General features: G+C 46.4%; 1 long non-coding RNA gene across 1 annotated transcript; it reads left to right on the top strand.

Annotated features, from left to right (window-relative positions):
- The first annotated feature begins 11,968 nt into the window (after positions 1–11,968).
- Positions 11,969–36,171, top strand: LOC118573164. Its single transcript, XR_004943593.1, has 3 exons — positions 11,969–12,151; positions 27,740–27,927; positions 31,029–36,171. It is a non-coding gene; the product is annotated as an uncharacterized LOC118573164 (long non-coding RNA).
- The last annotated feature ends 34,194 nt before the right edge of the window (positions 36,172–70,365 follow it).

The raw sequence follows: 70,365 nt of genomic DNA, 5'->3' as shown, positions 1-70,365 counted from the left end.
CTCTCCATATCAAACCATAGCAGATGATGCCTCTCCTCATTAACTTCTTGAGATAAACTTCAGCAACACTGCTAACCATCAAAATGTCTGAGTACTCATGGTTTCACAGAGGAAAAAAAAATGACCAGATCGATGAACCAGATTTTTCTGATCAAATTCTTAAACATTGTACAGGCCTTCCGGGAAACTGATGTGTTTCAGATGAAACAGAACAGAGAGAAAACGAAAGCCCAACTTAATGGTGTTTTTATGACTCCTAGTTGTCCTGAGGACCACGCCTGTTCAGTGTGGTGGTGTGGTGGTTCACCAAAGTGCATTAGTTAGAGTGCCGCTTGCCTTTTTTGGAACTTTTTTTGTTTGTTTTTTGAGACAGGGTTTCTCTGTGTAGCTTTGCACCTTTCCTGGAACTCACTCTGTAGAACAGGCTGGCCGCGAACTCACAGAGATCCACCTGCCTCTGCCTCCTGAGTGCTGGGATTAAAGGCGTGTGCCTTTTTTGGTACTTTTAAAACTTCTGTTTGGAGTTGTCAGCCACAGGAGTTTCTGCAAGTATGAGCATTTCCCTTGGTTCCTTGCCTCCTTATCCTATGCATCCAGTTAGCTTGATGCAGACCTGGTGACAGTGGGCAGTGCAGGGGAGAAGCTGAGACCAGTCACCCATGGAGTCTCATCTCTGGCCGGACTTACATTTCTTTAATGTGAGTTCAGTAATTGAATAAATGAGCGAGACAGACCGCGGAGACGGCTTCCAGGAAGGTATCGCTCTTCCCAGAGCTCGTAAGGCTCATTACATGAGTTTTCTGTACACAAACTGCACAGATTATGTATGCTTCCTTGGTTGGGTTCTTACAAACATGATTCAAATAATGAGTGTTGGTCGGGGAAGGAAAGGAAGAAAGAAAAGCTGTCTAAACATCATACTGTCAAATTTCTTTGGAAAGCATATTGAGTCGGAAAAACTCTCTTTGATTATGTCTCTTTAAAAGCAAGTGGGTACCGTCAGGGTTTAAGCTTTTCCTGTAAGAGCTGGCTAACTTTCATCTTCTGTGAAGGTACCAGGAATAGGAAAGTGACTGTTGGGTGTCTGCCTTTAGGAGGGTGTGTGCGACATTGTCATAAACACCAAGCCCTGGCCTGCAGGGTGAGGCCAGGCTTCCTTCCCTCCTCCACAGCCTGGTTCATGCCACTCCCATCCCTTCTGAGAAAGGATGATCCATCGTTATCCCCATCCCTACCTTCCTTTGACATCAGAGTCCTCTGTGGTTTCCTTTCTTAGTTCTGACACTAGCAGAGAAGAATGGAGGACTCCCAACCACAAAGCCCGAAGCCAGTAAGCATTGTGAAGCCCCTTTGGGTGTTTGCAGGGCTGTCTTTGCAAGTGTTTCCTGTACTTTGTACAGGAAAGGGAAATGGAAAGGCAAATGACAAGTGTCAAAGTCATTAGGTCAACAGATCATAACCCAGATGTTTACACTGACATGATTATGGAAGCAAACCGCAGCATCCGCATGCTGTTCCGAGGCACAATGGAATGCACTCCATGTCGTGGTGAAAATAAATACTTTAGGTCATTGTTACCAGATTAGTCACATAAAGCAGGGGGATAAAAAGATATGGTGGCCTCAGTGTGCTTTCACTGGGGCATCTCCAGCAGCATCTGGGGTGTCAGGAAGGGTGGCTGGAGAAGAGCTCTGGGTCTCTATGGAAACAGGCTAGCTGCAAGTTCATGACTGGAACAGTCCAGAGGTCAGAGCTTACAGAATGTTAATGTAGCCACCTAATCCCCTGCAGGGTGCACACTGCCCACATAATTTTACAAAGATGATGGCACAAGCCGCTTCTTTCATTGGCAAAGTCTAAATAAAGGCAATATTTAAAGAAATGCAGCTGGATTACAGGTGACTATGGGGCATGACTGGCTGGTTGAATGGTTAACTTGTAAAGACAGACCATTGATCACAGGATGAGCCACTGGGCAGGCCTCTTTCTCGGACTCCCACCAATGCCTCTAGCCAGCCATTTAAGTGCCAACATCAGAGCATGGAGTTTGGATTATTTAAAGTGTTTGACATCATATTCTTCTCAGCCAAGGCCAGACCTCTGTGCCATGTTCTTACATGCCTTCCTCACCATAGAATTTCCCTAGGTTGTGATTACATGTTTACTTTGAAAATTGATTTCTGTTTCCTCTAGTGTCTAGGGTGCCCAAAACATGCCGGACTTAGTGGAGCATTGGCTTTTGGTCTAGAGTAGGGCCCACAGGTGCCCCTACACCCTGCAGCTGCTGGGAGGTTAGGAACAAGGACACTGAAAGTTACCACACCATCTTGCTAATGAGTACCTGTGTATAGTCACCAGAGGATCTCAGAGATGGCTGGTGGGATTCTGAGGCTGCAGGGTTGGGCTCTGGCTTGGAACTGAGGGCCAAGCACTGCCCTGCTTGCTAAATGAAGCGCTTGATCAATGAGGGTCTGAAAACTTACAAATGTCAGTCTGCAAGCAAGCATGGAGAATGGGAAGCTACTATTTCAAGTCCACATATGAAGAAACATAGGCTTAGAGGAAAGTAGGTATCTGTTCAGAAATGAAGTTGCCGTCAAAGCCAAGGTTGTGGGCTGCAGACTCCTGTGTGCTTGACTACCACACTGTCTGATTTTAATAGCATTCTTGTGGATGTGAAAACATATTTGACCAGAAGCCACCTGTGGGAGGAGCAGTCCATTTTGCTTCATGGTTTAAGGAGGTGTCCTCTGGGACTGGAGAGGTGGCACAATAGTGGGACCACTTGCTGCTGCTCTTCCAGGGAGCCCGAGTTTCGTACCTAGCCCAACTGCTCATTGTAACTCCAGCTCCAGGGAACAGGATACCCTTTTCTGGCCTCCAAGAGCACCTCCATGCTTGTAGTGTATACTCACATGGACACACACATTTACACAGACATAAAAATAAATGGAAAAAGAAGGCAGAGTCCACTGGTTCTCAACATTCCTAATGCTGTGAACCTTTCCTGATGTCATGGTGATCCACGAACATAAAAATTATTTCTGTTGCTCCTTCATAACTATAATTTTGCTACTATTACGAATCATAATGTCAATATCTGCTGTGCAGGATATGTGACCTCTGGGAAGGGGTTGTTCAACCTCCAAAGGGGTCGTGCCCCACATGTTGAAAACCACTCGTGCCGTCCATGGCAGTGGAGAAGGTATGGCGGGGTTTTGCGGCAGCAGGACTCACATCTTGAGGGATTACTAACCATCAAAGCCAGGGCCGTGGGCTTCAGAGTCCCTTGGGTTTGACCAGCACCACACAGAGGGCGTTGACCCCTCACCCCCTACACCCCTCTCTTCCCAGAGGGCATCACCTCCCCCACTCCATATCTTCTGCTCTGCCATCACCAAGCGAGTGCCAGGAATGAGAGATCCTTGTATACACTGACCCTGCTGGCTCCCTTGGCTTTAGACTTCCTGGGCCCCAGAACTTTAAGAAGTAAACCTTTGAACTTTAGAACTACCCAGTCTTGGGTGTTTTGTTCCAGCAGCACCAACAGACCAAGATAGTGACCTTATTGGGAAACAGGGTCTTTGCAGATGCAGTCACGTTTAGATGAAGTCATCAGGGAGTAGGTGTGACCCAAGTCCACAGGTGACCCTGTGGAAAGAAAGTCGACACGGAGGAGACTACTATGTGAAGGCAGACACAGGCCCCCCAAGACCAACAAATAATGAGGAATGCTAAAGGCTGAATGTGGTAGCTTAACAAATGAAATTTTTTGGTGATTTTATAGACATCTACATGTACATTGTTCCTGAATATTTTACACTTTTTTTCTATTTGGATGATAATTTTTCAAGTTAGCACACACTCACGTGGATTATCTGGGAAAGTACTTGGCTGTGGTGTTTGAGGGCTCATATCTGTACCTCACACCTTGTCAGTGCCCTGTGACCTAGAAAAATAGTCTGATATCACCTGTCACCGTTGGCAGAACCCTTTGTCTGCCCTTGGCTCAAAGTAAGCTGTTTAACCAGTTATGAGGAGACGGCTCTTTGGCTGTGGTCATTGGTAAAATGCTGTTGTTGGCTGGAAGTCCTTGCTAAGTTACTCAGTGAAGATTGATTTGAAAGAATTGAGAAGACCCAACATTTTTACTCACTTTCCTGAAAACAGAGCAGTATCTGATGTTAAATCAAGGTCAAACTAAATGATAGTTTATTCAAACAATACAATGTCAGAGGCTAGACAGAAAGCATGGTGGAACCCAGACCTCCCAGTGCCCCCAGGGTAGGGGACTAGAGGACGGAGTGGCTCAGCTGTCGGCCCAGACTTCTCCTCTCCCAAGGAAGCATCTGCAGACTCCCAACCCCACAGATGTCACACATAACCAATCGCAGGAGTCAGCTAGCAGTAAATGTAGCAGGAGATGGGCCCAAGATACATTCTCGTTAAATGGCATATTTTTATTTTCCGTTATTGCATTTGGAACACATTTTCAACATGGTTCGCCTGTCATCATAATGTATTGGCAGTTAAAAATAACCCGAGGAATACAGGAAAAACAAAAAAGGCAAATTATGACACTAGTGACAATGGCGACGTTGACAACATTCCATCAAATTCATGAGGGAACGTGTTCGGGTCAATGTCAAGCAGCCGCCGCCAACACGCTCTCTATTGCTAAACTCAGAACTAGCAATTTTGTTTCAGGAAAATAATGCCATCTGTCACATCCAATAGATACTGGCCTGAATTGCATCTGTTTTAAGGTCAGAAGGAAATTTTGTTTCTTCCTTAACTGCAGAGTGCTCATGAAGGGAGTAGTTAAACAGCTTTGTGTAGGCTTCAAACTAAGAACATTATAGTGAAGGAGCCAGGCGAGGGCATTTAGAGAGTTATTTTCTTTAAAGGAAAAAAAAAAAGTCAAATTGAAGTAGCAGGACCCTTATGGCATTCTGACCTTCTCCTTCAAATGCTGGAAAAATAACATTTGCTTGGGGGGTTCTGTGATTCCAAAGGAAGCATGTGTCCATGGAGGCGGAGAGATTACTTGTAACTCTTACCTACTGCATTTAATGCTTTTTCTTTTGGTGGGGTTTTCTTTTTTTCTCCTTTTTTTTAATGATTTTTTAAAAATTTATGTGCATTGGTGTTTTGCCTGCCTCCATGTCTGTGTGAGGGTGCCAGATGCCCTGAAACTGGAACTACAGACAGTTGTGAGCTGCCATGTGGGTGCTGGGAATTGAACCCGGGTCCTCTGGAAGAGCAGCCAGTGCTCTTAACCCCTGAGCCCTAGAGGGGTTTTCTGTAAGTGTTTAATAAAGCCAACATTGTGTGAAACTGTAAACCTCTAGTCCCTAAGTCACTGCACATGACTGTCTCAGGGTGTTACAAGATGGTCATCTCAGACTCATCGAAAAGTAACACACTCTGAGGAGATGATTGATGAAAGTGATTGCTATTAGGGAGTAGGTCATGGAAGGGGACAGGAAGCAGCTTTCCCCTTGTATTAACTTGTTCTGAACCAGGCAGGATCTGGTGGAGGGTGGTAGGTGTAGAGGTGTTATGTGGGGGGACTTTATCCACAGGTAAGCTGCTCTTCCTTCCCAAGAAATGCTGGGGCTGGGTGAGTGGCTCCAGAGACCCCACTGGGTCTCCACCCTCTAACCTGGGAGCTCTAGACCCGGCCCACAGCGGTAGAGATGGTCCTGCAGGAGCAGAGCCAAATGGGCTGTGCTTGAGACCTCATCAGTACCCGGGCAGAGTTGAGTGGCTTCAAAAGTTTGACCTTTGTAGGTGTGTCTCAATAAGACACTACCCATGTGCACACAAACAAGGGTTATAAGGCAGAAGTAGGTGGGAGTGATGAGGACATTGTATGAAGAAGATTCCAGATGGAGCTCTTCCTTCTGAAGTCCCAGATGGAAAGTCTGGTGAGGGAATGAAACACATGGGATCTTAGGTGTGAGTGATGGATTGAACACGGTCAGGGGTTATCTGCTCCACAAGTACGAAGCCTCCCTTGGGCTGCATGCTCTGCTAAAACTTAACATTAGTGCTTCTCTCACTTACGTTTCTATTGCTGTGAAGAGACACCATGACCAAGGCAACCTGTAAAGAAAGCATTTAGTTGGGGTCTTGCATATACTTTCCAAGGGTGAGTCCACAATCATCATGGCGGTGAGCATTGGTAGTAGGCCTGCAGGCATCGTGCTGGAGCAGTCACTGAGAGCTTACATCTGATCCCCAAGCAAGAAAGAGGCTGGGGAGGAGAGAACTAATGGGAATAGCGTGGGATTTAAAAAACAAAACAAAACAAAACAAAACAAAACAAAACTCCGAGCCCAGCCTCCTCCAACAAGGCCACATCTCCTAATCCTTCCCGAACAACTCTACCAACTAGAGACCAAGTATTCGAACATATGCAGGCCACTCTCATCCAAACCACCACAGTTCTGTAAACTGGGTCAGAAGCCCTAGACTGGGGAGGTCATGGGTTCAAGGTGGCAACATACTACCTTGATGTCCTTAAATGGACTTGTCAAAGATACCTTTTAGATATGTATGTCTGTACTCAGAGGTAAGTGCAGCTCTCTGCCTGGCAGAGGGGCTCCTTTTTCCCAGAAAGTGTTGGCAATTGCAGAGACTCATATCAGGTTAAGGTGCTGAGGGTAAGTGACTGTTGAATGCTCAGTCCTAAACAGGACAACTGTATCTTCCTCAAGGCTTAGGCAATATCAGGGAGAGAGTCAGAAAGAGGAAGAGGAAGAGGATGGGGGAGCGCCGTGAACTGCTGCCATCTGGGTACGACACGGCCATTCCAACCACAAACACATACAGCAGTGGATACCCGGGCCCTCCAACTTCTCTCCGTGGATAGAGGAGGTACCGAGAGGCCTCACCCTTTCCTGGGGAGCTATTGACTGCTAATGGTAGCTTATAGTGTGTGTGGGGGGGCACTTTCTTCAGTGGCATGGCCACAGGGGACTAGCTGGGAAGAAGAAAGAGTTCAAAGGGAGGGGAAGAGGGACGGAAGAGGGCAGTGAGAGGTGCATGCCATCACAGCACGTGTGAACTGTCGGTAATAAATGAAGCTTCAACGCTCACACAGGAGCCCCTGAAAGTCTGTTCCTCCCCCGGTTTGCTGAAACCTCTTAGGCTATGGCCATGCAGCAGCGCATAAAAATGACACACAGCCATGAGGCCTCACAACGGCGTCCTGATTGTCTATGCTGCATCATGTCTAAGTCAAGTTGAAGGTAGCTGTCTTAGGAGTTTCTTATCTACTAATGAAAAAAACACATCGTTTCAGTAAAGTTTCTGAAACACAGCCTCCCCCATCAGAGGCACGTTTCAACACTTCCACTCGCTCACCGCTGCACCTTCTGACACTGGTCACTTTCCATCTGTGTGTTCCAAAGCCTGGTCCTGTCCTTGAGTCTTCCTTCCTCCCAGACACGAGAGGGAGGAGTGTATAACTAGAAGCATACAGATGGCGGCTGCGGTGTCTTAGTGAGGGGCTACCGTGGGTAGATTGCTAAGGAAGGCAGTTTGGGAGCCTGGAGTAAGCAGCTTCTCACCTGCTCAAACGTACTGGCTTCAAAGCTCAGCTAGGCTGTTAGTCACTGACTGCTTAACCCTTGTTACAAGCCTGCTGGGTCCACCAGAATGTGAGCCCTGGATGGAGGGTGTCTCTTCCAGGTTCTTGGATGCCAAGGGGAGGTAGGCACCTGAAGTCCTTACCATGGTGTTTGGTGATTGCTGTGGACTCAGAGGGACTCCTAAAGATGTGGTTAAAGAAGGGTTGGAACTGGCACCCGGACCCCACCCCTAGGCTACAGAGTAAACCATGAAGGAAGGAGCTCCCATTCCTACAGGCCAGCTGCTTTATTGCTTTGCTTTGTCTTTTCCATTGACACATTACCCAGGAGGTCAAAAATTAGAATCCTGGTGTGTAGCTACTTCCTGCTGAATCACTGGAGGGAAAAGGGGAGGTGCATGGAATCCACAAGACAGTTACAGATTCATGAAGAGCCTCGCCAGCATTGTAGAAGCAGTAAGCCACTGCTGGGTGAGAGAAGATTCTTTGGTGGAGCTGCCTGCCACCTGAGCAAGGAACTCCAATGATACAGTTTTGTGAGCCGTCACTCATTTTGGGTGGGTGGAGACTTTTCAGTGATGCTTTGCCAAAGTCACTTACACTCCTGTGAGTAGCCCCAGTAATTCAGGGGTTCACCAAGTAGACATGGTGGAACCAGTGTTTTGGTTGGTCTGTTGTCTTTGTCCTAATGAAGATGAGTAGACATGTTCACGTCTCCTCAAGTCTCAAAAGACAGAGGGTCAGACAGCCCAGCTGCTGTGATGTCTGGGGGATGACTCTCTAATTTCTTTCTCAGATTTCTTAAGAGCCTCAGAAGAAGAGGCCAATGCTCTGCTTCGAGGAGGGGTCTCTACACTGTAATGAGCATCTTGGTGTCTAGGAGGCTGTAAGAATTATCTTTGCAACCCTCTGATGATCTGGGTGGAAAGTGTTGGGTCACAACCGGGGATTTGTTTGTTTCCTAATGGTCTGACCAGCTGGTTCCCAGTGGCTGAAAGAGCAAACTGGGCACGTGTGATTGGCCCTCCACTACTGTAGGTCCTGCATTTGCAAAGCCAACCAACCCCAGACCAAGATAGCAACATAGTCTGAAGAGCTATGCACACAGTGTTCACATTGCATTAGGCATTAGGAGCAACCTAGGGAAAATTTCAAAATAGGAAGATGTGTGTACCACACCAGACTACTTTCTGTGAGGTACATGAGTAGAGGTGTTGGGAGACCAGCATGGAGTCTTGAAACTGTTTGTATACTTAAAACTGTCTGTAGCACACAGTGATTGGCCTTGCATTGAGATTGGTAGGAATCTACATCCTGGCTTTTCTTTTATCGGCCATGTAGTTCTGGATGACTTATTTAAGCATGCCAAACCTCAGTTTCCTTATCTGTAGAATGGGAATAGGATACAACTTCCAAGGGCTGTGGTGTTTGCCAGACGCAGTCAGTCACAACAGCGTCCCACTCCTGCAAACAGTTGCTGGGCTTGTTGGTGTGTGTCCCATGAAATAAAGACTGAGAAATCTCAACAGAGTGTCACACTTCATCACAGCCTGGCTCAGTCAGGGAGCCGCTGTGGGGGAGCGCAACACTGAGCTTGTATGGGAGACAAAGCTCATGTATGAAACCCTGCACGTCTGAAATCTTAAAGTTGAGGTCCCAGAATCTTCCAAAAAGAGCAGCAGGATGTCCTACAGCAGTGATTCTCAACATTCTTTTTTTTCTTAAGCTTACATTTTCTTTTTTTAAATTTTTTCTGTTTTTTTAAAAATTATATTTGTGTTATAATTTTACACATCAGCCATGGGTTCCCCTGTCCTCCCCCCTCCCACCCTTACCTTCCCCCCAGCCCCTCCCCTCCATTCCTATCTCCTCCAGAGCCAAGACTCCCCTGGGGATTCATTTAAACCTGGTAGACTCAGTACAGGCAGGTCCAGTCCTCTCCTTCCAGGCTGAGCAAAGTGTCCCTGTATAAGCCCCAAGGTTCCAAACAGCCAGCTCATGCACTAAGGACAGATCCAGGTCCCACAGCCTGGATGCCTCCCAAACAGTCCAAGCCACTCAACTGTCTCACTTATCCAGAGGGCCTGATCCAGCTGGGGGCTCCACTGCCCCCGGTTCACAATTCATGTGCTTCCATTCTTCTGGCCTTTCGTCTCTGTGCTTTTTCCAATCCTGGGCTCAACAATTCACGCTCCCACAGTCCCTCCTCCTTCTCGACAACTGGACAGATTCTCAACATACTTAATGCTGTGACTCTTTAATACAGTTCCTCATGTTGTGGTGACCCCAACCATAAAAAAGAAAAAATCAAAGGATAATCAGACTGCAGTCCACAGCTCCAGAGAAACCAGGAAACACTCTAAGAAGGATGTATGGATCACTTTTGTAAGGGGAAATAGAGGAGATCTCCATGAGTAAACTGGGGTTGGGACCAGTAGAGGGAGATGATGGGAGATGAGAACATGAAGAAATGGGGTGGTCGAGCTAGGGGAGGGACGGAGTGGGAGAGCAATGAAAGAGATGTCTTGATAGAGGGAGACATATGGGGATAGGGAGAAGCCTGGTGCTAGGGAAATTCCCAGGAATCCACAAGGATGACCCCAGCTTAGACTACTAGCAACAGTGGTGAGGATGCCTGAACTGACCTACCCTGGTAATCAGATTGGTGAATACCCTAACTGTTATTATAGCGCCTTCATCCAGTAACTGATGGGAACAGATGCAGAGATCCACAATCAAGCACCGGGCCCAGCTCCAGGAGTCCAGTTGAAGAAAGGGGAGAGAGATTATATGAGCAAGGTGAGTCAAGATCATGGTGGAGATATCTACAGAGACAACTGAACCAAGCTCAGAAGAATTCACAAATTCAAGACGGACGGCTGTGGAACCTGCGTGGGACCTGACTAGACCCTCTGCATACGGGAGAGAGATGTGTAGCTGGGTCTGTTTGAGGGGCCCCTGGCAGTGTGATCAGGATCTATCCCTGGTGCATGAGCTGGATTTCTGGATCCCATTATCTATGGTCAGACACCTTGCTCACCCTTGAGGCAGCGGGAAGGGGCTTGGTCCTGCCTCAACTGAACGCACCAGACTTTGCTGTCTCCCCATGGAAGAACTTACCCTTTTGGAGGAGGGGATAAGAGGTGGGGGAAGGATTAGGAGGGCATGGGGGGGGAGCAGGAGGAGGGATGAGAGAAGGATCTGTGGTTGGTCTGTAAAATGAATAAAATTTTTTTAAAATAAAAAATTACTTTTCATTGCTGCTTCATAACTTTAATATGGCTACTGTTATGAGTTATAATGTAAACCTCTGATATTCCTGATGGTCTTAGGAGACTCCTGTGAATGATTCATGCGACTCTCAAGGGGTTGTGACCCACAGGTTTACAATCACTGTTCTAAAGTGACACAAAGCTGACATTCCCTCAGGAACAGTTATGTGATGGCACCTCCCCATCTCTGCAATGGGAACACACGTGCCAGCTCACTATGGGTGAATAGAAGCAGGTCTGCTAAGGGATGCTCAGAGGCAGAATGGAGGAGGCTTACGTAAGTTGTCTTGGAGCCACAGTCCTTGGCTGCAAGCCTTAAAAACAGGGTGACATCAGCCTGAGATGCACCAGACAGCTGTTACAAAGGTGTCCTGGTGGAGGGGCTTTGTGTGTGAGGCTGTGCTGGTCAATGAACACGCCTGTGCTTCTGGCAGAGTCTGTGTGGCTATTACTCTCAGTCAGTCATGCATAAGAGCCGCCTTCAGGATCTGCCTTGGTGTGTTTATTTTTCATTAGTGCTGACACGAATGACTCCGTTTTGGTTGCTCATAAATCCAGTTACTTAAGAATACATTACTAAAAATTATTAACAGAAAGACTTTAGCAAGCCAATACAGTCAGAGAAAACTTCTTCATGCACCAAATACATCAGACAGTGAGTGAGTGATTGCTTAAAGCTGAAGGGATCCCGAGTGCATTAGGTTTCAATGACCTTGGCACATTCACAAAAGTTGCCATCAACTTTGAATAATTTATTCAAGGCCTAATTGCACAAAGTGCTGGATTCTTTATGGGAATGGCCCAAATTAGGGAACACAGAAACAGGAGCTGCTCCTGGAAGGCTTGGATTCTCTCCTGGACAGAGTCCCCATGTTTTGTAAAAGGCACCAGAGCAGTAGTAGAGACGGGAACACTGGGCATGTACTTAGCAGCCACCCCTGGAGCTGAGCTGTGCACTGTCCCAGATCCTCTCCCTTTAAAATTCCAGCCTCTGCTCTTTTTATTCACTTGGTTTATTAAAAGGAGCAAAACAAAAACAGAGAGTTCACGCAAAAGTTCCCTGCTCCTTTTGGGTGGCAGGCACCTCCCCTGCGTTTCTTTCCAAGCAATACTTGCTCCTTCTTCTTGACCTCCTTAGGGAATCATCTTCAGTGAGTGGAATTCATTCTGCCTTGGACCACGTTTTAAGTTCTTGTGATAATCGTCATGTTACCCGAGTCATCTCTATTAAACCCTGAAGCCTCACATCGCAGATTGAATGTCTCTTCCCTCCAGAACTCAGGTTGGAAGTTTTTTGTTTGTGTGGGACAATGTCTCTCAGTAGCCTAGTCTGGGCCTCAAATTCACAATCCCCCGCCCCGCCCCAGCCTGTCAATTGTTGAGATTATAGACATGTACCACCATGCCTGGTTCAGTTCATGTTGGCATTTAACTGGGCAATGAGACCATGTGTGTGTGGGGGTGATTTCTATATCAGGGTCCTGCTACATGGTTGGCTAGAATGGCTTCATTAATTACTGATAAGAAATGTCTCACCTGGAACATATGTATTCCTCTGAAGTCTATAGCTTAATTATTCTATAGACTACAGGGAACTGTTGTTCTAAATGTAATTGATTAATCACAAAGGCCCCTATCCAGAAGCCCTTTATGGGACACTAAAAAAATAATGATAGTGAGGCCTTGTATAAAGTTATCACAAGTTGTGGTCAACTTGTCACAACCTAGTATCACCTGGGGAGAGAGTCTCAATGAGGGATTGTCTTTATTGTTGGCATGGGGCATGTCTGTGGGGACTGTCTTGGTTGTTATGATGTAAGGAGACCCAGTCTACTGTGGGTGGCACCATTCCCTAAGCAGAGAATCCTGAACTGGATAAGAGGAGAGAAAGCTATGCTGTGGATATCGCTCTGTGTAAATAAAGTTCTGATTGGCCAGTGGCCAGGCAGGAAGTATAGGCGGGACAAGAGAGAAGAGAATTCTGGGAACTAGAAGGCTGGGGGGAGACACGGCCAGCTGCCACCATGACAAGGAACATGTAAAGACACTGGTAAGCCACAAGCCATGTGGCAAAGTATAGACTAACAGAAATAGGTTAACTTAAGATAGAAGAAGCAGATAACAAGAAGCCTGCCACGGCCATACAGTTTCTAAACAATGTAAGTTTCTGTGTACTTTCTTGGTTGGGTCTGAGCGACTGTGGGACTGGCGGGTAAGAGAGATTTGTCCTGACTGGGCCAGGCAGGAAACTCTAACTACAAAGCTATGCAGCAGCAAGCAAACAGTAAGCATTTATTTTTCTTTGCTCCTAACTGTGGTTATGATATGATTAGCTACTTGAATTCTTGCCTTGCCTTCCATTCAGTAATCTGGAATTGTAACTCAAATAAACCCTTTATCCCCTAAATTGCTTTTTGCCAGGATATTTGATCATAGCAATAGACATGAAATTAGAATGGGATGCATTCAAATGGAAGACAACCACAGATGTTTAGAATGTTGGTGGTAGTTGGTGCCCACAGTACCTATGAGATGTCTTGGAGAACAGAGCTCTGAGTGTTCCACAGGTCCAGCCACTATTGCTCCTGGAAGGAAATAGCACAGCCCATCTGGCTGAGAGTTAACTTTCCATCCAGAGAAGAATTTCCTCTGTTGCTGTTTACATATCTTCCCTTCATCATAACAATATGGTCAAAGGAGAAAATACTGCCCACCTGTTTTCTGTTCTTGCTCTGCCTCAATATAGTTAAAGCTGCCATTAAAAATGGCAATTACACAGTATGTGAGCCAGACTGGAAACTGGCCACAGATACATCTTCAGCCTGTAGCAGGGTCTGAGAACAGGACTACCTTTGCTTGCTTTGGGCTTTGATTAGAGACAAAGTCAGGATGTTGGTTGAGTCACGGCTGAGTAGAGGTGTTTTGGAGAGATGCTCACACATGGGATCCCAGAGTCCATATCTGATGCTTTATATCACTTTAAGGGCTATGCTTCTAGAGAGGGAGGGGTGGCCAGCAAATGCCTGTCTCACTTACACAAGAGTGGATATTTATCTCAGACATCACTGGGAGCCGTCAGAGAAGGATTCTCCTGCCCTAGTTGTGGGGGGCAGAAGAAATGTGTGCCTGGCTTATTCTTTCATTCATTTGCCAAGTATCTGGGTCACATAGGTAGACACATCCAAGTCCCTGCTTTCTAGGCTCTAAGTCAGTGATTCTCAATCTTCCTAATGCTGTGACCCTTTAATACAGCTCCTCATGTTGTGGTGACCCCCAACCATAACATTTTTTTGCTGCTACTTCAAAACCACTGAGGGGTCAACCCACAAGTTGAGAATCACTGGCCTAAGTGTTCTAGTGGGTGAAGTACAGAGGGGATAGATAGTTAAGTACACACACACACACACACACACACACCATGTGCTCTGAGGAATGGTGCAAATGTAGCTGAGGAGAGAGGGCTATGTAAGCCCAGCTCCAGGGAGCCCTTCTGAGAGGCAACACCAAGGACAGCTACAGGGAATGAAAGAATACGCCACAGGTCTCTGCAAGGGTGGAGTGGGTCAGGAAGAGCGTGCATCATGTCCAAAGGCCCTGAGGTGGTAGCAGGATTCCAGCAATATCTAACACTACTTCCTTCTTCCTGCTTTACCCCAGACCACCACTCTCTGCCAGCTTGAGAGATACCTTGAAAACTAGCTTTGTGGAGTTGTGATAGACATACAACTCCTGTTCTTACTATCTTCAGAGGCAGAGGACAGAGGATGCTCCTTCAGCAAAGGGCCTCCATGTGGAGTTCAGATGTTCAGGCTGAGCGCTGGAGCCATCCATGAAGTGGGTAGTGGGGAACGCTGAGGTTCAGGCTGCTGTTAAAACCTTTGTAGGAGGCAGGAATGGGCTCCAAGAGCAGGCAGTTGACCCTGGGTCAGCTGGAGGGGGAGAGCTTCAGCTCTTTCTCTCTGTCTCTTTGTCTGTGTGTCTGTCTATCTGCCTATCTCTTCTCTCTTCTCTCTTTCTCTCTCTGTCTATAAGTTGGAAATCAACATCAGTCATTCCCCACCCCCCCTTTTTTTTGGAGGCAGGGTCTCTCACTGACCCTGTAGCTCATCAATGTAATGAAACTAGTTTGCCACTAAGCCTCAAGGTATCCCCTTGTTTCTGCCTCCTCAGTTCCAGGATCACAGGGCACATGGTTGTCTTAATTAATTTACTGTTGCTGTGATAAACACTTGGGGAGGAGAGGGTTTATTTGTCTTACACATACCAATCACTCTCTGTCAATGAAGGAAGTCAGAGCAGGAACTCAAGGCAGGAACCTGGAGGCAGGAACTAAAGCAGAGGCAGAACTAAATGGAGGGAACAATGCTCACTGGCTTACTCCTCTTTGGTTTACTCAGTCTGTTTTTTGGGGGCGGTACCATCCACAGTGAACTGGGCCCTCCCACATGAATCACCAACCAAGAAAATGTTCTACCTGCTCGCTCACAGGCTAATCTGTAGGAGACACTTTCTTTTTCTCTTTCCTTTAGATTTATTTTTATTTAATTTGCTTTTAGTATAATATTTTAATTAATTCATTGGGAATTCGGTACATGTACACAATGTATTTTGATCATATTCACCCTTTTCTCCTTCTAATTCCTCACACATACACTCCTACCTCTCCACCTTCTCCCAACTTGGACTTTTTAAAAAATGTTTCCAGCCAGGCGGTGGTGGCTCATGGCTTTAATCCCAGCACTCAGGAGGCAGAAGCAGGTGGATCTCTGTGAGTTTAAGGCAGCCTACTCTAGAGAGTGAGTTCCAGGACAGTCAGGGCTGCACAGAGAAACCTGTTTTAAATTGAAATAGAAGAATATTAATTTCCTTCTCCTTTTCCTCCCTCCAGCCCCTCCCTGCTACCTTCCCTTGAGCCCTTACCATGCCCCTCACTCTTAAGTTGATAGCCTCATTTTCTTTTCTTTTTTGTTTTGTGTGTGTGTGTGTGTGTGTGTGTGTGTGTGTGTGTGTGTGTGTACAAAATAATATAAAAATAGGTCCTGCTAAGTCTTTTTTGTTGGTGGTGTGTATATGGTTTCAGGCCTGACCACTCTGCCCTGGACAGCCAATCAGGAGGCTCATCCCTGGGAGAAGCTGGTTCTCCTTCCTCCAGCAGTCATTTATTTCCTATCATTCTTGTCTAGAGGTGGGGGTCTGTGGAATTTCCTCCCTGACACTTACATGTCCATTGATCATGCTTTTTTCCTGGTCTTGTTTGTTAATGCGGTCATTTCTAGGAGAGACTGTTTCACGGCAGACCTCCTGGTATTCTGGTTCTTTTTTTTTTTTTTTTTTAAGATTTTTTTTCTCCTTTTTTATTTATATTTGTGTTTTAATTTTACACATCAGCCATGGGTTCCCCTGTCCTCCCCCCTCCCACCCCCATCCCCACCTTCCCCCAGCCCCTCCCCTCCATTCCCATTTCCTCCAGGGCCAAGACTCCCCTGGGGATTCATTTAAACCTGGTGGATTCAGTACAGGCAGGTCCTGTCCCCTCCTTCCAGGCTGAGCAAAGTGTCCCTGTGTAAGCCCAAGGTTCTAAACAGCCAGCTCATGCACTAAGGACAGGTCCCAGTCCCACAGCCTGGGTGCCTCCCAAGCAGATCAGGCTATTCAATTGTCTCACTTATCCAGAGGGCCTGATCCAGCTGGGGGCTACACAGCCTTTGGTTCATAATTCATGTGTTTCCATTAGTTTGGCTATTTGTCCCTGTGCTTTTCCAATCTTGGTCTCAACAATTCACACTCTTACAGTCCCTCCTCTTTCTCAACAATTGGACTCCTGGAGCTCACAATTCATGTGCTTCCATTCTATTGGCTATTTGTCCCTCTGCTTTTTGTAATCTTGGATTCAACAATTCATGCTCTTGCAGTCCCTCCTCTTTCTCGACAGTTGGACACCTGGAGCTCCACCTGGGGCCTGGCCGAGGATCTCTGTGTCCACTTCCATCAGTTACTGGATGAGAGTTCCAGCACAAACGTTAGGGTGTTTGGCCATCTGATCACCAGACTAGGTCAGATCAGGCTTTCTCTCGACCATTGCCAGCAGTCTACAGTGAAGGTATCTTTGTGGATTTCTGGGGACCTCTCGAGCACTTTGCTTCTTCCTGTTCTCATGTGGTCTTGGTATTCTGGTTCTTACACCCTTCCATGTCCTCTTCCTTGGTGTTCCCAGAGCCATAGATGCAGGAGCTAAGATATAGGTGTATCCTTTGGGGCTGGGCTCCCACTGTCCATAGTCTCTGTACTGCAGAGATGTGGTTTTCTGTGATGGTCTCCATTTGCTGTAAGGGAAGGCTTCTGTGATGAGGCCTGGTAGCTATACTTAGCAGTGGGTATAAGGAAGAATTTTGTTAATTGAGATTCCCTTCTTCAAAATAACTCTAGTTTGTATCAAGTTGATGTAAATCTATCTAGCATGGCTATGATGCCTGGATTTTTCTGTGGATGTTTAGGATCCAAAATCAGGTCTGAAAGCTTTCACAACGAGTACTTACCAACTGAGCCATACCCCAAACCCCCACTTTCCTTCTTTACTCTTGAATTTGTTCACAAGAAACGGTCTTTAAGGGCTTGTTATGAAAAGGTACAGGGAGTTCTTGGAACTCCAGAAATTACATCTAGAAGTTTCCATACCTGTGTGTTTTCCTGGAGGGAGATTCCATATTCATGGTTTTGAGAGGGTCTGCGTCCCTGAGGGCTCTGGGCCTGTTTGTATCCATTGGGCTGTTTGCCACTGCCAGAGAAACAATTAGTGTCTGGCACTGGTTCAGCCCCAGCTGCTTCCCCGGGGACTTCTGCATTCTTGTCTTAACACAGGAAAGTTAAACTACCCACACACCTCTTCGTCCAACAGTCCCAGCTTCATGGCCCTGAGCTAATGTGTAATAGGTCTCTTAAAAAATCTGGGTAGAATAGGCTTGCAAAGCTGTGTTCTGGAGTTTCTTCAACATGCCCTGTGCAGACAGGGTGGAATTAGTAGCCATCTCAGTAAACCGAAGAGCCCGAGGCCTTGACAATAAGCTACAGGGACTACCAGGTCCCAGGCTGAGATCTGTTTGTAAAGCATCCTTTCTGGCAATTTGGGGGGAATACTCTTCCTCCAATAATGAAAGAAAGGGAAGACACCAATTTAGAGGTTAGGAACCCCCTGATGAGGTGAGGAGCATCTACCCTTTCTGGAGGGACCATGAAGAGAAAGAAACAATGAACTGAACACTGAGAATGGCAAAGAAACCATCCTGGAGATTTCATGTACCATAAAAAGCAATGCCCGTGCTCCTGAGCCAGGGACTCATCTAGCTCCCATTGCATTCTCTGTTCCTCTTGGGTCTTCCACAAGCAGCACTGTGTAGCTTTGGGAGCATCTGGTGCACCTTGGTTGGTCTTCAACTTTCCCTCCACAACGGGCCTTCTGTTATCGGAGTAAGGACAGAAGGAGGTGTAGGGGACAGGGAGAGATCTGTAGATCAATTACTGAACTGCTGTTTCCACTGTAGAAGTTACCAGAGCTGATGCTGGCAGCTCCTCCGCAGCGTGCCTTTAGGGTCTTCCATTATGTCATCCCCTGGCCACCAGGTGGACTCAGATACTCTTTCTTGGATGCTGATCTCTGCCTCTTAAGCAGCCTTCCTCTTCAAGGTGCTGGTTGGAGGCACCCACCTCCTCCTGTAGTCTCTCTTTGCCAACATGTCATAGGTCAGCTTGGGGGCAGGACTGAATGTGGGGTCAGAGCAGAGCAGACTCTAGGGCTGCAGCATCAGCACCGCCTCCCTCGTTAGCCCTTTGCAAGAAAATGTGTCCTAAAAGCTGCACCTTTGAGCTCTTATTGCTTGAATCCCGATCTCCCTAGCATGTGCTTAGGGAGTGACCCCACTGATCTGCACTATTAATGGGGCTTGCCGTCCCTACACGTGGCTCACTCATCTCTCTCCACCTGGGTGCCCTCCCTCCTACAATACATCTTAGCAGGCTAGGCGAGGCTCTCTATCCACTCTCCCATCTCCCTGTGGGCATAGAGGGTGATGCCTTCTTTCAGCCAAATAAGTGTCTGTGCCGCGTCTCTGGATACCGTCCAATGGTCTGAGGGTGCTGGAGCTCCCATCTCGGCTTCCTTCCCATCAGCCCATTACTATTCCCCATACTCCCCTCTACCTGGTTTAGTGTTGGACAGTGCCTATCCCTTTGTGTCCCTTCCCACTGATTTGAAATATGTAAAGTGTTAGGGAGAACGATAAGTGTCAGCTCTCTACCATCACTGAATTTTACGACAAGGTCCCCTAAGGTCCATTGTGCTCCATTCCTTTCTTCCATGGCTCCTCAGCCATCTTCATCCAACTGTGACTCTATCACACATTGATCTTATTGGAAGGTAATGGCTTTCCTTACTACTAAGTTCAAGTTCATGGGGCTTCCTAACCACTACATTCAAGGGAGAACATTAGTCCTAACCCTACTTGACCATTTTAGTCCGTGTTTGGCCCAGCTAGGGACTCTCCATTTTTCCTGATGTGCCCTCTAGCCTCCTTCTACAGAGGCTCCCAGCTTACAACTTGTCCTGATAAACCTGTCCCATACTGGAAAGGTCACAGGTCAAAAATACATCGACATTCCTGAACTACTGAGCAATCTAGATATACATGGTACTCCAGGTTGTCTGGAGCCATGCTGGCCACAACTGTCAGCATCTCCAGAGAGGGGCAGGCTGCATGGCGCTCACCTGGGAAGGGATCCAAACTCAGAGCCCAGGGTCTGGTTCCTGCTGAAGGAATGTGACTTTTGCATCCCTTTCAAAGTTGGAATAAAACATGTGGAATCATTGTAATCCAGGGGCCATCAGTATCAGATGGATTCCACCCTGTGGTTACTCTCTTTAGGCATCGGGGGCTTCTCTTCATCCTTCTGACTTTCAAAGGTGGGATGTCCTGGGACATAGTCTCTTTTTTATCCTTACCCACTGCAAAGGGTCCTACAGCTGTCTCCTGGCTTTAGATCACCCACATCCTGAGCCTGGGGAATATCTGTCAGTCCAGGTCTTCTCCCTGGATCCCAGCATCACGAATCTGTTTTTCCCGGCGCCCTTTCTGAGATGTCCTTGGACATCTTTGGAGTCACTATACACAACTCAGTTTGTGTGGTTCCACCAAGCGTTTTCTTCCTTCAGTTACAGAGAACCCTCTGCTCAAGCCAATTGCTGGGGTTTGAGGGGAGTGTTGCTAATCCCTCTCCATTTCTTACACCCCACATGAAACCGATTAGTAAACAACATTGGCTCTGGAATCAGGTCATGTCCTTGCCGCCCACATTGCCATGGGAGTCCCCCACGACAGGCCTCCTCCAGCTCTCCTGGCTTTTAGCAGCAGCTTCTTTGTGAGGCCTGGCCTCGTTCCACCGCCTCTTCCCTCGGTATCGCCACAGCCTTCCTGTCAGCACAATCTGTGAGGCAGCCAAGTGATCCCGTTTCCTCAGACCTTGCCAGTCTTCTGAATGAGTCCTCATTGTCACATGGACTCGAGACCTCTGGCTTCATGACGGGTGAGGTGGTAATGTTGCCTTGTTTTACCATTGGCCCCATCCTCACTATGGCAGAGCCGAAGCCTCTTCTGCACTGTGTCCCGAACAGGCCAACGCACTCTTACATCACCTCCGTACATGCTCTGTTCCTTCTGCCGGCAACACTGACGCCTCAGGCATTTGCTTGTCTCTCACCCTGACTTTCTGGGGGTCTCTATTCACATGGCCTTCTTTGTTTCCTTCTATAGCCCTAACACTGAATTGTCAGCTCTTCTCACTGCATGCCCACTGTTCTCTCTTCTTTATCTTCTTGTTAACTACAGTTCTCAGTATTCTGGTTGTCGGCCTCTGCATTTTCTCACTGGAGTGGAAGCTTCAAGGGGCAGGTTTGTTTTTAATTTTTTTTTCTTCGGCCCTCACCCCCCAAAATAGTGGGAGTCCTGGCCTGTAACTGGTGTTAAATAAACCCTTGAAATGATGGAATGGAATAATCTTTTTAAAAAATATATTTACTTCATTTTATGTGCATTAAAGTTTGCCTGCATGGTTGTCTGTGTATTGTGAGCATGCAGTACCCAAGGGGTCCAGTAGAGGGTATCAGATTTCCCCAAAACTAAAATTTCAGGTGATTGTTAGTTACCATGTGAGTGCTGAGAACTGAACCCCGTCCTCTGCAAGCAGGGAGTACTCTTAACTGCTGAGCCTCTGGAGTTGTCCCCCACCCCACTTTCTCAAGTCCATCTGCTCTGGAAATGCCGGCATCCTCTGTCTCACCTAATGTATTTTCTCAGGGATATGCTCACATCACCTAGCGTGTGATGTAGAGTGACACCATGTGGTAGATGAAATACGGTTGTCACGTTTCATTCCCTGCCACATGTACCCTTTACAAAATAACTTTGAATCCAAGGCAGGGTCCCCGGCCACTGACGCTGGTCATGGAAGTGGGATTGGCTTGGAAATGGGATTGGCTTCTCTCAACTGAAGGCCAGTCAATGCTACAGAAGCAAAGCTGTCATATACTTACAGGGCTGGGTTTGCCTTCTTTCCCCTCTGATGTCACAAGGACAGAAAGTACCTAAAGTATCTTTCTTGCTTGAACAAACTTGTGTCTGGACCCTAGTCCATCCATGCAAAGGACTTGCAGCATGTGGGCCATCTTGCACACTTTTGAGTTTGTGAGATAGTTGTTACACAGTGATAGCTGGCTGCTACACATCTGGATAACTCCAAGGTCCATTTCCAAGCATACATCCTAATCCCAAGATCAAGAGCAACTTTTTCTCTCTTACTGGGCTTGACCATACACATGTCACAGGAGTTTAGGACTCATCATCTCCACAACCAGCTTCTTGTCTATCTCTCCTTCCTTCTTCAGCTCTGAGTTGACTCTGAGATTGTACTCAGGCATTCTGTTGGCTCATTGGATGGAAGGTAGCTTAGTCAACCAATGGCTCAGGTTTACAAACTATACCAATTTTTTCCTGTCCATCTCTTTGACCATATTAATTCCAAGGCTGCCTGCTTCATGAATGTAAGATGGTTGTCATTGCAGTTTGGACACCAAATTCCTTAAACACACACACACCATAGGGGGGGTGGTGTTATGGGATAATCTTTTTGTACACTGTAAAAATGTGTCTTTGCTTAAGGTGCCTTCTGATTAGTTTAATAAAGAGCTGAATGGCCAATATCTACGCAGGAGAGAATAGGTGGGACTTCCGGGGAGAGAGAGGCACTCAGGGTTAGGATCTAGGCACATAGGAGATGTCAGCAAGATATGAAAGGAGGCAGACATACAGAATGGAGGAGAGGTAAAGAGCCGCATGGCTGAACACAGATTAATAGAAGCAGGTTAATGTAAGTTATAAGAGCTAGTTGGGAACAAACCTAAACTAAAGGCCAAACTTTCATAATTAATAAGAAGTCTCTGTGTCATTATTTGGGGCTGGTGGTCCCCCAAAGAAAATTCGGCAAGAAAGCCCAACTACAGGGTGGTCTTTTGCAAACACTAAGGGAAAAATCCTAGAATGTTATCTAGTTGAATCTTCCTTGGTGACCATGATGGCTAGGGATGGACACTTGCTGTGTGGCTCAGAACTGAGCTGATAGAGCCTCAGGTGGGTGGAGTCAGGGTGGCCCAGGGTCAGCTCGCGATAGGGGCGGGTCAAGAAATGGCATGGAATCCGTGGCTCTGAAGCAGTCATCATTGTGTGAAGAGTGTGTCTGTGTGGTTTTTTGGGGGGCGGGGAACTAAGGATCCTCATAACCTGACACACATCCCTCCCGTGTTTCCAGCATTTGTGGTATGCCATTCATCACTTTGGTAACCCCTCCTCACTCTGATGGGCACCCGATCTTCTCTCTGATTATCCTCAGAGCTTTTTCTCTCTCTCCATTCTTGTGTCCACAGTCTTTCATCCTCAATTCTATCTCATTCACAATAGCTAACTTCCTGTGGGAGGTTACTGTGTGATGGTGGAAATGTAAGAGAACACTGATAAGTCAAAAGGAACAAAACCAAGCAAAACCAACATCACTCACACCCAGAAATGCAGAAGTAACCATAAATGTTCTGTCTACTCACTGGGACTGTGTTCTCTGACTGTTTTAGTCAGACAGTGTGGCTGGGCTCAGAGTAGCCTCTGGTCCCCAGTGTGTGTGTGTGTGTGTGTGTGTGTGTGTGTGTGTGTGTGTGTGTGTTCTTCACTCTAGAGTCCTTTCTGAGTTTGAGACAGACACATTAATTCATGCGATTGTGCCATATCTGGGGACATGAAAGCCATGTACAGTTATGTTCTTTTTTGAAATGGGGCTCAGGAGCTCATGATAGAATCCAGAGATGTAGGGATGAGCCTGATCTAGGCACAGAGTAGGGTGATAAGGATGGAAGCTAGGCCTTGCAGGGGGAACAAAGTGGCCTGTGAGAGAAGAATCACCTTGATTGAAAAGGTGGGGTGAGTGGGTGTGAGGCAGGGTGGTATTTCAGGGTTTGTCTGGAGATAGCCTTGAACCTTCCCTGATACAGTTTCCTTCTGACCCAAGAAATAACTGTGTGTCTTTCAAAGGCTGAACAGAAAGAATTACTCTTCTGGGACCCCCAGTTTTCAACATCTTCTCTTGGATAAAAAAAGTGAACAGAAACATGGAAGCAGATAATGCAAACACTGGATGAGAGAGACAGAGAGAGAGAGAGAGAGAGAGAGAGAGAGAGAGAGGGAGAGAGAGAGAGAGAGAGAAAGCAGGGATAGCCAGCAGCCTTCAAAGCTCCTTGTATGCCAGCAGATTGGAATGGAAGCAGAAGGAACCATGGGCACCAGAGGGCAGGCAGAAGAAAGTCAGGAAATCATGAACCTAGGGCCAAATCAAGACATGGCCCATTTGGGGGCAGCTCTCCCCTCAACATGGCTGCCCATATGTGATCAGTGCCCCGAAGACTTGGATAAGCCACCAAGATCATTTCTAACAGAGACAGCATGTAGATGGACTTAATTAAAGTTCAGCTGGGCAGTGGTGGTGCACACCTTTAATCCCAGCACTCAGGAGGCAGAGGCATCCAGATATCCGAGATCAAGGCCAGCCTGGTCTACAGAGGGAGTTCCAGGACCAGCCAGGGAAACCCTGTCTCAAGAAAACAAACAAAAGATGGTGGGGGGAAATTCACACTTGGACTGCACAGATGGCTCCGTGGCTAAGGTTGCAGTTGCCAGCCCCCATGTGGTAGCTCGCAATGACGTGTAACTCCAACTCTCCATCCAATGCCCTTTTCTGGCCTCCAGGGCCATCTCACACGCACAAACGCCATTCCCCCAACACAAGGACACATAAACAAAAAAAATTTTAAAGACCTTTTAAAAAAAGTTTATACTCAACATAGTTTTGTAGAAAATGAGTCCTTTCTGTTTAAAATGTGTTGAGAATATTTCACACTCAATAAGCAAGCATTGCTTCTTTTGAAAGGATACTGATCTGTAGTCAAAGTTCCTATTCATTGGATCCTTTCTGGTTTCAAAATGTCACAACCCTTTATTTGGGTCCTTGCTGAAGATTTATAGTACTCCAGGAAACTAACACTTTATTGATCCATCAAATATGTCAAAGGGAAATTTAGGGTGGGTGGTGGGAAGGGCTTCAGAGCAGAAAAATCTTATGGCAACACAGAAATATTTCCCAATGAAGTTGTTAAAAATCCATTAAGTGAGCCACTTTTAATGTGTTATTTATCAACATCTCACCATGTAAAGAAGTTAGACAGCACATTATCAACAAAATCCCCCACTGGCAAGATGGACTAGATGCCCACTATGACTTTCTACATCTGACAATGATTTAAATTACAGTATTCTACCTTTGAACACAATAGCGAACAATGATTTATTTATTATTATTGCTATTATTATTATTATTATTATTATTATTATTAAATGTTACCACAAGCCCAAACAATTTCTTTCCTAGAAGGAACAAGGATAGGCTTTAGTTGTCCATGAGAGATGGCTCAGAGGTCAAGAGCACCTGCCGCTCTCGCAAAGGACTCAGGTTTGGTTCCCAGCACCGACATGGCAGCCCACAACCTTGGGGACACTAGGCATTCAGCATGTGGTACACATACATACATGCAGGCAAAACACTCATACAGATAAAATAAAATAAAGAAAGCTAATTTTTAAAAGTTTAGTTATCTTGTATAACTCTGAACTCATAAAATTTAAAACTCTATGTGACTTCAAACGAATGTAATTTTTGAAAAATCAGATTCACCTTATGAATATGTCCTGGAATACCACAAAATTGATTGTTTATTAACATGATGTGTTCGCATTAACAAGGTTATTAGTACCTATTATTTAAAGTGACCCAAAGGGAGGCAGAGCTGGGTGAGGAGAGACTTTCCCAGGAAGGCCTGCCTGGGGAAGCCGTGGGAAGGGCGGAGCAGAAGTAGTCTCAGGAAGGGCAGTATCTACAGTGTTTCATGTGTGCAAGAAGTGTATGCCAAGTGCTCTGAATGTTGCCACGTTGGTGTGGTGCCCCTGAAGACAATGGGAAGAGAGTTTTTAAAGCCGGAACATAGGTGGTTGAGATGACTCAGTGGATAGGGATGATTCTGCCAGACCTGATGACTTGCTCTCGACCCTGGATCCCACAGGCTGTTAGAGAGAATGGACTCCTGGGAGTTGTACTATGCCATGGCATACATATTCCTGAACACACACACACACACACACACACACACACACACACACACACACACCAAATTAATTAAAAACAGGAGCTGAAGCTTTGAACAATTATTGATAACTGGAAGAATTTACTCCCAAGAGGCATCCTATCTGCCCTAAGGACACTCTGTATGGATGTAAGGCATGAGTAAGTCTGTGCTCCTTTAGACTTCAAAGTCTCGGGGGAAGAAATGGCATGTGGAGCCAGCAAGATATCAACCACCAGACTCTTAATTCGCAGAACAACCATAAGGAGCAGAGACAATTGTGCACCAGTGTTTGATGTGACCGCCATAAAGTTCTGTGAGTTTGGAAGAGATTGAAGTCAAATGTTTACAGTACTGAAGGGCTCACGGCAACGGAAAATCACCAAAATTAGGAACATCTGGGAAAGTCCCCAGCAGGCCAAGCTCTGAAAACAGCAGGGAAGCGATAACGGGTATTGGGAGGTAAAGGGGCAGACAAAGGGCCAAAGCAGGGGCAAAGAAGGGGCCTTGGGCCTCTATCTCCCTCCCTCCCCACCTCCCTCCCTCCCTACACACTCGCTCTGTAATGAGGTTGCCTTCCTGGCCAAGTTTAAGGGCGATGATGTGATTCTGTCTGACTGACTGAATTTACACCCTGCCAAATGGAAAGATCGCTACCCCTCATTTCACAGAGAGGAAACGGTCTCCGATGTAGAAGTCAACCTTTGAGTTTTAAAACAATGAAGTCCAATATGCACAAGCATAATTACTTCAGATAGATCCATTGCAGCCCACATCATCGGCATGAGAAAGTAGAGGAACCCTGGCGTCAGCTACCGTCAATCCCGGTCTCCGCTTTACTGACGATGGCTCCAGGCCAGTGAGGTGAACCTCTCCCAGCCCCAGTCTATGCAACTTAAAATGTGCTCTTAAGGGGACTAGAGAGACAGCTCTGTGATCAAGAGCTCTGGATGTTCTTCCAGAGGACCCAGGTTCAAATCCCAGCCTCCACATGGCAGCTCACAAACTCCAGTTCTAGGGAATCTGACACCAACTTCCAGCCTCCATGGGTACCAGGCACACCAGCAGCACACAGGCATACATACATACAGGCAACACACCTATACATATTAAGTAAATAAGTGAAATGAAAATATATACAAATGGGCTCTTGCAATGGTTAATTGAGATAATGCAGCCAAAGTACAGAGTTCAGATTACCTGGTGTTTGTCTTTTTCTTGCAACGGCAGCTTTATTTAGAAAATCCAGGGAAATCAAAGGGAGCTTGAGGGTCCACCCTGAAAACATGTGTCCTGGTGGAAAATATAACTAAATGTTGCAGCTTTGAAACTCTCAGGAGTACCTGGATACAGAGACAGAGGCACAAGAGGCCACTGCAGGGCAGTGGGGGGGAAGAACATAAATAAATCCCAAAGTGAATGAGCAGGTCTCCCTTCCCCAAGCCTCCTCTACCCTGATGCTTATAATAGGACAATACGCAAGGGTAGAGCAATCTCTGCCTGCTGTCCACTCGAACACAGATGCATATGACGTTTGGGCCGTTCTTAAGTACGTTATTTATGTCATGCGCAGTGCACTCCCTTAGTGTCACCACTTGGAGATCCTCCTGTTACTTGGGTGTTGGAAGAACTTTGAAGTTAAGAATATGGTAGGCTTCAAAGGAGGGCTGTTGGCAGACTGCAAGGATACAGCCGGGAACCAGGATGGACAAGAGAGTCCAACAGTGTTCAGGACTGCTTGTGTCTGCCCGTGGTTTAGAGGCTCAATAACAAACTGCAAAGACTTCCTAGTCGTAGACATATGTCTACTGCCCCAGAGGGTACCTGGAGCAGTTAATTACAGTGGCTGACGCTTGCAAGAATAAGTGGGGGGAGTCAGAAATGCTGGAACTAGTTGTTGGTCAAACTGGTTGATGGCTTGGTGGATGCCATTGTCAACGGTCCCGGTGGCTGACACATCACATGTACCACATACAATGGCATTATGTAGCTTATCTAATGTGCCTCACAGAGCCCTCCAAGCATCCAGTAAGACGCTGTGTATGGATGTATCTCTCCAAGTGCTTCACACAAAGCTAGTGACTAATCAGAGCTCTTTTCTTCCTTTCACAGAAAGCAAAACAAGAGTTTTGGTGGTGCTTGGCAAGCAGCATTCACAATGCCAGAATTGCTCATGGGGCTCCCCGGTTACTGAATGAGGACTCCATTTCGTTCTGTCATAGTGAAAGATGGCTCTGGGTATGGACCAACATGGAACTGTGACCAGACCCTGCTAGAGGAGGAATTTACACCACTGGGAGGTACTGGAAGACCCCACTGGTTCACTAGCATTTGTGTGTCTCTTCTGGGGTCCCCATAGTTCTGAGCCTGGGTGTTGTGGAATATTAGTTTAAGATGTGTTATATTTGTTTATGCTGTGAAACATTTATTTAACGATGCAAAGATGTGTTGCATCCTTTTGTGCTGCATTTGTTTATCTCTGTGAAGCTGTATTACTTTGCCTGTCCAAAACACCCGATTAGTCTAATAAAGAGCTGAATGCCCAACAGGTAGGCAGGAGGGAGAAATAGGCGGGGCAGCCAGGCAGAGAGGATAAATAGAAGAAGAGGAGGGAGGAGCAAGACAAGGAGGAGAGGAGGACACCAGGGACTAGCCACCAAACCACACAATCAGCCATGGAGTAAGGAGAGAAAGAAATATAGAATAGAGAAAGATAAAAGCCCAGAGGCAAAAGATAGCCGGGATAATTTAAGTTAAGAAAAGCTGGCTATAAATAAGCCAAGCTAAGGCCTGCGTTCATGTCTCTGTGTATATATTTGGGAGCTGGGTGACAGGCCCCCAAAGAGTAAAGAATAAAAAAATAAATAAAACCAACTATACCTGGGGTCTCAGAACAGCAGCCCCCAGCCTAGAATCAGGACAAAAGACAGAGATCTATATGGGTCTGAGGCTGCAAGCTTAGGACGCTGTACTGAAAAGACTTGAAAGCTCAGTGGTTTGAGTGATGTGGGATGCTAGATGGTCAACTAGTGATGTCTGTCACTGGCTTGGGAAGAAGTCAGGAGCCCACTACAACTTTTTAGACTCCTTGTCCATATTGCAAGACCTGGCTCAAATGCTGTCCTAAAGCAATCCTTCAAGGCTCAGATTCCAGCATCATAGGAGCTCAATAATGATGAGATTGTCTCTGCCATTGTGTATTTCAGGCAACTTAATTTATTATCCAACCTTATCTTGCAATCAACCCCTTTCTTTTCCTTGCTTATACTCCCCGTGGATTCAGACCCTTCTCCTAAACCATCTTCATTTATCTGAGATGTCCCTTTCGTCCCTCATGGTTGAGTTCCACATTCTGGCTTTCTTCTGGTGACTCAAATACTTGCTCAGCATGTACTGCGGACTGGATGTGAGATCAGTTGAGACACAGTTGAGGGTGGGCTCAGCTGCATGGAGCACATGGTTCCTCATGGCTTATACTCACTTCTGCTGATGGACCTTCTTTGGAATTGTTGCATTGTGCTCCTTAGGCTTGGCAGGGTCTGACCTGGAGATAGGATGTAGTCCAAACTAAGTCTAAGAGACCAACAAGAGTCAGCAATGACCATCTGAGCAGCATCTGTCTGCAGTAGTCACTGTCATCAGTGAGGGAACACTGAAGAGCTAAATTCAGAATGAAAGACCAGCAGGTGGAGAGCAGGGCTACTCTTAAGCTGATGATATGCCAGCTCTCTGTTACTGTGTGGACCAAGTTTGAGAGGCCTGGTAACTCTTACATCAGTAGATGCTGCTGCCTCCCTGTATGGGGTCTTAGCTGTCCAAAGGTGAGTCACAGAGTGAGCTATTAACCTGTCCTGGTGGCTCCCTACCTGAATTCTTTCCTGGGTCTTGAGCATTCTGATGGGAATTTGTTCAGTTATTCAGGTAGGAAATCCAAACAATGATGGTTTCTTTCCTTTCCCTTTCATTTTTATTAGCTCTTTGAGGATTTTGTATGATGAATTTTGGCCATATCCATTCCTCTTCCCCCAAATCCTCTGAGACCCACTTCTTTCCACACATACCCAACTTTGGGTCTTAAAAAATTTCATTAAATCCAATTTGTGATGCCTATATACTCTTGGGTACATGACCTTCTATTGGGTTGACCCACTAGGGGCCACACCCTTAAAGAAAACTGTCTCTCCCTATTCCAGGAATTATCCATTGCCAAGAGTTCCTCAGTTAGGGGCAGGACTTCATGCCTACCTCCTCTCTCCATGCTGAGATTCAGTCTGGCTTGACCTCGCACAGATCTTGTGCATGTCATCATATGTGAGTTTATATGTACAGCTGCCCTGCTGCCCTGCTGCCCTGGTGTGTCCAGAACACACAGTTTTCTTGTGGTCATCTGCAGTCTTTGGCTCCTACATTCTCCCCCATCTCTTCCGCTCATCCCTGAGTCTGGGGAGGAGGTGAAGTGTGATACAGACATGCTATTTGGGGATGAGCTTTCTCTAGTTTTTTATTCTCTCCACCCGACCAGTTATAGGTCTCTGTGTTAATGGTGATCTACTGCAAAAGGCAACTTCTCAAATGAGGGAGAAAGCAAGAGTATATTTACCAAATCCCTTTAATAAGATAAGGGCAGAGATACAGATGTCAATGCCGGGTTACCCAGTCCTTCTATCAAGCTGAGCATGGCATTCTTTGTAACATCTGCAGTTTCCTGTTCACTGAGGAATGTTAAGCTCCAAAGTGGTGGAGGTTTCCAGTCTTATGTCCCTGGGTCAGGCAAGGCCCTCCAGGTGCCCCTGGGTCGGGCAAGGCCCTCCAGGTGCCCCTGAGTCGGGTAAGACCCTCCAGGTGCCCCTGGGTCAGGCAAGGCCCTCCAAGTGCCCCTGGGTCAGGCAAGGCCCCACTCTGGACAAGCTCTGGGTTAAGTATTTTCTCTCTTGCCCTTCAGTTCCTACCTTCGCTTCTGAGAATGACTTCAATTCCCACAGTAAACGAAAAACTGTGTGAAAATCCTCTTGTTTCTTGTGTTGGTAAAGGGGGGCAGAGACAGTCTGTGTGTGGTACGAGGGGCTTGACTTTCTGTGGAGACTCATCAAGTAGGCCGACAAGTTTCCCAGCTGCCCCAGCCAGATCCATCAGTTTCAGGCATCAAGAACAGCTGGAAGGCCGGGTGCTGCTGAGCATGGCAGATGCCCACCCCACAGCTCTGCCTCCCTCAAAGCACCTGCCATCTCTTGACTTAAACTTGCCCTTTCTCTGTGGGTTCTGTTGAGTAGGGGACAAACCTAGAAGGGCTACCCCACGTGTTTTCAAAACCACTACCACACTGCATCGCAAATTCTGCAGCAAGCTCAAGATGTAGCCTGGCCCCTTGGGGGAATAATTACATCTTTAATTTCCTTTGCAGCCATCAGAAGAGTTAGGAACAAGGCCCTTGACCACTGGCTAAAAAGATAACGGGAGCTACACACCTGTTTCAGAAATCAGTGTTTGGGGAACTGTGTCTCGCTCTGGCCTCTCCCTGCAACTGCTTTCTCTCCTCTGCTTCCTGTCCTCCGTGCGGCGATCTACTCAGCCACAGCAACAGCATGCCCTCCTCACCGCAGTGGTTGAGCCTTCTGAAAACAGTGTACAAAACACATTCTGCTTCCTTCCAGCTGTTCGTTCAGACATTTGTCCAACAACATTGAAGAACGCAACTAACGTGTCCGCTGTGCACGGCATTCACCACACACACCCGTGTTTCCTGGTTTTCTGAACAAGAGCTGGATGGAGTGTACAGAGCTGGAAGGAGTGAGGCACAAGAAGAGAAGCTACTAGCATGGCAGTGATGGAGGCTTCTGAGGGGGCTACAAAAGTTTCTCTGAAGTCCTTCTCAACTCCCACTCTCCTTTCTCTTTCTCATAACTTAGTAGTAGCAGTCTCTAGTCATTAATGCATACCTTCATGTACTACAACCCTGCAGGTTCTTCTCAATGATAGAAAATGTCTGGTGGAGCTTAGGAAGTTTCTGAACCAAAATGAAGTCAGAATCAAATGTGAAATGAATGGGGGCGGGTTCAGCTGCGTTTCCCCCGGGTTGCACCACTTGGCTTCACCAAAAGCTTGCTCCTGAACCCACAACCCACTCAACTTTGCACTGACCAGGCTCCCATGCCACTCATGAGGCTTCTGTGTGCTATGAACTACAGCGTCATTACTGTGCGAAGTTTTCTGCTTTTGTAGAAATGTTTCTTTATGGAAAACGAAGATTTTCCTGGGCATATAAGCATCAGATGTAGCTTTGGAGTGTGTTGTGGTAGAATGTTTGATTCTAAGCACTGCTGTTTGAGTTGTTGCCTTGAGGTTCATGAGGAATTGGTCAGTGAGTTTTGACATGGGATTCGGACAGAATTTCTAAGCACTTCTGACATGGCTCTGACATATTTCTGCCATGTTGTACCATGCAGTTATGTTCTTAGCATTAATGATTATAAAGTCAAAGTTATGGCCAGCTCTGAAATCATTGGTGATTCTCTGTGTCCCTCAGTATGAAAGAGCCAGCCAGCATTTGCTTCTTTATGTAACAGCAAATAAACACATCCATCTCAATGGTATGCAAATTTGTGTGTATACCAAATAATTAATTATTTAAATTTAAAATTTCTTTATGATGTATTACCAGCAGACATTTGATTTGTATACTCATCTATCAGGGTACCACAAAAATTTCTCAGGTGAGAGGGCTTTGTTGGGAGAGTGTTTGTCCAGCACACACTAAGTCCTGGGCTTGATCAACAGTCCCAAATTAGCCCAGACGTGGTAGCATAAACTGTAATTGCAGAAGGAAGCTTAGAAGTTCAGTCATTTCCTGCTACATTATGAGTTCAAGGTCAGCTTGGGCTAGATGAGATCCTGTCTCACATAAGATGAAAAATAAAATGAATAAAAATCCGCCTTTCACAAATGAATAGAGGCCAGGAATGAGCAGGCCTCTGAAGCCGTGACTGAGGGGACCATTTCAGGAGAGCCTGTTACCATGACACACACACTCAGCTCCTCATGGAACTAACTATGTACAAGCAAGATGGTAATTAGCATATCAGATAGTGACATCATCTTCTGATGTGGGAACAGCTTGGAAACTCAGTGTGCCAGGAAGCCTCTGGGTCTGATTCTGCAATTCCTCCATAGCAGCTTCCCAGATTTCAGAGCTCACGAATCCAATGGCAGGCATTGGGAAGAGGCTTATCCACAGAAATAAGAGACTCCTTATGAGGCCGATTGCCACATGTCTTGTAGTCTAGGATGTCTACTGATAATCTCCAGTAAGATTCCCATTTCATCAGCGGTAGAACATGTGAGGATGTGGGAAAGAGGAGGGATTCAGTGGGTGTTTGCTGAGTGTCAGGATGGCTTTCTAGATTACAAAGCTGTCACGTGGGAAAGCCTCGGAGACTCACCCTGAACTTGTCTCCACGCCTGTCTGCGCAGCCTCTAATTCGGGGTGTCCCGGCAATGCTGTTTTCCCAAAGTTGTAGATTTAGCTCAGTTGTGGGTACCACAATGAGCCATTGTTCCCAGCCACTCTTCTCCTACCCTCTGACCCTTCCTCCTGGGGTGAGTGCGCATTTTCCCAAACTCCTAATGGACAGGACCTCAGCAACAATGGCCCTGCGTGTAGCTTACACTTGTGGGGTGAAATAGGGGCTCCTTTGTTGCTGGAGGTAGGGAGAAGGGCATAAATTAACCCAATCTTTACATTCTCGTGAAAAACATGCAGACATTTTAAAGAGAACAAAATTCAATTTTGTATTCCATTTTGAAAAGAATTCTTTGCACGCAAACCACCGTGACAATATTAAAGGAAATTCAACTAACAGCCATGCCCACAGTCCTTCCATCCTGACAAATGTAATCATTTTTATTTGCCACGTTTCTCTCTAATCCTTAACCCCCACACCCCCGAAGTTTCCCCTCCGTTGTCAGCAAAGTGCCACCGGCTTTTAGAAGAGTCACATTCTGATGGAGATGTCTCTTTTAGATAGTTATGTACCATTATTAAAGATTCAAAATACCATTAATTTTCTTCAAGCTCCATTATGTTTATCATCTATCACAGCGACAGCGCATTAATCACGTCCTCAGTGCCTCAGGAGCAAGGATGAACTCTGCTTCTCCTAGGACTCCGACCAGGGCACCCACAAAGGCAGTCGTTTTGCCAGCTGCTGACCCGGGAGCAACGGGGTCTTGAATGGTCTCCTCTGAGGTGGAGACTCTCCTTTAGATGGTGAAATGAAAGGCTAGAGGGGCTTGGGGGAACAAAAAAGAAATGATCCCATTCTTCCACAGTCTCCGTAAGAAGGGCAGTTGTGGACACAGCTGTCTTTACGTAGTAGCCAGGAGAACACAGAATGGGAGAGCCTTGACTGTCCCACGGTGTCCCATGGTGTCCCACGCCTGGGCTGATGGCTGTGCCGGGGCTCAGGTTGTAGACAGGGTGGAGGCCCAGGTGCTGGCATCATCCTTCCAGGGCATGCCATATGGGAACGTGAGCTTGGGATTAGCTAAGTGCCATGCTGGCATTGACTCCACAGTTTATAACGAAGTATCAAGGGAACTGTGTGACCTTTGTGATGTGGATGCTCGTTTCCTCTTGTCTGAAACAAAAATCACACCAATCATTTATGAAATAGGTACTTTTGAGCCCAAATCTAGACGCTGTTGTCTAAGTTTTTCCCTGTGACTGTAATAAAAGCCCCAGGCAAAAGCAAATTAGGGGAGAAAAGAAATTAGGGTACAGTCCATTATGATGGGAGGTGGAGGCAGAAGGAGCCGGAATCAGCTGGTCACATCACCTCTGCAGTCAGGAGAGGAATGCATGCAAGTGAGTGCTCATCTGCATTCTCTGTATAGTCCAGGATCCCAGCCAGGGAATGGTACCCTCTGCAGTGGGCAGGTCTTCACAAATCAATTAGTCCTTCACAGCTATACATAGAAACCCTTCTCCTAGGTGACTGTGGATTCTATCAAGCTGACAACCAACACTGGCCATCACATCCAGAATATAATGTAAAATGGAAGTGGGAGAGCACAAAGGTGGCAGTCTGGTCCTCACCCTGTAAAATGAAATTATGTTCAGTGAGGTTGACGGAGCAGAGCTTCGTGTTCAAAGGGTAGTGAGTGGGATCTTGAATTTGTTATAGCTAGCTTCGGGGGGCTGGAGGAACCAGCATCCCCAACAGAGAGAACAGAGAGTACAGGGTCTTCACACTAAAGGGAGCATGGTGACAAGAAGGTGTGAGCCACAGATGTCCAGGGATGAAGTGGGGCACAGTGGGAGATGTGGCTGAAGGGAAGAGAGCCCTTGGCAAGGGATACTCTACAATGTTCAGTTCCAAAAACCAACTAGACTAGGCTGGCAAAGCATTCTGGGAGTGTCTGTGAGAGAGTGGTATTTTAACCAGCGAATGAACCTGGGAAGCTCTACCCTCACCCTATATGGAGAGTGCCATCTCATTGTTTGTGGGTCTGGGTAGAATGAAGAGGCAAAGGAACAGGGCACCTTGGACATTAGAAGTCCAGCTTCTGACCTCACACTTCTCCCAACCCTTCCATTTTACTACCTGGGTCCCAGGCCTCAGCCTTATACTGAGAGCTATGGTCTCCACCTCCCTGTTCATAGGCCTTCAACCTTGAGCTGAACCACACTGTAACTTCCTGGCTCTTCAGATAGCAGGGGGCTTGTTGTGGGACTTCTCAGAATCCACAGCTGTGCCATCAAATTCTTCTGATATCCTCCCATTATATTTTCCTATCATCTTTATATATACATATGTCTACCTGCCCATGTCCATGCCCTTGTGTGTATACATGCATGTATCTATCTGTTCATGTAGCATTGGAAGCCCTGACTAATCCTTCCTCTAAGATCAAGGAGGAGCCACAAAAGGAGGCATGGACACAGAAAAGCCACTCTGACTGCAGGTACGATGCTCTTCCATATGAGCATAGATTGATACAGAAGTCTGTGAGTCTCCAGAGAACTCACCTGGCTTGCTCAAGCTTGGAGTGTGGCTGTCTCGTGCCTGGAATGGAGCAAGTACTGACTTCATACTTTCCTCAGTGACTGGATGACCAAAGGCAGTCACCATGGAGACAGATGATGGGAATATTAGAAGACAAGACTGATGTTTGTCTCTGCTTGATCCGGAAGGGTTGCCATCTAGTCAGTCAGTATGACTGGGTCCACCGACTCTATTCATGACTCTGTAGAACGTGAACATGACTATCCCAGTGAGCACACAGAGGTCCCATGTGAGCTCACAGAAGTCCTATGTGAGCAGAGCCTAGTCCTGGACACATACTCTAAGCCCTGCTTTCTGGCTGAGCTGAGTCTACAGCCAGTGTGGGGTCACTACAAAGTCACATGTGGCTATGAAGGTTTGAGATGTGCACAAGGAGCCACTTGTGCACTGGGGCACACTGCAAGCTAGATATCCCCTCCCTATTCTTACCTCCTGTGTAAGAGATTTATTTTATTTTTAATGATGTGCAAATGTGGCATTTTGAATGAGAATGGCTTCCACATAGGCTCATGTATTTGAGTGCTTGGTTCCCAGTTGATGGAACTGTTTAGAAAGGATTAGGAGGTGTGGACTTGTTGGAGGAGGTGTTGGGGGTGGGACTTTGAGGTTTCAAAAGTCCACCCCATCCCTAGTTCTATCGCTTTGCCTCTTGCTTGTAAGCTGAGATGTGTGCTATCAATCAGCTCCATGCCTGCCTGCTGCCATGTTCTCTGCCATGATGGTTATGGACTCTAGCCTGCAACTGTGAGCCCCAAATGAATAGTTATAGCTGCCTTGGTCATTAGGAAAGTAACTCAGACAGTATATGTACTACTTTGTTTGCAGATCTGTGCACATGAGTCTGAGTTCCCACAGAGGCCAGAAGAGGGCATCAGGGCCCCTGGAACTAGAGTTACAAGAAGTCCTGAGCCACCCAAGATGAGCGCTAGAAACTGGATTTAGACTCTGGAAGAGTAGCAAGTGCTCTTGACCACTGAACCCTTTTCCAGTGCCTGCCTCACACTGTCTGTTCAAATCAAGGGCTAAATGTTCGTTTTTCTCTCCTCTTTCCCTTGGAGTCGTTCATTGTTCACCCTGTCCCCACTGTAGCTCAGACGATGTAAGCTCAACATTTAATTCTAAAACAATACCTCTTAAGAAAGCTGGGTAGTGGTGCCACATACACTCTGGAGGCAGGGGCAGGTGCATCTCTGAGTTCAAGGCCAGCCTGTTCTACAGAGTGAGTTCCAGAACAGCCAGGGCTATCTCCCCTGTCTTAGAAAAACTGAGGGATTGTGCAGGGGAGGAGGGGAGAGGCAGTAAGATTGGGGAAGTGGCATTTAGCTTGCCATGAGACACAAGTGGCTCCCATCTCTTTAGATAAAGCAAACAGCATCAGAAACAGAAGTGGCCTGTGGTTTATAGTCCACATCCCTCCTTAGGATGCACTTAACCTTGAGCTCGAGCCGTTCACTCTCCAGGGCCCTGGACCAAGTCCCTTCTGCAATAAATCATCATGAACTTCCTGTGCGTGGAGAAGCATCCTGTAGGTGATCACGCTGAACAATATCCTACTCCATCTTCTGGTTCCTCCTTGGTCACAGACTGCAGAACTATTAGGAAAGCTTCTTCATGACCAGGGTGTTCACGTGTTGGCTAGAATTTCCACCTAAAATCTGACAAAAAAGATTCTAAAATGGAGCTAAAAACAGCTTCCTAGTTGTCTCTCTCAAGTTAGCAGCAGCCTGCCCGTTTGAGCTACTATGGCGGGTTCCTGGCATGTGTGTCTGACCTGCAGTGTGGCAGGAATGAGGAGTCTACAAGCGGCACTTTACTCTGCTGCATGCTAGATTTAGCCTTTGCTAGTTAAAAAAAAATGTTTCTGGGCTATGCACTGCTTTGATAGAACTGCTTTTGATAGTTGATGGTACACATGGCTCCAGACCCAGAGCTGGCGGTAAACTGTACCACCGCAATGTTGGGAAGCTGAGGTGGGTGGAACCAGCAGCCACAATGGCATTTCAGTCTTACAAAGATGGATATTACACAGAGAATCTGGTTTGTCTTGTCTTTGGGATTTTTAACTGCAGAAAAAGATTTGATCGTAAAAGCTGTTGAGTTAAACAAATATGTAAATTTTAAAGGTACCTTGACTTCAAAATTTGAATATAAGGATATGTTGCTTTGGAAAAGAGTCTCTGCTTTAGTTTCCACAGAAAGCCAGAGGCTATGGATTTGTTCCAGATTAAGATACATCAGGTTTGATCAGCCAAGACCCCCATATGATGTGCAAAGGTCTCCAATGACACAATGGCCCAGATGATCCAATATCCAGAATGGTTTCAAGGTAACTGGCTCAGAGGTTTACCCTCATGGACTACTCCATAATCCTAAAATTTTCTTTATGTCCCCATAAGATACAGCGCCCCCATCCAACAGGAAATAGTAAGAAAAACTACACCCAAATTCTCAGCTGGCTTTGGAGATGGAATTGGCTCACTCCTTCTCTAAACCCAAGCACATTGTTAAAAAAAAAAAAAAAAAAAAGGTTAAGAGATTCTTGTGTCCCAAATCAAAAGAGCCATCTGGTGCGGGACAGAGAAAAACCAATATTTTATTTAACACAGGTTGATTATAAATGCAATCTCTTTCTAAAGATAAAAAGGGGATATGATATAGATATGATAGGATGAAAGGGTAGATTAATGAACTTACTTCTAAAGAGCAACAACTCATTTAAAATGTTTTACACTGGTATAGATTTTAGTCTATTGATACAAACAAAGTTAATTTTGTTATACTGTGTGTATATTTCTACTCTAGTTTAAGGTATTATGTTTGTACAGCTCATTTAAAATTGTAATGGATAATTAAAAATAGATTAATAATTAGTCATCTATGATAATCATACTCATAGCCATGTTAGTTATGTCTTCTAGGTATACACAGAGATATTTCAGATAGACAGGTAATCTTCAAACACTTCAAAAGTCTACAGAATATGGCATTTAAAATATTTTTAAAATTTAGACTTTCTGGACAATGAGACATGTCTGCTCCTGGCAGCACCAATTTACTTCAGAGAGGAGGATGGGCATTAAAGACCCTTCATATGGAATTTATCTTCACCTTGGCAAAAATAGTCATTTGGACAAGAAACTGTTCTTGCCTGGACTGCTTCATCGACTAGACATGCAGGACCCATAAAAAGGTGACCACTAAACTTTGCTTGACAAAATGGTCCTTCAGGTTCTTGCTTTGCAGAGGAAACTGCCAGACATTCTACAGGACACTGAGAGAAATGACTGAGAGACTTTAGCCCTGTGGGCTGAAGACAAATGCCCCAACTTTACAAAGGAACATTAGATGACTGTCCAGGCTGCCAGCTGTCTCTGTCTACTCTTACAAGACTCCCCAAAAATTCTTGCATCCTTCTCCTGGTTCTCAGGTAATATTAAATCCTTCTGAGGCCTTTGGTATGGTTGAAGACTAGATAGTTATAATTTCCTCAGTTATGATAAAAGATAAGTTAGATATAAAACCTTAGACTCACAAATATAAGATAGATAGGATATCTTCTTTAATATTGTAACTGTAATTCTTGCTTGATAATTGTTTTATTGTCTGAAATTTTACTATATAAAAGTTAAAACCTTGCTTTCTTAAAAAAAAGAAAAGTGGAAGTGCTATGGGATTTCTGTATGTCAAATGTGTTGCTCTGATTGGTTAAAATAAATAAAGTGCTGATTGGCCAGTAGCCAGGCAGGAAGGATAGGGTAGGCGGGACAAAGAAGAAGAGAAGGCTGGGAACAGGAAGGCTGGGAGGAGACACTGCCAGCCGCTGCCATGAGAAGCAACATGTAAAGACACTGGTAAGCCACAAGCCATGTGGCAAAGTATAGACTAACAAAAATGGGCTAAATATAAGAGTAAGAGCTAGATAATGGTGGGCCTGAGCTAATGGCCAAGCAGTTTAAATAATATAAGTGTCTGCATGATTATTTTATACGTGGTTTGTGGGACCGTGGGGGCTTGGTGGAACCTGGAGAGAAGCTCTCCAACTACACTCAGCCCTTGGCCCCCACCCCTGCAAAGGACTCTTCTTATTGGTCAGTTTCCAAAGTTCAAGTATGATCCATATAACAAAACCCAAAACAACAACAACAAACAAACAAAAAAACCAAAGCAGATACAAACTCCACACTGCTTGGTACACCAAGGGTGGGTAGTATTCTAAGGGTGTGGTTCACGGAAAGTTAGATTTTGTGTGGTCCTGCCACAGGGTTCTTTAGTTATACAGTGGAATCCTCTTAAGTGAGCTTTGAAAGATAAGCCATACCTTGTACACAGACTGTGTACTTGGTAAAAAGAAGAAAGAGGAGGTGAAGAAGGAGGAGGAGGAGGAGGAGGAGGAGGAGGAGGAGGAGGAGGAGGAGGAGGAGGAGGAGGAGTGGAAGAAGAAGGAGGAGGAGGAGGAAGAGGAAGAAGAGGAGGAGGGGGAGAAGAAGAAGAAGAAGAGAAGAAGAAGAAGAAGAAGAAGAAGAAGAAGAAGAAGAAGAAGAAGAAGAAGAAGAAGAAGAAGAAGAAGAAGACCATGACAACCTCGGGTAGAAAATGAGCCAAATACTATTTCCTTTAAGGTGTGTTCATGGCTTGCAATGTTAACAAATGCACTTCCACATGTTTGAAATGCACCTGTAGTAAAATCTTCCATTTGGGGTTTACAGGAACATGAACTTATGAGGAGACACGCCTGGCAGAGGCAGCCACAGCAAGGTGTGCAATGAGGCAGGGGACCACTAAGGACTTCCAGGTCTGCCCACGCCTTACTTTGAACAGTGTTGTACAAATACATTTCCCCACTGGAGCCCAGCTCCAGGGGCTTATGTTTGGAAGACTAAAGTCCCAGGAACTTTTACTCTGCATGTGAAAAATGAATCTATTTGATGTAGAGCAGGTCCGTGACCAAGAAACAGAGCAAAGAAAACTCTGAAGCAAATGTATGATTCTGGTTTTCATGTGAAGTTTCCGGGGCATTCTTTGAAGTTTACATCTGTGGACTAGCTGCTGAGATTCAGGGTCTCAGTGTAGGAATGGGTGTCCACACTCTGCTTTCTACATTTCAGAGACAGGGTCCTAACTGAACCTCACCAGAAGGAAAACAGGTTCTTAAAAGTAAAATATGGACATTTTACTGTTTTTTTTCTAAAATGAGAGCTGACTATTCCTACTGGTCCTGAGCACTGCTCCCCAACCTTGCAACATACATACACATACAAACACTTGTGTGCACACACCGACACACATATGCACAGAGGGCCAAGGGATGCTGACTTTAACTTGTCTCTATGTGACGGTGGTGGCTTGTGTGAGCATCTGTTACCTGGCATCTGGTTCATCTCATCCACACACTTGTTGAGCTGTCTGTTGCTTGTCCTTCATCTGTTATACTTAAGGATCATATATCTCCATCTCGCTGAAGCAAAGTTTACTCACCCACTTCTGTTCCCATTTTTCCTTTGTGATAATAGCTTATGTCTTTGATTCCTTATCATATTTTTCAAGTGCTGGAGATAGAGACAGGGCCTTGTGTCCATCAGGCGAATATTGAAATTGAGCTACAGCCCCACTCCCATTTAGTCACTCTCTAATCATTTTCTTTGTAGACCAACTTCTGGAAGTCAGGGAATAAGAGTTAGAAATTGGTTGTCTTAGCACAATGTTTGGAAGGTATATATAAGTAGACAGTTCTGTCCCCTGAACATTGTACACACAACTCTGCCCCCTCCACACTGCACACACAGCTCTGCCCCCTCCACACTGCACACACAGCTCTGCCCCTCCACACTGCACACACAGCTCTGCCCCCTCCACACTGCACACACAGCTCTGCCCCCTCCACACTGCACACACAGCTCTGTACCCTCCACACTGACACACAGCTCTGCCCCCTGCACACTGCACACACAGCTCTGCCCCCTCCACACTGCACACACAGCTCTGCCCCCTCCACACTGCACACACAGCTCTGTCCCCTTCACACTGCACACACAGCTCTGTACCCTCCACACTGACACACAGCTCTGCCCCCTGCACACTGCACACACAGCTCTTCCCCCTGCACACACATCTCTGTCCCCTCCACATGGCACCCTCATCCCTGCCCCTTAGCCATTTTTTCCCCTACCTCCACTAATAGCAGATGTTACTATTTAAATGATTTGTCTCATTTTAAGCTGAGAAAATTCACATGTGCTTTGGAGTTATTTTTTGTCTGATCTTACTTTACTTTCTGTTTGTGTTATCGCTTATCATATTTCATGTTCCTTTGAGTGTGGCTTTATTTGTATGTTTTTGTACTCAGCCTTGATTCCTGGAGTCTTTTCAGACATGCATGCTCACTGTCAAGGGGCATCATTGGGGCCAGTCATTGCTGTGGCCACATTCATGTAAATATTTTGCCTTGCGTGTTGTTGTCCGTACATCAGAATCTAGTTCATTTCACTTTAATGGAGAGTAAAAAAAATATCATTGACACAGTCTATTTGTTATGTCTCCTTTAATTGTGGAGAGAACAATGGCATTATTCATCATTTCTTCAAAGATGAGTTCTCCTGTACCAGTTTTCTCTGCAATACATTTGTAGACTAGGCAGCTTCTTTGTTCAGGAATTACGGTAGACAGCGTGGCTGGGAGTTAGGGTTTCCTCAGCCAGCCTATACTGGCCTTATTTATGCCCAGTCCATCCTCTCTTTTTGCAGAGGTTTGTTAATAGCACCTTACACTGGGTCCCCTCTGCCATGCATCAGTCTACACACTTATCTCTTGTTATCTGCAACCCACTAGACTTTTTTATTGCTGTGTAGAGAATATTGTGTTTTTCTGGAAAAAACTAAGATTTAATTTATTTTCTTTTATTTGTAGAATAAAAAAAATGCCCACAAGGAAAGGCTGTGGATTTTATGGACTGTAGAAAACAAGGTAAAAGTCATAAATAGATAATATGCCTGCTCTCCCTGGGGAGGACAGGTAGAGTAACGAGCCTGGGCCTTCAGCCTTCTTGGTACCGATGGTACCAAACTCCTAGCACAGGAGATACCAAACCACAGCACAATACTTCCCTGGACTTTGAAACTTTGGTGTGTGAACCTGCGCATCCCAAATCCATCTTCTTCTTTTCAATAGCTGGTTCCTGGATATTCTTCTGTAATTAGGATTTGCTTGTGTTTGTGTATGAGTCTATCTGTCTGTGTGTCTCTCAGTGTGTGTGTATGTCTGTGTGCCTGTGTGTGTGTATGTCTGTGTGTATGTCTCTGTGTGAGTGTGAGTGTGTGTGTGTGTGTGTGTGTGTGTGTGTGTGTGTGTGTGCAAGCACAGGACAACTTGCAGGATTGGTTCTCACCATCTGCTATGTGAGTCCCGGTGGAGCGCAGGTCTTCAGGCTTTGTGGCAGGCATCTTTACCCGCTGAGCCATTTCATGAGCCCTGAGTTTATTCTATGTTGATTTTCTCAGTGGCTCCTATGAGTCATGTGAACACCCTTCATTACATTTCTGTGTCCCCCTCAAAGGAGAGCTAATGTTTGACATGTTGAACTCTTACTATTTACTGTGCTATACTGCTGAAGACATTCTGTCCTTCTAAATGTTGTTACCAATTGTGTCCATTATTTTCTTTATAATGTGGTTTAATATACTGTGATACTAACAAGGCTAATTTTCCCAACAAACTGTAGCTCACTGTGGTAGTGTAAAAGAAAATGGCCTCCAAAGGGATTGGCACTAATTGGAGGTGTGGCCTTGTTGAAGTAGGTGTGGCCTTGTTGGAGGAAGTGTGTCACCATGGAGGTGGGCCATTGAGGTCTCATATATGCTCAAGCCATGCCCAATGAGACAATCTACTCCCTGTTGTCTGCATATCAACCTGAGCAGCTCCTCTCCAGCACCATGTCTGCCTGCAGGCCACCATGTCCTGCCATGATGACAACAGACTGAACCTCTGCACTGTAAGTGAGCCACCTCAAGGAAATGTTTTCCTTTGTGAGAGTTTCGGTGGTCATGGTGTCTCTTCACAAGAATAGAAACCCGAACTAAGACACTCACCATCCCCCTCCCCTCCATTTGTTTTCCTATTGTATGCCTCAAGTGGCCAACAACCAAAGCCTTCCCTACTGTGACAGCAAGCTATGGGCCCTGACTGGAAGTTTAGTAATGTCCTCATACTCCTTAGATTTGCTTTCCTTTTCATTAAAAACAAGCATTTCTTTAAAACCACGTCCCTGCATGTTTGCTAGAGTGAGCTATTTCTTCCTGGAGGCACGGATCACCACTTTCCTTTCCAAATAGGAGATAGTGTAAAATTACAAAGCACACACCAAGCGCTTGCTGTTATTTTATGAGTGGAAATTCTGACAGTAGCCAAAGCCTTGCCTTGGCCTCCAGTTCCATCTTAAGTCGTATTCGAGCAAGGCTGCCCCCTGTGCCCCAGTGCATGCACCAGCTGTTCGTGCAAATGTCTTGTTTTTAATGAGAAGAATTCAGACTCAATATCTGCAAGGAAAAACAAGGTTTCGGTATCTGACATTAGTATGAATCCTCTGGGACACTTGAAATTCTCAACATCTGGGTATAATAAACAATCATAAGGTCTAATGATGCTCCTGCTGCTCAGCATCCTTTTAGTAACCTGTTGGGAGAGTTTTTTAAAAATCCAAATAGCAACAATAAGGCTTCAGAACCATGGGTGTTGTTGGCTCCTATGTCCTGAGGATTCTCTTAAGTGGTGAGATGAGAACACACGCATGTGAGATAGAATTCCTGGCTGAGAGAGACATCAATCACTTTATGGGGGGGGGATGCCTAATGTACTACATAGATGGGACTCATCTTGCCCCCAGATTGTGGATTTGTGCCACTTCTCAGAGCAGGCACCAGAGGCGGGGATCTCTGGAGGATTACAGTCCAAATGGACTCATCAGAACAGCGTAAACAAGTCACTGGCTCAACTTTTGTACCTTTTTTCTTGACATTTTAAGTGTCTCTGGGTTTTGCAGAGCTTTCAAGCATACTCAATAGCACGAGCAGGCATTCCACCAGTTCAGGCCTGAGACAAGGTCGTAACCGACTCTGGAAACTGACCAGAGCGACTCCCCTCCCTCTTTTTCGGCTTTTTGGCTGGGTTTGTGTACCTGTGCAGTGGAAAAGTAAGGATTGACAGGTCAGGTATTGTGGACACCCCTACCTCCTCTGCAGGACTGGTGCCAGGCTCCCCACCTTTGCCAAAACCTGCTTCCTTCCTCAGGGACACTAGGAAGCTGTCCAGAGAATTATTTCACGGATTCAGGTCAAGATCTTTTTAAGGCTCCCTAAATGAAAAGTAAAATACTACATTCAAATATCTGTCTTGAAAACATATATTTTTACTTCTGATAGTTCCACTGGACAAATGCAGCATGCTTGAGTTTCTCCCTAACCAAGGAAGATTCACAGGGAATAAAAAGTAGAGATGTTTGCTTCTGTTCTTAAGGGCATTCAAGGCACAAAATGCTCCTAATTAAAAATTAGCTGATATTAGAGGGTAATTTCTGTGATGAAAAAACTTCAAGAATGTGAGTTGCTGTTTCCAAGGGAACATCTCATGATTGTCCTTCTAGATCCAAGTTTCCAGTTCTGCGTGGGTTTAACCTGGGAGTTTTCTGGCAAACCCATACAGGGCAATTCCTTAAACAGGTTAAGGAACTGTGGCAACAGGGGTCATGAACGTCTGGGTCTTGATTATGCCCTTGGGAGTTCTCTTTGGCATTTGGAAGTGGTGGTGGGGGATCACAGCAAGAGCCCCAATACCGACAGACCCCGAAATGACCCAAGGGAGCATCGGGCGTAGTGACAAGTTTGAAGCCCACACTGTTCCAGACAGCCATCTCTGCACTGCTCTGACAGCCATAGACACAAAGTTCCAGCGTGAGAAAGAAGGGAGCAGAAGCTGTGAACCCCTTAACAACTGCTCCTATCTGAAGACACAAGTGGCCCCTTTATTGGGGGGCCCTTTATTATATGCCTTCTGAGGTGGGGTGTAAAGGCAGTCCTGCTGCCAGTATGTGTCCAGCTGCTTGCTTCTGTGTCTCCTGTCATGCCCATCCTTGGGCTGTACACCTGCTGGATGCTGAGAATTATTTCCCAACCCCTGTCTCTATGGTCCAGGGCTGAAGAGTTTGCAGAGGGCGTGGGGACTAACATAGTCCTCCCTTAGATAGCAAACAGAACTTCATGAAATATTAGCCTGGCATCCTGGGGTCAAGATGGATTCCATGTGAATGTACACCTTCCCACAAGGACACCCTGCCTGGCACACACTGTAGCCTGAAATGGCCACTTCACCATCTCAGTGAGATCTGAGGGCACTCTTTGAAGAAAGGAACTGTATAAGCTGAAAAACATGTTTTCTAACTTTTATTAATTTGTGTTTGTGTGTGTCCATGTGTCAATGTGTGTGTGTATGTGTGGGGGTGTGTGTGTGTGCCTGTGTGTGTATCTGTGTCTGTGTGTGTATGAGTGTACCTGTGTGTGTGTAAACCAGAGGTCAACCTCAGATGTCTTTCCTTAGGTCTCATGTACTTTGCTGAGATTGGTCCCTAACTGGCCTGGAGCTTACCACGAAGGCTCGGCTGGATTGTTGGTGATCCCCAGGGATCTGCCTGTCTCCATCTTCTCAGCACTGAGACTATAGGCATGTACCATCTCCCCTGGGCTTTTTGTTTGGATTCTGGAGGCTGAACCCAAGTCCTTACACTTGTGTACTTTACTCTTGAATATTATTAAAGACCAGCCTTAATAATCTTCTTCCCAGGGGCTCAGAAGAGAAACTACGAATGGTGAGAATTACTTTTGGAAAATGAATCTAAGTACACCGAGCTCTTTGTCCATCTACTTCATTCCTCCGTGATAAAATCCTGTCTACACAGCTTCAGTTCTGCTCTCACGCCCAGCTCCTTTCTTGCCTGATTTCTCTCTACATTTATCTGCTGACCCCTCTAAGTTCCATCTTAGATCTCTCATCTTAGTTCTGCCTCATCTTGGTCCTTCTCATCTCGTTCTTCTCCATCTGGCTCTTCCTCATCTTCCATCTTGTCCTCTAATTCTCCATCTAGTTCTTCAGTCAAAATCCTTTCCAGTCAAAATCCTTTCTCAGTCTCTGAGATTTACAGTTATATTCCCATGCAATAGCAGTGCTCTAGCCAAAGCAAGGTTGAATTCTTACAGGGTCATAAAGAGTTTTCCTCAGGCAGTGACTGTCAGGCTTTCCTTTACAACCCAAAAAGGGAGTGGTAAAGGAGGAGGTCAACTAAGAGCTAAAATTGGTTAAGATATCAGAAAAAGGGAATTTATGTGGTCAAATACATTCCTAGAGGTGGTGAGGTAAATGTTAGGAGTCTATAATGTTAGTAAGGCTGTATAAAAAAGAGGGGTCGCTGGGTGGTGGTGGCACATGCCTTTAATCCCAGCACTCTGGAGGCAGAGGCAGGTGGATCTTTGTGAGTTCGAAGGCAGCCTGGTCTACTGAGCGAGATCTAGGAAAGGCACAAAGCTACACAGAGAAACCCTGTCTCGAAAAACCAAAAAAAAAAAAAAAAAAAAAAAAAAGAAAGAAAGAAAGAAAGAAGGGTCTCTGCTTAAATTGCACAAGAAATAAAGCTGTCTGCCTGACTTTGGAGACACAGGCATTGTTTCTATGAGGGTGTTACCTTAGTTCAGGAGATCATTTGGCCTTGGATGCTTGGTAGGTGTTTTAGATAAAAACACTGTTAGGAGTTCTTAGACGCACACATGGCATACAAGAAAATTATTTAGGAAATGTACACAAAAGCTAAAATATCGTCAAGACTTCTTAAGCCATGGCTTGACCTTCAGAAATGTCCTTGACCTTTCCAAGTAGTAGCCGGATCCCAATACATTTTCCTGCGGCCTGCAGCACTTTACTCTTAAGCGGTATCACTGCCCCGTTTCGAAAGTGGAACACTTAGCATGAGATCTCTCCTGAGTCACACTGCGTGTTGGTTCACTTTTATAATCAGAAAGTCAGACTGGGATGACTTGCACGCTGGACACAACGAAGAGAAACATGGGACTAGACACATCATCGTGAAGGTGTCAGATATCCAGCCACACAAGAAGCCAGCAAACAGGAACCAACAAAACAGGCCTTTGCAACACCACCAGTCATGGCCATCCAGTGGCAGGAAGGAGGCCATCTTGGTCTTCATCATCTTCCCTCCTGGGGACACATCATGATGTTCTTGGGGCTAGAAAGGTCCCAGAGATTGAGCAATGATTAAGATGTGGAAGGCAGGGATAGAATGAGATGAACTGCACCTTAAGTAAGCATTGATGAGACCACAAAAATAGAAATAAAAACAATGCAAAAATAAGAAGACACTGAAGAGAAAATGACAAATATCTGCAAATCTCCTCACCACCACCACCCCCCCAACTTCAAGGAGATTTTGGAAAGGGGTGAGCTAGGAGGTAAAAAGACATGCTAGCATGCTATATGCTTGTTTTTCCATTCTGTGTGCACGTGTGGGGGTGGAGGGGGAGAGGCAGTTTAAAGGAATGTTGATAAAGGGCGTGTATGCGGGGATTAGTCAAATGTAAGCCATACCGCTGTTGTCGAAATAAACAGAAAAGACACACATCTCAAAAACAACAGCGAGCACTCCAGCGAAGGAAAAGGACTAAATGAGAAACACAAGGGAAATGCAAACAGCAATCACAAGCGAAGGTGGAACCAAGACCTCCCGCCATGAGTTAAAACAATAAAATAGATGTTCAGTGCAGCTATGAAAAGATGAAACCTCAGGCTGTATGAGAACAAGCCCAGACTTGTGTCCACTTCCAAAGTGTTCCTTTCAAATGTGGGTACAGTCTCAGCAAAGGAATTTGTAGAAAGCATGTGCTTTCACTCCCCAAAGGACAGAGAAGCCAGCAGGAAAGAGTGACTCCAACAGTCTGATTCAACTACAGTCCCCTAAATGTCTGAATGTCCGCTGCATAAGAGTTGGCTGCAGGAGACACTGCAGGGAAGGACACATTGACTCAGCTCTTGGGGAGGTGACATTCTAGGGAGGTGATTACAGGACATCTATGAAGGGAAGAACCAAGGACTTACACCAGTCCCTTTAAATCAAATGAGCTTTTTATTATTTTATCAGCCATTTTTGCCTATAAATTTCACACAGGAAGCATCAGGTTAAATCCCCACCAGATGACCATATCCTTAAAATGCAACCCATTTTGTGGGCTTTTTTTTTTTTTTTTTTTTTTTTTTTTTTTTTTTTTTTAAGGCAGTGTCTCAGGTAGCCCAGACTGGCTTTGAACTTACTACACAATCAAGTATGACCTTGAACTTTTGATCCTTCCCCATGCTGAGTGTTTGGATTATATACATACACCACCACAGCCTGTAAATGTGGTTGGGGTTGGGGGGAAGCCTAAGGCCTTGTGTGTGCCACTCAAGTGCACTACCAATGGTGTCACATCCTATTTTCTACATGACATTTCCCAGGGTGAGCACCTTTCCAGTATGGATGAGTAGAGCTCACCTCTCCTCTACTGCTATACCCAGAGGGCCAAGCTGGGGTGCTGGGTGACTCTAAAGGCCCCTGGGCTTCACATGGGGACTTCTTCAGCAGAAAGGCAGCCAGAGGATGGAGGAAAACATTAATCCAAGCCGTTGCTCTACTCAGAACAGGAGATGGAAGCACTGTGGTTGGGGTGGGCAGTGTATAGAGGAGTGTGACAACCCTAACTCTCTCTAGACCCTGTTGGCCATGATGCCATGATAGAAGCTTTCTGTCAGTCAATGGCATGGCTTTAGTAATTCTACAGTGTTCTGAAGCTATTCTGAGTGAATGGGAGACAATCAGATTTTTAACATCTTACATCGGTGCAAAGGGTTTCTGCCCATTCCTATTGGTGACTGAGTTAGGATAGGGTGGCTCAGACCAAGCTATGTCTGCGCACTGTGTATTCCAAAGATGATGCTTGAAAACAATGAAAAATTAGTCCAGAAGGTGTTGGGGCAGGAAAGAAATTGAGGCAAGGAGTCCTCCTGAGTATGTGAGCTCTGTAGGCATCCTAGTCTATTCCTGCTGGGGACCTGTGACACTACAGAGCATGTGTGCCCCAGTCGTATCCAGAGAACATCTCTTCCTTGTCATCAGAATTAAGAGGTGCTGGGGTACCAACCTTCCTCAGCTGTCTCAACCTCTCCTGGCCCTATAGCCAAATCCCTTGAGCATAATAGGGTCATTGTTCTGAGGGTCACAGTTCTATTGGTGAAGAAAAGGTGCCAAGGAGACCTGGTCTTGTGACAGCATCTATTAAAAAGTTTTAACACCGTTTTCTCCATCCTAACTTCTTCTATTACCATTTACTAAATTGGTGCTTTGCAGATTCATTTAATTATCTATCCTCCTCCTCCTCCTTCTCCTTCTCTTCCTTATCACCATCATTAGAAACAAGGTCTCCCATAGTCCAGGTTGGCCTCCAGTTCCCTATGTAGCCAAGGATGACCTTGAAATCTTGATCTTCCTCCTTCCACTTCCTGGGTGTTGGGTTTACAAGTGTGCACCACCATTCCCTATTTATGCAGTGCTGGAGTTTGGGCCCAGGGCCTCACTCATGCTATATAAGCATTCTATCCTCTGAGCTACGTCCCCAGCCCCAGGACTTTAAAAAAAAAAAGTCAATCTATTCTTTGACAGTTTAATGTGAGCATATAATGAAAGCATTCACCCCACCACCCTCTCCTATGCCCTTCTACCTCCCTGACCACTTTCCTCTTCCCACCAGGAGTCTCTCCTACATTCATGTTCATTTACTTCTTCTGGATCCCTGAGTTTAACCAGAGTCGCCGGCATGAACATACACATGGAGCTATTAACAAACACATGGAGTTAACATACACAGGAAACTTACAGGTGGCTATACCACTGAGGAAAAATTGCCCATGTCCTTCAGCAGCCACCAGCTACCAGCAGCTCCTCAACTAGGGGTTGGGACTCAGGAGCCCTTCTCACATCCCAGATATTATGGGTTTGCAAATAACACAACTGTGAGCTCCTGAGTGCAGGCGCCATGCCCTGGCCAGTGGACAGTGTTACACAGAACTCTTTATCCTCTGGTGCTTAGGTTCCCTCTGCTCCTTCTCCCTCAGTGTTCCCCCCAGCCTTGGAGGGTGTGATGCAAGTGTCCCATTTAGAGATGAGCACTCAACAGTCCCTATATGAGCCTCTGTAATAATTTCTTGCCCACTGCAAAAAGAAGCCTTTTTGACCAAGGTTAAGAACAGCACTGATCTATGGGTAAAAATATAAATATTGAGAAAGTGTTTTGACAACATTTTCATTGAGTAAATCAGCAGTTGTACTTCCCTATTAGGGCCCATGACCTCTCAGCCATGCAACCCCAGTACTTTGTATTCAGCTGTGTCTTGGTTGTGTTGATCTGGGGAGCTTCTCCATGTCCTCTCCACCCCCAGCCTTGTCCTTGCATGTATACCCTGGATGAACCCCTATATATTCTAGGGTCCAGGGGTGAAAACAGCTCAATATTTGTGTCTTCACAAAGCTACATGGTTGTGTTAGGGGACAGTTACAGACCACAGGCTGTGGATGAGAGGCAGTGCCATCTAAAGTAATGGGCATAAGACAGCTGACTTCCAAAGATGTATTGCAAAATCATACAAACAGTTGAGAGCAATCAGGTAAAGAAAGGTCAAGGGTGATACCTGATGATTCGAACCTGTGACAGACAGAAAGTTGATTGCCTGGGCAGAGTCCTGGATGCTCCAGGTTCTCATCTGTTCCCAACAAGAAGGCAAGAAAGCCAGTGAACTCCACTGTGGAAGGAGGAGGAAGGCATGGTACATGCTTCTTCTACAGAGAGGATTCACGTGGACACTGAGAAGAAGCCCAAAGGACCTTCACGCATGTTTCTGAACAAAAGAGGGCCACTGCCATCTCTCTCCGACCTTGTTCCTAAAGAATGTTCCCCTGGGTGTTTACTTTGCACACGGGGTAGCATTCTTCCAGGTGCTTGGGCTGATAGAAAGCCTTTTACAGACCTTTCTGTCGTCCCTTGACTCAATCTTCACTGTACAAAATAAACCCTGGGGAGCTTATTATACCGAGATTCCTGGGCTCCGATCCAAACCTACTGAATCACAGTCTCCTTTGGTGGTCCCAATACCCTTGAGTTAGGCATTCTTTCTGCAGCCAACTGTGCTCTCTATAGGTAGGAGGAGGGATTTATCTATCTGCTGCTCATCCATCCTTCCATCCATTAGCCTATTAATCTATCTGACCATTTTCTATTCATTTACCCACTCACCTATCTTTCCTTCCTTCCTTCCCTCTTTCCTTCATTCTTTTCTTCCATCCCTTTACCCACACATCCATGTATCTAGTCATCTACCCATCCACCTACTCATACCTTTCACCCACTCATCTATCTGTTCACTCATCAATCTATCCTTTCATCATCCATCCATCCATCCATCCACTCATCCATCCACCCTTTTACTCACCCATCTTTTCACTCATTCATGAATCTATCATTTCATCATTCATCATCCAGCCATCCATTCATCTATCTACCCTTTCCCTCATCCGTCTATCCATTCATTCATCAATATATCCTTTCATCATTCACTCATCAATCCATCCATCCATCCACTGTGCATCCACATATCTACCCAGTGATCTATCTAGCCATTTATTCATTCACTCATTCATCTATCTGTCCATGTATTCCCCCATCTACCTACATATCCACCCATCCATCCTTCCACCCACCTACTGATACACCTATTCACTCGTCTATCTATCCAGCCATGCTTACCTCCATCTATCTTACCTCCCTATCTTTGCATTTAGACACCCAACCAAATAACCACCCATTTATTCATTCAAATGCACACATTCAATGACCCTATTACTCAAATAAAGATTTGCTATGTGCCAGGCACAGACTAGAGGGTAAAACAGATACAGCTCTGCTGTTAGAAATGTGGCTTGCTGTAAGGGAAGCTATGTAGTGTGTTGGTAGTAATAAATTATGGAAAGTGGAAGCAAGAGACAGGTGCAGGGAATGTGAAGAGACATCTGGAACCTCAACAGGAGTGTTTGGGAAAGTCCTGCAGAAAAGTAACATTTGCCTTGAAGACTCACAAAAACACAGAAGAATCACGTGGTGGTTTGAATAAAATGGCCCCTAGAGGTCCATAGGAAGTGGCACTATTAGGAGGTGTGGCCTCGTTGGAGTAGGTGTGGCTTTGTTGGAGGAAGGGCATCACTAGGGGTGGGTTTTGAGGTTTCAGAAACTCAAGCCAGGCCTAGTGTGGCTCACTGTCACTTCCTGCTGTCTGTGGATCCAGAGGTAGAACTGTCAACTACCTCTCCAGCACCATGTCTGTCTGCATTACACCATGCTTCCCACCATAATGATAATGGACTAAAGCTCTGTACTGTAAGCTGGCCCCAGTTAAATGTTTGCCTCTATAAGAGTGTGTGGTTATGGTATTTCTTCACAGCAATAGAAACCATAACTAAGACAAGTCAGTACAAAGATATCCTCAGGGGAGGAAGTCCTCATCTGAGAAACCAGCAACAGTGTTTCCAAAGATGGCTCTAGAAACAAAAAGCCAATGCTGTTGGGCCAGGGAAGCTGGAGAGAAAAGCTGCTGTCTAGGGTGGGGCTAAGAACTCTGATTCTCACTCTGGTTGAGACAGGAGGCCCTGGAAGGACTGAGCCACGTGTCCTATGATCTGACTGTTTTTGACAGGATCACCCTGGCTGTCTGATTAGAGTGACCTTTAGAAAGGAAGGCAGATGGATTGAGGCAGCCCAGTCAGGAGGTAACTATAGCACTCCAGACGAAAGTCACTCCCCAGGGCTGCCTCTTGAAGGGCTGTCTTACACAAGCCTAGAGGGACCAGAGCATAGATGTGGCCGGAGCAATGTGGTACCTCAGGCCTGCTGGAGTTAGATGGCAGGGGCTGGGATTCTGGACCTATCTAGAAGGCAGTACAGACTCCCCCAGTTCACACTGAAAATGGGGTCCTCTTCCCTTATTTTCCCCACACAGTGACCTTCCCTAGAGCAGGTCCAGGCAGAACTTTGCTTAGATTCTCAGGAACCAGAGAAGAGTCACAGAACACTTGTCTCCATGCAGGTCCCCACTCCCCCAAGGGCCCGGGGGAGGGGGAGGGGATGGGACAGGGGACACAAAGTGCAAAGTGAATCCAGTGTAAGGAGACAAGATGCCTATTAATAGCACATCATATTTATGCAATGACATGGTAGGAATTTTTTAGTGTTTTCTGAAGGGAAAAACATTTTGTCTTTGATGGATTTTCTGTTTTACAGACATAATTAATCATGTCAGGGGAAATCAATTTCTCTAAGAGCAAAAATAATCTATGTTTTGCCAACTACAAACACCACTTTTATTTAAGATACACTCTTCCTCCCTTGACAGTGTTTCTGGGCGCCAGCAGCAAGCTCGCTGTCCCCGCACTTCCATAACCGCGATTCACCCAGAAGTGTGGGGCTCTTGGAGCCGTGGAGTTAAAGATGTGTCTGCTTCATCAAGAGGACTCTCCTTCTGTTTTAGAGGTGGCAAATAAATGGCAATATACACCAGGACAAGTGTTCTCCAAAGCTCTGAGCAATAAACACTCCCTTGGGAGCCAAATGGGAGCAGGTACAAGCAGTCTTAATTTACTCACAGATGGGAACGGAGTAGCTCTGCCTGTGACCATCGCAATCCCCTGTGCGACCATTTCAGGAGAGGGGCTGTGAGTTCAGGGAGCGGGGTAGAGACACTATCCCTACCATCTGCCTTGTGGGAAGGTTTTGCAATCAAAAATCTACTCTCTCTCTCTCTCTCTCTCTCTCTCTCTCTCATGTGGGGGAGGGTGCGTGTGCAGGCACACACACACACATGCAGAGGAATCTCTCAGGTGTCATTCCTTGGACATTAACCTGTTAATTTTTTTGAGACAGGATCTCAAAAGCCGGAACTGGAGTAGGTGAGGCTGGATGGTGGGCCCTAGAGGAACCATCTGTCTCTGCATGCCCAGCATTGGCATAATAAGCACAGGCCGCCACACCATACAACTTTGGTTTTTTTGTGTTTGTTTGTTTGTTTTGTTTTCGATTTTAATGTGAGTTCTGGGGATTACACTCAGGTCCTTGTGTTCCCTTGACAGACATTTTACAGAGTGAGCCGTGAGCCATTTTGGCTCAAGAATTCACTTTTGGGAGCCCAGTTTTTGTCGCAGGACCATGTATGGCTGTCAGGGAGGTTCATGGGTGTTTTCAGTGTCTGTCCTGGGTTTGTGGCTGGCACAAGAGTGAGACGTGTTTGGGCTTTGCCTCATTCCTGCGGTGGCCTTTTGCATTCGGGGTCATGTTGGGAGAAGTCCTGCCCTTCACAAACACCCCAAGAGCTAGCTAGCACTTGGCTCACCCCACCCCCAGCCCCACGCCCAACCCTGTTCAGATGTGCAGACTCTCCTGGAAGACAAAACCCAGAGTCCTGAATCTGCCTGGCTCTGGAACAAATCTCAGGAGAGGGTGACTTGATTTTCAAACTTTAGCTCTCTTTGTCTTCTTTTTGCCAGGCCTGATCTTTTTACAAATGTGCTTTTAATTAAGCGCTGCTTTGCTTATCGTTCTCCCACCCTCTTGGGTTTCCAGCCTCTGCGCCACTCCCCAACCTCCCTCAGCTTCTTCCTTAGCAGGGAGGCTCCTGGAGCCTTGGGGACTCCTGGGGGAAGGGCAGCCCTCAGATTGCCTTTCTTGGTGTACCATAGCTGCTTCTCCAAAGATCAAGTTCTGAGGCATGGGGAGCACATGGTCGGCCCAGGTCCTGAGGACAGCCTGACTGCCCTGCACATATTTTTGATATGATGAAGGGCTGGCCGGATCAGTCCTGCCTGGACAGAGAGCTTGGAATGATGCCTCCTGGATGCAGAGTGGTCCACACAGAAGGCCACATTCCATTCCAAAGGACACAGCTGAGGACAGTTTGGGTCATAGAGAAAAGCTACCGTTCCAGAGAGCTGAGAACAGGGTGTCTCATCTCTCAAGTTAAAAAGAAAGGAACAGAAACACCAGCAGGAACCCAAAGGGAGGTAACAGAGAGTGTGGTTGTATAACAACCACCTGATTTATGAAAAGTCCTGCAAAAACAACCACAGAGATGAACGGTGACAGGTGTGTCCTCACCATACTGAGCTGGGTGACATTTCTTTGTTAAAAGAAAACCCCCAGCATTTTTTTAAGGAGAGCCGGTTTAAGGACAATTGCTTAACAAAATACCCAAATGTCCTTTCTAAGCCAGCCTTAGGGGAGGCCTGACCTTGGCTTTTCTGCAGATGGAAGGATTGAGCATTATGATGGGTTACAGTTACCACTTCGAGTAGGTATTGACACCCTGACCACAAGCCCATGAGCAAGAGACACAGGCAGGTTTGGGAATTCATCCAGAACGAGCCTTTTTCTCAACATGCTCACCTCTAGCGTGGGGATCTACACATATCTGTCAGTTACAAGGCATCTCTCAGAGTTCAGTGGAAGCCGTTGTGTTAAGGGACCAGTGAGTCTGCTCACTCACACCCTTGTGCCTGTGGGCAGCCCAGTGGTTCAGAACACACTTGGCAGATGGACACCAACGACACATGTCCTTGCAGAAGGGCTGCACTCTTAAATTTATTTATTCAAATGTGTATGTGTGCAGGGGGCGGGGGTTCACACGTATGTGTGGAAGCCAAAATTCAACCTTGAGTGGTTTTCCTTGGGAGCTGTCTACCTTGGTATTGTTGTTTGTTTGTTTGTTTGTTTGGTGTGTGTGTGTGTGTGTGTGTGTGTGTGTGTGTGTGTGTGTAGGCCAGAGGCCAATAAGTCCCATGAAGGGGCCTTACAGGGAGATGAAGTTTACCCCATGCTAGCACAGGCCTACAGCATTCAGAACCCAGAATGCCCACGCTCATCCTTCACTATTGACAGACTTTGTACTCAAGAGCCTGGCCGAGTTACCAGTGGGTAGATGTGTGTAATAGACAAGTGGGCCCTGGACGATTGCTAAGTGGGTCTGGTGGAAGGATGTAGAATGGGCGGCTACTGAAAGGGTTAACTTATTGCTGTGAGAGTGAGGATTGATGAGAGCAAGGGCTGCCAGGGGTTTCCTGGCCCTGACAGTGCAGCAATGATGTGACACTTAGGAGAAGGCTACTCTGTGATGACATGTCGAAACCTGGAGAAGCATTTCTCCACGGGAAAGACTGAGAAGTCGGGAGGAGAGAGCGTGAGAGAGAGAGAGAGAGAGAAAGAGAGAGAGAGAGAAAGAGAAAGAGAGAGAGAGAGAGAGATGTGGGAGCCCACAAAAGCTTCTTAGTGAGATCTGAGCTTACTTTACACAGCAGGGGTCATTAGGGGATGGCTTGACCACGTGCAAGGTCACCAGGTACCTGGGATGCTCTGCACTTGGCTGTGCTGGGTGGGTGGGGGGGTGTCTTTTGCTCCACCCTTGGCATTCCTATAAAATCCCTTTAGTAGAGACAGAAGGGGCTGGTGGGTTTTTACCCAGGCCCTCCCCAGCCTATCCTGTGTTTCTATCTGTCTCTCTCTCCTCCATATTCCTCATTTCTCCCTGCTCAAGAGTACCCTAGGGGGAAAAGTGGGGACACGGGGGGGGGGGGGGGGGGTGGGTGGGTGGGTGGGGAGAACAGAAAGGTATGTTCAGGATAAATAGCTGTCTGCCCAAAGCTCTTCCCTTCTGTATGAAACAGGTTTCGTGGCCGGGGACTGTGGGGACTGAAATTAAACAAATTCTAAGCCCGAAGCATTCCAAACACCAAGTGGAGGACAATGGTAAGCCAGCTGAAAGGAGAGGCCGCAGGAGCAGGAGCAGGGTGCAGCCCAGGTGTTTGAATAAAGCCATAATGAACGTTCCCACCTGGTTCTCTTCTCCTGACTAAGGAGACATACTTACGAGGCTTCTTAAAAACCAAAGATAAATAGAAAGAGCAAAAATAAAGAGGGTGTGGGGTGTTTGCTCAGGGTGGTTTCTATTTCCTGGGGTACTACAGAACCTTCTAGAGGAACAGGGGTGGGCTGTCACCCTCAGCTACTGGAACACATATTGCCCTTAAAAAACAAAAAAACCAAAAAAAAAACCCCACAGAATCAATTCTTTATAAAAAATGAAGTCTTTTACAGCACACATTTGCCTTTCACATGGCAAGAAAAATGCACTGGAAGCAGAGATGAGGTGGCCCCCCATGTCTGCGGTCCCCTCCCCTCCTTTATCACACTTCTGCCCCCGCTCCCTTTCCTCTCTCTGACCACAATCTATAGCTCACAGCTCATGGGCTGCTCTGTCATTAGTCACCTTCCAGACAGGTCCCACAGACTCCCCAAGTCAAAGTCAGGGAATTCCCCCTCAAGATCACTTTGTTAGGAAGCAAGGCAGAGAATGAAAAATGAATTAAACAGGGTTCACTCCCCCCCCCCCCCTGTGGGTGCAAGACCTCAGCTGAGTCTCCTTCATAGCCTGTGTTCTGTGTGTTGAGTAATTAACCGAAGGGTTTGTATGCAGGCTTTTGTTACACTTGGCTGATAAAGCATCATATCAAGGGGGGTCCATTTTCCTCAGCTCAGCCCAAGTCACTTTGGCAAGTTTAATCGAGTCTAACAGTTTTGCTATTTACTGTTGGAATTTGTGTGTCTTAAGGGGCACCCTGGGAGTTGAGTTTAGTGGCTAGCAGATTGACTTACTGCACGGAGCCAGGTGGAGGCAGAGAGGCTGGGGAAATGCACGTGAGGAAGTGTTGCAGAATTGCGTCTGTGTGAGAGCCCTTCCCCACAGGCCTGGACTGTGGGGATGCTCTCCACAATGTGCAAAAGGGACTGTTTGAATGTGGAGATTTAAAGCATTCCCATGCGGCAGAGGGATGTGTCTACTTGGGGCTGGGATTCACAGTCCTGGGCTCCGTGATTTACCAGTTCTATGGCCTCCTCATGTTTTCTTCATCTCCAAATGAAGTTAGTGAACCCTACCTTGGTGGGGGTGGGGGTATCCTGGGGACAATGAGGTTATCTAAGGATGTAGCACATTCGCAGTATCTGTCTGTACACCTCTATCCAAATCCCTCTTGCTTGTTTTCCATAAAGGAGACACTTTAAATGCCACAGAGTCAGGGAGTTCAGAGGTGAGCGTGACCTTGATCTTCAAAAGATGGTGTTGTAGTTGATAAAGCTTGCTCACAGATTTCCCTCACCTAGTCTTGCAAAAGTTTTAGGAAGAGATCACAATCCCCACTTGGATGAAGAAATCCTGAGCATTAGCAAAGCAGGACAAGGATATAACCTCCATGTCAGTGGAAGGGACAATAATGATGACATCAGTAGCAGCCATGGCAACCACAGCTGATATCCAGAGGGCAGTCTGGAGCACCACGCTCTCTCACTTTAGCGTCCACATCTCATTTCAACGGCCAATATCCATTTTTAAAATAATGGATGTTCCTTTTTTATTTTTTTCACTAGAATGAAATGGGCTTGGGTAGGTCAAAGAGTCTACATGCTATAAGAAATCAGATCTTCGTTTAAAGGTTTCATTTACACTGACCCAACTCTGTGAAGATGGCAGTCCTGTTCAGGGAAATACAGACTCAAAGGAGTCTTAAGCCAAACTTGACCGTCTGTTTCGCTGCATTTGACAAGCTGGCTCTGAAAGTCGAAATCCAAAAGGTCAAGAAGGTCCTGGTGATCTCAGTGCAGCGGAAGAGGGTTGAAGCTTACGCACGACGTCTATCAAGATGCATTGGGGGGGCAGGCTAACGAAAGTACTCGACTGTGATGGACAGACCAGTTCAGAACAACTGGGTATGTGCTTTTGGATTGGTGGAAACTGGCATGCTGCCCCATAGGGTGGAAAGGGCAGCCCTTTCAAACATGGCGCTGAGTCAAACAGATGTAGCTGTGTTCCACGTATTGCTTTTTGTTTTCAGTGGTGGTCTCACATTGGCCAGGCAAGTGCAGTACCACTGACTTAAATCCCCAGCCTTCCATGTTTTATTGACTTCATTCTCTCTCTCTCTCTCTCTCTCTCTCTCTCTCTCTCTCTCTCTTTCTCTCTCTCTCTTTCTCTCTCTCTCTTTTCCTCCTTCCCTCTTCCTCTCCCCCTTTCATCTTCCTGTCTGTCTGTCTGACTGACTGCACCACAGTACACATGCAGAGGCCAGAGGACAGCATTAGACAATTGGTTCTCTCCTTCCATCATGGGGGTGAGTCCTGGGAATTGATCTCAGATTGTCAGGTTTGGCAGCAAGCACCTTTACCTGCTGAGCCCCTCACTGGCCCCATATCTTAACACAGTGAAAGCAAACAGTTGGCTCTTGTACACAGTATTGCACAGGTTATGCCATAGATGTAGTATTGAACAAAAATGGTGAAAGCCATTCATTCAATTTAAAAATAAATTTTAAAAAATTTAAAGTTTTCTTTAAAAAGAATTCTGAAATCCTTGTCAATGTTATTAGAAGTTCGGGACTGTGGGAGGAAAACCGGGTGAAACCGAAGCAGGCTCTGGGGTGGGTGTGAATCTTTGTTTCTTGGGTCTCAACACTGATTATTGAGCATGCTCAGTCTACCGAACTCTGTTGTGAGTATTATGTATTTGTATGTGCCTAGTGTCCATCAATAAAAAGCAACAGGAATCATCAATAATGCTCTGACTTTCTGTGGACTTTCTGTGTTGCCTCTGGTCACTTGAGTGCCTTGTGATGGAGACTCCAGGACATCCTGCTCTCATTGGCTGTCTCTGCTTTCTCCAGACTCTGCCTTTGGCTAGCTCCAGTTCTCAGGTCCTAGCAAGTGTGGTATAAGGGGATTGAGCTCCTGCACATGGACCTGGGTCTGAGGCCAGTCTTATGTTCTGGAGACATTTACAGCCCCTAACATGTAGGGCTTCAGGCCAGAGACCAGAAAAATAGAAACACAACTGAAACCCCCAGGAGAGCCCTGGGACTAAAGGTTGGTGGAGGAAGCAGACATGTCTGGTCAGAGCTTTACTACTGTATCTAGGGAGCGATCATCTCATTGCCCTTTGAAGTCCACGCTAGCTTCTCACCCAAGACATAGCCCTCCAGCTACCCCTGCCCAGCTTCCACCTCCACTGACTTTCATTGATATTTAAGTAAGTTTGCTATAGCCCACGAGGTGAGTGGCTCCTCTGAGTCAGATGTGTAAACAATTACTGTGCAGTTTCACTGTCCACCCAAACCCTAACTCTGCTGTCTTAGTTAGGATTCCTAGTGCTGAGAAGAGACACCATGACCACGGAAACTCTCATAAAGGAAAATGTTTAATTGGGGCTGGCTTACAGTTTCAGAGGTTGTGCCCATTGTTGTCATGGCAGGAAGAATGGTGGCATGCAGGCAGACATAGTGCTGGAGTAGGAGCTGAGAGTTCCACATCTGGATCCACATGCAGCAGGTAGAGAACTGGCTGGAGCTTCTAAGACCTCAAAGCTACCCCCTAGTGATGCACTTCCTCCAACAAAGCCACACCTACTCCAATAAGGCTGAATCTCCTAATAGTGCCACTCCCTGTGGACCAAATATGAGTCTATGTGGGGCATTCCTATTCCAACCACTGCACCTACCTCATGGGAAAGGAGTCAAAGCTTGGAGACTTCAGCCCCTTGTTCAAGATTAAGCACACAGTCACTAGGAGAGGCTGTGATGAATGGAGGTGACCGGTGAAGGCAGGTGGCAGAAAGCAGAACCACTGTGGCCTGTCCAGAAAAGAGCATCCTTGCACTCATTACTGCAGATGACCGGCTCACTGTAGGTGAACCCCGGGCACATCTCTGTCACCACTGATGCCACCAGGAAGCTGTGAGCATCACTGATCCACCTCTTGCTCTCTTTCCACTAAAGTCAGCAGTGAATGAGAGTCTTCAATGGAGCTTCTGATTGGCGTGTGCTAAATCACACCCAGAATCTAAGCTGTAAGAAGATCTGGGAAGCAGTGTGATTTTTGGCACCCGGACCTACTAGAGCAAAAGACCCAATTAACAGAGTTGGAGACTGAGCGACATCAGCCAGGGAGCCAGCAGCAAATATCTACATCCAGTGTTCAATTGCAAGTTTATGTGTATGTGAGTGCTGGGGGGCAGACGCAAACGGTATGTCTATGTATGTAGTGTAATGTATGGTGGAGGTCTATGGTGTGTGTCCGTGTGGTGAAGCTGTGCCTATGGGTGTGTATTGTCTGCCTTTTTTTCCTTGGGTAGGGGCTGAAGAGGTAGAAGTCCTTCTCCACCCACTTCTGACACCCTGAATGTAATCTTATCTAGAGGTATTTTTGGCCAGCTAACTTCATGACCACAGTAAACAAATTTAAATGCCCCTCTTTGTGGTTCAAACACTGTGGTGTTATTTTCCTTGCTCACAGACTCCCCATTGGAGTGTGTGTGGGATCCCTTTTATCCCATAGCAGTAGGTTCACAGCACAGAGATGGCTAAGAAGGTTTATAAGCAGAAGTTATAGGTTAATAATCTGAAAGGGACAGACAGCTGGCATTTCCTCCCCTCCTCTTGTTCTTCATATGCATGTGGGTATCCTGTGTGCATACTATTTGTGTGCCTGGTACCCACAGAGGCCAGGAGAGCATTCAGAACCCCCAGTACTGGCGTTAAAGACATCTGTGATCTGCCATGCAGTGTTGGGAAGCAAACCCAGGTCCTCTGGAAGAGCAGTCAGTGCTCTTACCCTCTGAGCCATCTCTCCAGCCCTTCCTTTTGTTTCTTGCCCTCTGTTTTCCTTCCTTCCATTCTGGAAAGGCTACCATGCTTTCAAGAGATGGAACACCAATTTGGTAATCTTGCAACAAGACAGTCAGAAAGGATGCTGTGGGAGTCAGGTCTCTCACAACATATTGCAGGTGACCAAGATGTCCTCAACCACATAACCAAGAACTTATGCCAGAAAGGGGCTGGAAAGATGGCACAACAGTTGGGAGCATGTCTTTCTCCTGCAAAGGATCTGAACCCTACAAGGGTCTTCCTTGGTCTCTGCCCATATTGACCCAACCTCTGGTCCAGAATTTCAGAATCAAAGAGGAGTTTGACCTACGAGGCTGTCATCTATTCTACCACAAAGCTTGTAAATATTCAAGTGTGTGTGTGTGTGTGTGTGTGTGTGTGTGTGTGTGTGTGTGTGTGTCTGTGTCTGTCTGTCTGCTCTACAGTTAGGGATTGATCCCCCACGATGGTGGGAATTAAATGTACATTAAGATGTTTTAAATATGGAAGACATCGCTAAGCAAATAAATTCACACATCCTTTGACATTTCCAGAATATTTGTTTTTGGAAGTTCATGATAATATTAATATTTGGAAGGATGTAGGAAGTAAAAGACATCCATCTTGGTGGGAAGATTAAAAGTCTTTTATTCTAAAATTTACTTTGCAAAACTTGGTTTATCTGTAGCTGGGAGGCAGTTGACCTGAAGTGCAGTGGATTTGAACAGTCATTGCCTTGTTTGATTTGGATTCTGTGGGGCTGGGGCTTCTGCTCCCTGTGGGTGGGCCACGCTGATCACCAGCTCTGTGTGTGTAACAGGGATCCGGGCAGAACTGGACGCCTGGGGTCTATTCAGGGGTCTGCTTGCTCACTGCCTTCCTGGGCTTCTTTATAGCATAGTTGCATCAGGAATGAGGGCTTCTTAAATGGCACTGACTTCCTGGAAGAAGAGCTCTAAGTGACAAAGCCCAACTGGGGAGTGTTCAGGTGCCATCACAGAGAATCAACTCTTCTATGTCTTAGAGTGCTGTGGATGCTGTCCAGATTTGAGAGAAGGATGGAGACACTGCATATCAGTGCTGATATGTGACATATGTGCATATCAGTGACAAGGCACACTGTAAAAGGACATATGGGCTCATGGTTGGTTGGTGGGTTGGTACTGCTGTCCTCCTCTATTCTATGTCTCTACCAAGAAAGTTTCCCGATAAGCAATGTTATTGAGTAATTTTCTATACAAGGAGAATTAATGGTTGTGGTGGTTTGAATGAAAAGGACCCCATAGGCTCACTAGGAGGTGTGGCCTTGTTGGAGGAAGTGTGTCACTGGGGAGCAGGCTTTGAGGTTTCAGAAGCTAAAGCCAGACCCAGTGTCTCTCTCTTCCTGCTGCCTGCCGATCCCAATGTAGAACTCTAAGCTCCTTCTCCAGCAACCTGTCTGCCTATGTGCTGTCATGCTTTCTGCCATGACAATGGACTAAACTTCTGAACTGTAAGTCAGCCCCAATTAAATGTTTTTCTTTATAAGAGTTGCTTTGGTCACAGTGTCTCTTCACAGCAACAGAAACCTTAACTAAGACAACAGTCCAATGTTATCCCTCACCACCCCCTGCCACACACACATGCACACATTCAGTGCTGTGCTAACTCCCTTCTCATGAGGCTTCTCCTGATCTGTGATGAAATCTGCAAAGTGATTTTCTCTAGATCGGACCTCTGGGTTCCAGAACCACCAACTGCTGGGAAGGAAGTAGCCAGCCTGTCCCCCAAACAGGAGCCAGGGTAGTTTGCCGATGGAGAGATCTCTCCAGTTGGCTTCCACACACAAGCCTGACCCTGAACTATTTCCTTTCTCAATAGGGCCCTAGATGCCAAGGGCCCTGTCTCCAAGATCCCACTTCACACCTCCTGTCCTGTTGGCTCCCACGGGGAGGGAGGAAAGCTGAACTCTTGAGATTCTCGAGTTAGTGAAGAGATCATTCTCACACCTCTGGCTGCTTCCTTAAGACCTGTGTGGACACAGATCCCGAAGCCACTTTCATTCAGATGGAAGACACCCACCTTCCTGGAACTGTGTAGAAGTGACACATTGATCAGTGGTCCACAGTGTCTATGAAGGAAGACACACCTGGACACACATGGCTGCTTGTGCTGAGCAGCAACCCCTATGGGACTCTCCCAATCCTCCTTTCTAAAACATTTGACTGGTTCCAGAGCAAAACATGAAAGAATAAGCTTGTTTGTGCACAATGCAACCTCGATGCAGTAAAATCCAGATGTTGTAGTATTTTATCCGATGGCCTAAAGGCAGAGGGGTGGCCTGACTGCAGTGGAATCTGCCTCCAGAGTCAAAGGGCAAGTTTGTGGAACCTTCTACCACCCCCAGTAAGATGTCAAGAGGTCATGGAAAGTCCCTGGTCCCTAATAGGAACAGCTTGCTGAGAAACAGTCTTTATGTGATGAAGATTCTCTGGGAGTGATCCAATCGTTCAACATCTTTATTGGTCAAACAATACAGAAGTCCAGAGAGGTGAGGGGATCCAACCCAGGTCAGCAAGCTGGAGGGTGACAGAGCAGCTCATACAACTCAGAGGTCCTCATCTCCAGCCCAGCCACTCTCCAAACATCTTCTCCCTCTGTGTGACTGTTGACTGACCGACCAATCAGGATGACTGACCCTGAAGTGCTGATACTCGCATTTCTGCTTGCTCAGAGCAAGGACTGCAGAGAGAAAAGGAGAGATGGGCTCAGGGGCTTCTGCAGATTCCACAGGCAGCCCCAAACCTTAAAAAGTGTGGAGAGAGGGGCTCTCCAATACCTTGTGCCTCTCCCTAAAGCATGGAGCTAGGGAAGATATCCTTAAGAAGTAACGTAAGTAAAGGCACCGATGTGGGACCTCCAGAAACACAGTGGCTCACCCCTTTCTGAGAACCTGATTCCTCAGTACTTGGATTTCAAAGGTCTGGTGAGAATGCATCTGTGTGACTGGTGGAGAAACCCAGAGATGGGAAGTGAGTAAGAAACAGAACTCATGCAGACGACAAGGAGAGAATTATGGTGGTCCTTGGTCAAGGTTGAGCTAGATCATTGTGAATCTGAAGTCACCTCCACTTCATACACAGGTAGGGGCGGCTTGAGTGACTTTATGTGTGTGTGTATGTGACTACTGAGAGGGTAGAGGCCAGAAAGCAGAGTTTCCCCCAACCTTGTCTTTGCTTGGGACATTGAGTCCGCAGAGGACAAAGAAAATAGAGACCGTCGCCCTCTGTGTCAGATGCAAGGAGGCATTTTGGGATGGGGAGGAGTGGAGATGGGAGAGAGGGGCTGACAGAACAGACACAGAAGGACACAGATGTGGAATGTGAACTTGGGGGTTACACAGATGGTTAATTAACCAAAGTCACTTTGAGATTTGACATTTTGAGATCCCAGGACTCTGGGACCTCGTCCTCTTCAGGCCCCTAAATATTTAGTAGAGTCTGGACTACAGCCACCAGCTTTGGCTTTAGGAGGAGTGGGGAGGTGGATTGGATTGAAGAAAACAGCTGGGATCTCTCCTAGTTGTACATGAAGAGAAAGAGGGGTCTGCCAGCCACGCCAACCTCCTCTACCTAGAGGGGCCCCCAGTGCAGGCAGGAGGCTGGAGTGGGGAGTGTGAGGTCCTAGACTTGCCTGTCAACACTGAGCAGGGGAAGGAAGGTAAAGTCTACGTTGTCCCCATCCTAAGGGCTAACAGGTCTCCAATGGCACATTCTTGTTGTTCAGTGGACAAATGCTATAGCTTAGTTGTAATGAAGCCTCGGGGACTTTCTAGGGGTTTGGCTAGTCCTGAGGTCAGAGCTGTTTTTCAGAGTGTGGGAAAGGAGAAACTTCAACTAGCTTCATAGATGTTCATGGTACCAAGAAGGATGATTCTTTATCAGCTTTATTCCGAGTAGAGCTGTGGAGCAGGCCCCTTCTTCCTTTCCAGGGGTCTTCCCCTCATTCTCAGACAATGTCACTATGAGATGTCAAAAGCTCCCCCAGCCTGTAGCCCTGAGTGACTGTGGGACAAAGACCATACAGGTCCACACAGGACACACAATGTGAGGGAGAAATAGACCCTGTTGTGGTAAGCTACTCATGGTTCATGGTTAGCTTGTTACCACAGCGTAGTCTAGCCTGGGCTGGCTTGTGTAGCCTCGTCACTCCAGATCACACACATGGTTCCCCCTTTCTGCAAGGAGAAGCAGAAGGTGAGTACTTAGCTTTTGCAGCTTCTACTTGGAGTCAGGCAAGAGGGACGTGAGTTGACGGGAATTTGATCTTGCTGAACTAGAGTCTTGTTCCTTCCCAGAAAGATCCTTAAGCACTATGGCAACACGGAGAATATCAGAGGGCAATGGACACACAGGTTAGAACATATACACAAGGGCTGAAGGAAAGATTCAGCCAGCAAAATGCTTGCCAAGAAGTCCTGAGTTCCTGAGTACCCAGAAACCACAGCAAGAGAAAAGACAAGATGAGTCCAGGGGAGATGGCTCAGTGGGTAAGAGTGCTTACTGTTCTTGGAGAGGACCTGGAGTCAGTCCCCAGCACCTGACGGCAGCTCACACCTTCTTCTGGCCTCCATGGGTTCAGGCACATGGGGCACATAAGTTCACACAAGCACACACATATGCATGTAAAAATAATTATAAATAAGTAAATGTTTTTTTAAAAAAAATAAAAGGCAAGATGGGCATGGTGGTAGTCTGAGTTCTGGGACGTCAGAGACAGGCTGAGCCCTGGGGCTCAGGAGCCAGGCTGCCTAAGCTACCTGGTGATCTCTGACTCAGTGAGAGACCCCGTTTCAAAAAAAAAGAGTGGGTAACATCTGAGGAATGACACTCGAAATTATTGTCCTCTAGCCTACACACACACACTTACACACACACTCACACACACACACACTCACACACACACACACACACACACACACACACACACACACTCACACACACTCATACACATACACACACAAACACCCACATACACTCACACACATACTTACACAAACACATATACCTACATACATATGAGCCTCACCACACAAACACACAAAAAATACATGTATATAGATGTATGTGCTCACATGACAGTACAATTCCTAAATCACCCAAAGTTTAAAAGAAGGACAGTTTCCCATTATCATCTTCAAATTGCTGATTGGGGAGAAAGCTACAGCCCCCAGCTTCAAGGCTCTCTGGTTCACAGACACACTGATAAGAATAGTTCTGTTAAAATAACATAAGGGCATGGAGGACCCTGTACACACCCATTGCTTTGGAAACCCTCAGAGTGTACAGGGACCAGGGCGGGTGTTGGTGAGCCACACAGCCGTGCTGTCGGAGCGTGGACGTGGAGGCGCACACGTGCCTGAGCTCATGAAGAAGAGAAATGGAAGGTTCATGACATCTGAGAAGCTGGTGACTAAGACAGAATGATGGTGGGGGGTGGGGAGAACTTTGGCCATTTCAGCAGAATTCTTTATTCACTGGAGGAGGCAGTGATTAATGTGGGGTGGGGCTGCATGAGGCATACAGTGGAGAAACATGGAGAGCAGATGTGGCTGGAGGAGGCTGCCCAGAGGTCAGCACTAGGGAGGGGCCTGGATTCCGTGGGCAGAGTCCAGGGATGTTCTGCTTGGAATCATGATGGGTACGAGATGAATGTTCCAGCTGAGTTGAGGCCCTGGGTAAGAGGAAGCTGCCTCCCCAGCAATGCTGGAATGTAAAGAACAGCTTAGTTTTCCATGATAGATGGTGGTGAAGTCAAACCTGAAGGGGCTTCGGGAGTAGAAAAGCCGTCTTGGCTTGAAAGTCAGCAATATAATATCCAGAGAGTTGACCTCAACGTCCTACAGTCCTATGGTGGAATGATTCATACTCACCTCTGTGGCTGGTGCCCGAAAAGGCTTGCAAGGTAGGGATGAGAAAAGCCTTATAAAGGGAAGAGTTGAGGAGAGATATGGTCTATATTAGTTAATTTCTCTGTTGCTGGCAAATCAGCACCAAGGGAAAGCAAGGTTTATTGGGCCTATAGTTGTAGGGGATACCTACCATCATGGGGGGAAAAGTATGACAACAGGAGCTTGGGGTGGGTGGTCACATTGTGCTAGCAATCAGGACAGAGCTGACAGGAAGTGGCTTGCCCACTGTGACCCACTTCCTCCAGCAAGGCTCCACTTCCTAAAGGGTCTACTGTGGTGGTATTGTGTTCCCCAAAATATTGTGCGGCTAATAAACTTACCTGGGGTTAGAGAACAGGACGGCCACAATATTAAACATAAGGATAGGCAGTGGTAGCACAGGCCTTTAATCCTAGCATTTCAGAGACAGAAATACCTCTGGATCTCTGAGTTCAAGGCCACATTAGAAACAGCCAGGCATGGTGACACACGCCTTTAATTCCAGAAATCCAGCCTTTAATCCCAGGGAGTGACGGCAGAAAGCAGAAAGATATATAAGGCATGAAGACCAGAAACTAGAAGCATTTGGCTGGTTCAGCATTCAGGCTTTGGAGCAACACAGTTCAGCTGAGATTCATTGGGATAAGGACACAGAAGTTTCCAGTCTGAGGAAACAAGACCAGCTGAGGAACTGGCGAGGTAAGGTAGCTGTGGCTTGTTCTACTTCTCTGATCTTCCAGCATTCACCCCAATAGCTGGCCTCAGGTTTGATTTCATTAATAAGAACATTTTAAGATTCCTGCTACAGTCTACAACCTTCCAGAACAGTGCCACCATAGGGAACCCAGTGTTCAAACACAGGAGCTGGAGTGGGGGGTGGGGAGGGTTGACTTGCAAACCACAGCAGGAGCCAGCCTGAAGCACCTCTGTTCTTAGCCAAATGCCTCGTCCTCTGCGGGGTAAAGAACATGACCGGGGCAGTGCCAAGCAAGACCAGCTCAACAAAAACTTCCGCAATGAGGAAGGAGAGAGTGGGATGTGATAAAGACTTCTGGCTCTGCTTGTGACTCTGGGGTCTTCACAGTGTCCCATCCTCACAACAAATCACAACATGCATCTGGGGAGAGAAAGCCCAGGAGGCAGATGCTTGCTGCTCAGGCCTGGCTGTTGTCAACCTCCAGTGAGCTCCTCCCAGGCTGGCTGGTGCACTGGCAGAGAAGGAAAGGGATTTGGAATGGAGAGTAAAAATCAAAGGCCTCCGTGTTGAAATGCACAATATTTCCCTCCTATCTGGTAATCCCCTCCCCACATTCTGTCCCCCCCAAAAAAAAACCAAAAAAACATTTCAGGCAAATAACAGGCAAGACAAAATGTGGAGGGGAGGGTCAGCCAATGCACAGGCACAGCTGGAATCTTGAGTTTAGAGTTAATGTCTCTGGAGGGCAGAGACCAGACAGGGAAGGTCTATTCTCCCCATGGAGCAGCTCTGCCTGGCAGTCAGCCTCCTGCCCGTGCTCTGTGGTCACTCCAGCCTCTTTTGGTAATCTAGCACATGATAACAGGGGCCTGTTTAAATGGGCTTATCCATATGTTTATTTTACAAGAGACTTGCTGGGCAAATCTTAGCTGTATGACTTTGATATCAAGTTGACCTTCTTTCATTCCTCACTCAAAGCACCCAGTAAAGCTGAGGCATCGTGACCCATGTGTGAAGTTGCTCCAAAGACAGAGAGAGCATCAGCCAACTGAAACCTTCGTTATCACTCGGTTCCGAGTCTCGTCTGCCAGACGTGGCGATCCGTCTTACGCGGTATCTGTCCACTAGCTGTCAGTGGCAGCCACGCTCACTGGAGAGCACAGGACTCTGTGTTTCTAATAATCAGGAACAGGCATG

This window comes from Onychomys torridus, chromosome 23 (assembly GCF_903995425.1).
Source record: "Onychomys torridus chromosome 23, mOncTor1.1, whole genome shotgun sequence".
NCBI lineage: Eukaryota > Metazoa > Chordata > Mammalia > Rodentia > Cricetidae > Onychomys > Onychomys torridus.
This window is presented reverse-complemented; position numbering and strand designations above follow the sequence as displayed.